The following is a 61,184-nucleotide window of genomic DNA, read 5'->3' as shown; positions in this document are numbered from 1 at the left end:
CCACTCCTTCCCACCACATGACAGTAAACTTGGGTGCTGTGGTGTCTTTCCTTCTCTTCTCCTGTCTCTCTCTCTCTCTTTTTTCTTTTCTCTTGTTTTAAATTTTTTTAAATATTTATTTATTCCCCTTTGTTGTCCTTTCGTTGTATTATTGTGGTTGTTGTTATTGATATTGTCACTGTTGGATAGGACAGACAGAAATGGAGAGAGGAGGGGAAGATGGAGACAGGGAGAGAAAGACAGACACCTGCAGACCTGCTTCACCTCCTGTGAAGCGACTCCCCTGCAGGTGGGGAGCCGGGGGCTTGTACAGGGATCCTTACTCTGGTCCAGTCCTTGTGCTTTGTGCCATATGCACTTAATTTGCTGCACTACCCCCCAACTCCCTTGTCTCTCTTTCTGTCTGACAATGTCAGCCTAGAGCAGTGAAGCCTCAGAAACTACTTCTGTGACAGCAGCACCCTGTGGGTCAAAAGAACATGTGTATTCCTAGATCTCCCATTTCCTCCACACACCTCTGGTCTGTCACCTCTGCTCTGAGGATGTCCAGCCTCTGAGACTCAGCCTAGCCAGTCACCTGGAAGACATAGGCTGGGACAGTAAAGGCACTTAGGCTGGACAGGGCTCTGTGCTTTCACCCATATTTATGCAGTCTCTGTTGTCTTTCTCCTCCTCATCCAGCAAACAATTACACCAGCCAGGCTGAGCCCATTCATACATGTGTATTGGGCTAGAATCATATACCAAGTTCTGTTCTACTGACTGGCAACACAGCAGGGAGGGAGGAGGGAGGGAGGGAAGGAGGGAGGGAGGGAGGGAAGGGGAGAGAGAGAGGGAAGAAGAGAGAGTAGAAGAGAGAGGGAGAGAGAAAGAAAGGGGAAGAAGAGGGAGAGAGAGAGGTAGGGATAGGTAGAAAGAGAAAGGGAGAGAGAAAAAGAGATAAAGGAAGGAGGAAGAGAAACAGGAAAGAGGGAGAGGAGGGAAAAGACAGGGAGGAAGAGAGAGAGAGAGAGAGAGAGAGAGAGAGACTGCGACTGAAGATTCCTGCTTATCTTCTGGTGGAGAACAGGATAAAAAACCCAGCTAGATGAGTCATATCTATCCTGTGTCAGATAGTCATGTCATAGGATGGAAATAAATAAAGGGAAGTGCACTGGGAGGTGGTGTGTGGGGATAGAACTCTGGTCTTGCCAGCATGAGATGGGCTTCTGAGTCAGCCCTGCACTATGCATGCCAGAGTGATACTGCAGTCTTTTAATGCCCCCCGTGGTTCTCAAAATAAATTATAATTTATTTATTTACTGGATAGATCAAGATAGAGAGAAATTGAGAGTGGAGAGGAAGATAGAGAGGAAAAGAGACAGACACTTGCAGCCCTGCCTTACCACTCATGAATCTTTCCCCCTGCAGGTGGGGACCAGTGGCTTGAACCTGGGTCCCTGAGCACTGTAATGTGTGCGCTTAACACAGGTGCATCACTGCCTGCCACGCCCATGAAAAATATTTTATTTATGTATTCGATAGATAGGGGCAGAGAGACATTGACAAAGGAGGTGGGATCCAGAGGGAAATAAATTAAAGAGGAAGCATCAGGGTTCTGCAGTAGGCCCAGATCTTGAAGTTCATGGCCCAACATAACCAAGACCAACTTTAAGCATGGGACCTAAAGCTAGTTTGGAGGTAGATGTTTGGACCCTTGATTATATCGTGGGAGCTTCCCCTGAGGGTGAACTCATGATGACAGGCTGTTCCTTTCACTTGTGTGAAACTGTCCTGGTTGAGTCTGCTTCTTGGACGAGCTCTGAGGCGAGGGCTAGAGATAGCAATGGGCAAATCCAACCAAGGCCCAAGGCTCCTGGGAGCAACACGCTGGCAGGGGAGGTCAAGGAGAATTTCCACACACTTCCTTCTCCCTGTCCTGTGATACCTTGCTGTTATTCCACAGTTTTATTTTATGCTAGTTGCATTATGAAAACAGAAAATTGGAATTGCAGCAGTGGGTTCTGGGACTGCACTGGCCATGTTGTCTAGGAGGCCTGGGGTTCAAGCCCGAGGACCAAGCTGAAGCACTGGGAGTATGGAGTATTTCTCTAATGCTGTGGCATAGTTCTGTCTTCTCTGGTCCTCCTCTTTTTCTCTAAAGCAACAAGGGTGAAATGGTTGTCCTGTAAATACCAGTGATAATGCACTTTGTCAAGGGCCCAGGTGCAATTCTCACGTTAAATGTGTGTGTGTGTGTGTGTGTGTGCGCGTGTGTGTGCTGCATTTGACGTCTCTGGGACCGTGATCCATCCTCTTTTCAATCTGTCTCCAGTTTTGATGTGAACTGTTGTTAGCTATTATCTGGGGTTGCCAGAGCAATTGTTGCAAAGCTAAAAACAAACAGAACCTGTAGCCTAGTTCTTGAGGGGCTTCCGGGCCAGTGCAGCCTTCACACCCATCCCCATAAAGTGAGACAGGCTTCCATAGAAGCTGCCAAATGCAGAGGTTGAGCTCACTCACATGTTAGTATATGCAAAGACCGTGGTTCAAGCCCCTGGACCACATGTGTAGGGGGAAAGCTTCCTATGGGATGAAGAGGGATGCAGGTCCCTCTCCCTCTCCCTGTCTCTCTCCCTCTTTATCTTTTCCTTCCATCTCGGTTTCTCTTTGGTTCTATGACAATAAATTAATATTAATAAAATTTAAAAAACAACAACTCTGAAATGCACAATGTCTGGGCTTTGCCCTGTGTCAGCAGGCTAGCCCTTTGCAGAAGCCCTCTGGCCCTGCACCCAGTTTCATTCCTTCATCACATGCAGCCAGGACATGGTTGCTGTGGATGCAGCTGAAGGCATGTTTGCCTTGGACTCAGAGTTTGCCTCCCACTGTCCCCTGGGTATTTGTGTGTCTAGATTCACTGCTCACAGCCTCTGCTGCAGATCAGGAAGCACACCAGAGGGTGTCTTTCTGTCTGGGGAAGATCCAGGGAGCACTTACATCATGACAGGAGAAGAGCTTAAGGTAAATGAGCAGCAGGAAGAGTCAAGTCTGGGAAGTATGAGGAAAGCCTCAGCAGACGGCACAGAGTCCCCAGCCCCAAGTGAAATGCCAAGTATCCATTCTGGAGATTCCCAGCACAGTATCCAGGGTGGCCACCCCCACCCACACAGCCCCTGGTACACCCAGAGCAACTCTTTGCACAGTGGCACTTGGCGGTGTAAAAACACTCTGGCAGGGAATGAACTCAGTTAAGAAACAAAAATAATCAATAAAAAAAAAAAAAGGAGAAAAAAAGAGGAGAAGGAGAAGGAGAAGAAGGAGAGGAAAAGGAATAATAATTGAAATGTTTACTTTAGAGGACCAGGCTGTGGCATACCCCGGTTAAGAGCACCTAGTACAAAACACAAGGACCCGTACAAGGATTCAGGTCTGATCCCCTACTCTCCACTGCAGGGGTGGGGGGAAGCTTCACCAGTGGTGAAGCAGGTCTGCAGGCATCTCTCTGTCTCTCTCCTTCTCTATCTCCCCCTCTTCTTTCAATTTCTCTCTGTAGTATCCAATACCATAGAAAAAATGTCCACCAGGAGCAGTGGGTACATAGTGCTAGCAACAAGCCCTGGGGATAACCCTGGTGTTGTTAAAATTCGGTGGCTCCAGCCGGCCGGGCTAGCTTCACGGGCGGGTAACAGAGACGCGGAGACAACGGCTGGGCAGGGAAGCTGTATTTCTTTATTGAGGAACAACGATTCATAAACTAAGACAAACTAATCACCAAACAGAACTCTGCTGTCTCTTTGCGGCGGCGCAAGCACTCTCTCTTACTCTAGAACTCTGGAACCCTCCAACTCTGTCACTCTGGAACTCTGGCAGGTTTCCTAGGGGCGGGGCCAAGCGGCCCGCGAAATTAACAGGACTGATCTAATTCTCTTGGCGGGGGAGAACTAGAACCCAATGTAAAGCGTACAACACCCTGGAGGAAAAAAAAAACAAAACAAAACTTTCTCTGAATGTGATAACACTCACCATCTGCGTTCTTTCTTGCTCTTTCTTTCCTTCTTTCTTTTTCCCTTCCTTCCTCCCTCCCTCCCTCTCTCCCTCCCTCACTTGCTCCCTCCTTCTCTCTTTCTTTCTTTCTTTCTTTCTTTCTTTCTTTCTTTCTTTCTTTCTTTCTTTCTTTCTTTCTTTCTTTTTGTCTCCCAGTCCTTCCTAAGAGCCGGAGAACCCCTCATCCCTTCCTTTCACAATTAGGGACACTGAGGTCTCAGAGTGAAGCACATTTGATTTAAGATGCTCAGAAAACATGAGGTCAGTTCCTGCCCACCACGGAAAAGGTCATTTCAGCTTGGGGACCTGCTGGATTCCAGCAGGCTGGAGTGGCCTGCGTTTCTGGATAAGTACCATAATGGATTTTGATTTAAAGCCTTTGCATTTCTTCTTACCCCACCCCACCCCCACTTCCCACCCTTTCATACCTGTGCTTTTCAGAGACTCATTTGGTGTCTGGATGAGTCCCCACCCCCACCCAGAATTCCCACAGAAGAGGTGCTGGTACACCCTGCAGCAGGCTGTTTTATGGAAATGTCTCCTGGTTTTCCTGGAAGAGAGTAAATCAGAGGCCTGGATCAGCAGTTCAACAGCAGTGAAAGAAAGGTGACTGAGCAGGCAGCTGAAATGAAAAGGCAGGCTCCCTGAGCTGTGCTCAGGAAAGTAAATACTTACATGGTGCACACACAGCTGGCTGGGCTTGGCTCCTGAAACCTGCACCTTTTTGCACTTTCTGTAAACTTTCTGTTAAGCCAGATCTCTCCAGCTTCCAGGGTGAGGAAAGACAAGGAGGAGTAAATTCAGTTATGGGTTTTTAGGCTTACATAATGGGAGTTATTGTTTTTATTCCTCCCTCCTCCTCCCATTTTAATGGATAGCACAGACAGAAATTGAGAAAGGGGGGAGATAGGGAGAGAGAAAGAGAGACATGTAGACCTGTTTTATTGCTTGTGAAGTGTTCCTACTGCAGGTGGGGAGCAGGGGCTTGAACCAGGATCCTTGTGCGGGCTCTTGTGCTCACTACCACTTGGCTTAACTGCGTGTACCACCACCGAACCCTGATGGAGTTATTCTTACCGTGGAAAGAGCCTAGCTTCTTTTTTATTTTTTTTATTTTTTTTAATATTTATTTTATTTATTTACTCCCTTTTGTTGCCCTTGTTGTAGTTATTATTGTTGTTGTCGTTGTTGGATAGGACAGAGAGAAATGGAGAGAGGGAGGGGAAGACAGAGAGGAGGAGAGAAAGATAGACACCTGCAGACCTGCTTCACCGCCTGTGAAGCGACGCCCCTGCAGGTGGGGAGCCGGGGTTCGAACCGGGATCCTTATGCCAATCCTTGTGCTTTGCGCCACCTGCGCTTAGCCCGCTGCACTACAGCCCGACTCCCCCAGAGCCTAGCTTCTAAATTCACCTCTGTTCTACATGCCTGATAACCATCTTCACAGGTTGCTTCTTCCTGACAAATCAAAGTTACCGGGTCACACTTTTTTTTTTTAATTCCTTCTTTTTTTAATATTTATTTATTTTCCATGCTGTTGTCCTTGCTGTTTTGTTAACAATATTGTTGTGGTTGTTAATGTCATTGTTGTGGTTATTAATGTCATTGTTGTTGGATAGGACAGAAAGAAATGGAGAGAGGAGGGGAAGACAGAGACCAGAGACGGGGAGAGAAAGACAGACACCTGCAGACCTGCCTCACCACTTGTGAATCGACTCCCCTGCGGGTGAGGAGCCTGGAGCTTGAACCAGGAGCCTTATGCTGGTCCTTATGCTTTGCCCCATGTGCACTTAACCCACTGCACCACCTCCCAACTCCCACTTTTTTTTTTTAACATTTTAGTTAAAACTAAAGGAGTTTGCCTATGTAAAGAAATAGTGAAATAGTAAAGAATATTTGGGGAGAAGCAGTGTTACACCTGGTTGAGCACACATGTTACCAGGTACAAAGAAGTGGATCTGAACCCTTGGTTCCCACCTTCATGAGTAGCAGGTCTGCAGGTACAATTCCACACAATTCCTACCACTAGATCTCCGTATTCCATGTTCTCCTCTGATAGCTTTCCTATTCTTTATCTCTCTGGGAGTATGAACCCAGGGTCATTGTGGGATACAGAAGGTGGAAGGTCTGGCTTCGGTAATTGTTTCCCCACTGAATGAGCTTTGGAAGGTGGATCCACACCCCCCAGCCTGTCTTTCTCTTTCCCTAGTGGGGCAGGGCTCTGGGGTGGTGAGGTTCCAGGACACATAGTCTATCTATCTGCCCTGGGAAGTCAGGCTGGCATCATGGTAGCATCTATAACCTGGTGGCTGAAAAACATTAAGATATAAAGCAGAACAAACTATTTAATGTTCAGGAACTTAAAGGTAAGAATTTAACAAATGAGATTTGGGGTTTCCATTTTGGAAAAAGCTAGGCAATCTACTTTAGGTATATTCCAAGGGGCCCATGGCTTTACTAATTTTTGCCTGGCCCAACCATTAACATGCAGGTGGGCTAAAGATATTGTTTTGGGAGATGGTGTCAGAGTTGGAAATAGAACTAGAAAGCTGGGTCAGGTCAGAGAGTAGATCCCACATATGGGGAAAGTATATAAACATTGTTGACTGTAAACTCCATCAATTTGATCTGGGACTCATATTCAGCACAGGAGCCTGTATAACGTCTACATCCCTGTAGGTCTGAACTCTCATTATTTGGTCATAGGTAAGAACATCCTAGACTGCACTCATTTCAGGACTTGTCTTTCTAGAGTGACAGAGTGTATTGCTGACCCAGCCTCCATTGGATGAGGGGGGGAGTTTCTACCATTGTTGTTCAACAATGATGACAAGGTCCTGTAGAGGGTCCAGGATTTTGTTCCTGATGGACATGACCAGTGATGGCGGAGAGAGGAATCTGTTACAGGTCTAGGTCCATCATGTCTGTGTGAGGTGAGAATCCCAGGAGTCCCTGACTAGGGCCTCAGATGATGGGGTGGCCTGATAGTGACCAAAAGAGCCATCATGAAAGTATACCAGTCTCTTGCCCTTCTCCAGCTTTTGTAGTCCTTACTTTACCTGACAAGGTTAGCCTTGGAGTGGTTAAGGGAAGTGAAACAGGAAGTAGATGAGGAGGGTATCTAGGTCTAAGTAAAAAGTATTTGATTAAGTAGTTTATGGTGTCTTTAATTTTTTTTTTAGGACTTTCTACTTATTTGTTACTCTTTGATTTGAAATTTTATTTTAGCTGGGAGCCCAATATTTTGCCATGAGCTCCCCCATCTTGTAGAGATCTTCAGAGATGACTTTTGTGACAATTCTGGAACCTTAAGCAGGATGGAGCTAAGAGAGTAGCAGGAGAACTGGGTAGGGATCAAGCAGTGAAGGGAGGGTTATTTTCACCTGAGTGCTAATAAGCAACAGAACAGTCAAACCATGGAGAGTTCATTCCTTTGTTCAAAGGAGCAAGTGGATTGTGGACCAAGCCAGGCTCTCCTGCTGTGAGGGCCTGCCCTGGATTACTGCCCATACCCTTTGGGGAAAAGGTTTTTCAGCTGGTGCCTGCTTTCTTCCACCAACATAGCACCTTATTAAACACAAATGTTGCTCTGAGCTCTTGCTGTGAGGGCAGGACTGGGGAGAAGAAGCTCTTAGGAAAACTCTAAGAATACTGAAAAAATATTCTGTGCTTTGGAAACTGACACCTGAAATCTGAAATCTCTCTCTCTTCTGAAGAATCCAAAACTCAAAACTGCTAGAAAGTTTGTCAGATTCTGTGCCCCTAGTCTCCCTTGTGGCTGACCTCAGGGATAGAAAGTGAGTTCTCTCTCTCTCAAGACTGCTGGACCCCCCCCCCCCTCCCGAAAGTGGCTGTGAAAAGTCTTAAGTTTCCATTGCAGATAGTTGCCAGGTGGGGGACAGAATTAGCAAGATGCTGGTTGCACATGGATTTTTCCAAAGCAGGGTTTTTTGCTATCTTCAGTAGTGAGGTTCAAGTGATAGTTAGTATGTAGCCAGAGAGCCTTGATTAGAATCCACTTGAATCCTAAGCTACAGCATAGAGGCAAGATTCCTACAGAGGCAAGATTCTTCAGGGCTCTAAGACTCAATTTCCTTGTCCATGAGTTGGGCACAATTCAGACTTTAGCTCAGGATTATTTGGTGCAAATGAACTCCCTAGCATTTACACAGAGCAAATTATATAGCTAGTGCTACAAAATAAAAGTAAATATATATATGACTTAGTGGTGGTGAACTGACATGTCACAATGCCCTAAGGCCCAGGTTCAAGCCCCCCAAGTCCCCAATACAGAGAGGAACTTTCATTAGTTCATGGGACTTCAGGAGTCTCTCTTACTCTCTCCCTTTCTGTCTCCCCTGATCCCTTTCAATTGCTCTCTGTCCTATCAAATCAACAGATAACTAACTAACTAACTAAATAAATAAATATTGTTAAGGTTGGGGACATAGCTTCTTAGCAGATCTCAGGATTTGTACACCTGAGGCACCAGATAGAATCCCTGGGACTCTCTCTTCTATGGAAGATGGGCACTTTGTTCTCATTGCTCTCTCTCTCTCTCTCTCTCTCTGTCTCTGTCTTTGTTTCTCCCTCTGTCTGTCCCTCTCCCTCTCTCCTTCTCCCTCTCCCTATCCTCCCTCTCCTTTTCTCTCTCTAAAATAAATAAAATTTAGGGGCTAAACAGTGGCACACATGGTTAAATCCACACATTACAGTGCACAGAGACACAGATTCAAACTCTTGGTCCCCACCTGCATGGAGGAAGCTTTGCAAGTAGTGAATCAGAACTGCAACACTCTCTCTCTCTCTCTCTCTCTCTCTCTCTCTCTCTCTCTCTCTTCCTCCTCTCTCAATTCCTCTCTGTCTATATCCAATAATAAGTAAATAAATAAGTGCTCCTTGCACTTAGTACTATGTGCACTTCACCGGGTATGTCACCACCAACCCCCTTCTTGTTCTTTCTATCTGAAAAAGTCACCCTGGAGCATGAAAACTCAAGATGATAAGAAAGGAAAAAAAAATGGGACAAGAAGGGGAATGTATGGGAGGAACCTTTAGAGTAAAACACAAGGTGGGAGGGAGAAGATGAATGAAAGTGGACATAAGAGAAGGCAGGAATGAAAAAATCACCCCCCAGCAGAGGAAAGTACTCAAAGCAGGCAGTGTCATGACACTTTGCAACAGAGCAATTCATCTGCAGGTGTCCCTGGTTAACTCTGAGCCCATCAATTACCCAGGTGCAGTCTCCACTCTGCAAGCCTCCTGGGGACCCCAGCTGAAAAGCCCCAGGACCTTGGGGAAGGACAGAGAAGCTGTGATGAGCACAGGTTGGGAAGAATCTGCAATAGGATGGAAACAGTGATACCCGATCTTTCTGTTTGTGAAGTCATAGAATAGCAGATGAAATCTGAAGACAGGGGACTGAGTGCCATCTTGTGGAGGGACCTGACACCATGCCCCTTCCTGCACCTCTGATTATGATTTCTCCCAGAGTGGTCTTACATTCCCACTTCTCTTAAAAAGTTAGCCTAGGCATACCCCTCGCTGTGAAACTGTGTCTGCATTTGAATCCCTAAAACACACACACACACACACACACACACACACACACACACACACACACACACACACCTACTTTTTAGGGAGTCTGAGCACTTCAAAATTTCTAAGGATCCTGGACACACATGCCTGTCCCCTGTATATGTTCTCTAAAGTATTTAATTCGGGAGAAAGGAATTCGCTTCCCTCAACCTCAGTGGCCTCATGGTTAGATAGAATTATTCTTTTGTGTGGTCTTTGGCTGTGAGAATCACAATAAAAATATTTTATTTATGTATTTTGGGTAGAGACAGAAGCATTGAATGGGAAGGGGAGAGAGAGAGAGAGAGAGAGAGAGAGAGAAACAGACAGACAGAGAAAGAGAGAGCTGCATCCCTGCTTCCATACTCTCAAAGCTTCTCCCCTTCCAGTGGAGACTGAGGGCTAGGACCTTGTGCATGGTTATGTGTGCCCTCAACGAGGCATACCACCCTGCCCCCTGCCAGCCCCAAAGTCACATTTTATTTTTTTTTTTAAAGAATCTTTTATTTCACATTAAGTAAATAGAGTTTCTCATGAGAAGGAGAGAGTAGGTAGGGCTATACTCTGGTGCACGCCACACCAGGCCTCAAACTGGCAGCCTCAGACGTGTGGGTCAGTGCTCTTATCAGTTGAGCTATCTCCCTAGCCCCCCTCCCCAAGTTTTTTTTTTTTTTTTTTTTTGCCTCTGGGGTTATCCTAGGGGCTCAGTGCCTGCAATACAAATCCACTGCTCCTCAAGGCTGTTTTTTTTTTCTTCCATTTTTGTTGTCCTTGTTGTTGTTGTTATTATTGCTGTCATTGTTGTTGGATAGGACAGAGAGAAATGGAGAGAGGAAGGGAAGACAGAGAGGGGGAGAGAAAGATAGACACCTGCAGACCTGCTTCACTGCCTGTGAAGCGACTCCCCTGCAGGTAGGTGTCAGGTCTCTGGTGGGGTGATCTCCAGGGGAAAGGTAACGGACCGGTTCTTTCTCGCTCACGACAGGGGTGACACGAAGTGCTCAGAACTCAGAACTCAGAACTCGTTTATTAGCAGGTGGACATGAGTTAAATAGAAAAACAAACAAAGGGAATCATTATTTAAATATGTCAGAAATTACAGGTTTCTTAAAGGTCGACTTGCCCCTATGGTAGGGGGCTGGTATAACAGGAATTGATGAGATACAAGACAGTTATTTTCCATGACGCAAGCAACTTAATTATCTAAAGGTATTTGAGAGAAGCATAGGGGTTAAACCAGTAGGGTGAGACAGAGAGAAGATGGATATCAAAAAGCCATATAGTTTGGAATTTCTCTTGTCTGGGGTCTGACGTGTGTGATGAAGTGTGTGATAAGGTGTGTTCTTCTGTGATCAGAAGGTGACTTTGAATAAGTGAATCTGCGGACATGTGGCCTGCAGTTAGTGGAGGGAAGTATTGGGGTTTCTGTGGGCCTGATAGTCAAGAAGGAAAGAACTAAGTCCGAGTTTCTCCCCTTTTGCTCACCTCGGTTGAGAGAGACTTACCAAGAGGGTATCTTCACAGACCTCCATCCAAGGACAGGGGTGGTTCTCCCTAAGCTCTATCAGGCTTACACATAGTCCCAACAGGTGGGGAGCCTGGGTCTCAAACTGGTATCCTTACTCTGGTCTTTTCCATGCACACTTAACCTGCTGTGCTACCACCTGGCCCCTCCAATTATTATTTTTTTTTAAATGGAGGTGAGAGACCTGTTTAAGAGCCTGGAAGGTTTAACTGTGCCCACAGCACTGTACTGACTGGCCACTGGCCATGGTCTTTCTTGCAGGTGAGCTTGGTTATTCTGTTTGAAAAGCAGATTGAGAACATCATTGAGGATCTAGCTCTGTGCTCCCTCCCTGTGCCTCCTTCCTGTGACAGTGACAGGATCAAGGCTTCCTCCAGATCCCTTCCTCAGCCCTCAGCACTATTGTACTAAGAGAGTTAGGGTGGTAGGTTGTCTTTTAATCAAGGGGAGAAATTTGATCAGAGGCCTCCAGCTTACACCACTGAGTCCCATTTACCACAAGTCAGGCCTCTTGTCCACAGATAAGTGTCAGGAGAGGATACGGAGGATGAGGGGGTGTTTAAAAAAAAGAAGAAGACAATTAATTGAGTACAGTAACTCTGAATCGATTCCTCTGGACTCTGAACAACTATTACAGTGATGTTTGTACATTGCAATTGGCCGTTGATTCTGCTTGGGTCCATAACGTCTGTTTTATTGCCGTCTTCAGCTGAAATACAAATCTTGTATTCTTCTTGTTTTTCCTTTTCTTTCTATTTTTTCCCTGCCCTGCTCCATAACTTTTACAACCATTTGAAATCTGCAATAATTCTCTGAGTTAATCTCTTTCTCAGTGACCCAAGAAATCACACACACACACACACACACACACACACACACACACACACACACACACACACACACACACAGAAACGTCCATTCCCCTGATGGAGAATTATTCCCATTATTCCCTGGATCCCCATCATAAGTAAAAGATTCCTGTCCCAGACTCTGAGCTGAAGGGAGACGCAGAGGAGACCAGTTCTTTGCCCAGTTTTATGGCAGTATCCTAGTGGGCAAATGACTCCTTACTCTAAACCCCAGGTATTCCTCTTGATTTTTCAGTCACAAGCATTTTGAGTACTTAATCCCTTACTGTTTCATTGAGTGTAGTCAATTAAATTATGGGAGGAAGAGAGTTTTGTCTAAACCCTCAAGCTTATATTAAAACTGACTCAATGCCTAACCGAGTGTTGATATTAAAGAAACAATTAATTTTAAAGTATTTAACTCTGCACTAATGCATATATATAATATATATATATACCATATATACACATATGGAGAGAGAGAGAGAGAGAGAGAGAGAGAGAGAGAAGGGGGCCAGGTGGTGGCACACCTAGTTATGTACACACACTGCAGTGCCCATGAACCCAGGTTCAAAGTCCCTGGACCTGACCTGCAGGGGGAACGCTTCACAAGTGTTGAAGTAGGGCTGCAGGTGTTTCTCTGTCCCTCTCCCTCTCTATATCCCCTCCCGTTTCAATTTCTCTCTATCTTTATGCAATAAAAATCAAAAATAGATACAGAGACAGAGAGAGAGAAAGAGCCCAGGAGATTCTCTCAGCATTGGCATTTATGATGTTCAGAGTCAAATAAAGAGGTTCACACAGGCAGTGGCACGCCTGGTTAAGTACATGTATTACCATATGCAAGGACTGAAGTCCTCGCACCCAGTCCCCACCTGCAGGGTAAAAGCCACAGGGGCAGAATCAGATGCACCAGAGATCTCAAGCACATAAGCCCTATATTCTCCCGCCAAGGCATCCTCCTTGTCTTCATGTTTGAATAAGAGAGTTGAGGGTGCTAACATGCTCTTGACAGTTCTGGGATTGAATGTGACCTGTCATGCAGAATGTTCCAGACACAAGGGAGAGGAAAGGGAGATAAAGAGGGAGAGAGAAAAGGGGACAGATGGTGGCACACCCGGTTAAGGATACGTATTACTAGGTGCAGGGATCTGGGTTTGAGTTCCTGCTCCCCACCTGCAAGGGGGGGGTACTTTCGTGAATGATGAAGCAGGTTTGCAGATGTCTCTTTATCTCTCCTCCCCTCTTAATTTCTCTGTGTTCAATCTAATAAAAATTAGAAAGAAAAAAAACAGGAAACAATAACCACCTGGAGCCTTTAGCAACGGATTCCTAGTTTCCTAGTGCCTGCAAGGAGCCCCAGTGACAACCCTGGTGGAGAAAGAGAGAGAGAGAGAGAGAGAGAGAGAGAGAGAGAGAGGGAGAGAGAGAGAAGGAGAGATATCTGCAGCATTTCTGAACAGCTTCTGAAGCCCCCCCCCCCCCAGTGGGAGGGTACCTGGGCTTGAACCTGTGTCCTGTCCTCTGCTTGGTTTCTTCAGCTCTCCTGAGTGGCTCCTCACCACACAGGCAGCAAAGTCAAGGGCTTGTCAGTTTGCTGCCCTCAGGAAACAGCTGCCCCCACCACCCCACACACACTGTAGTTCCACCCCTGGATGGGTAGCATCAAATTTCCCCCCAACACCCATGGTGGTTGGACTGCTCCATACTACAGTCAGATGACAGGGGGACGGACAGGGGATGCATATGGGCAGGAAGGGTGCAGAGCCTTCAGATGCTGGGAAGTAGAGAGCAAAAGTGTCACCATTATGAACAGAAGCAGCTGCCTCCCTCTTTTCTGCCGAAAGCAAAAATTTAAAACAGGTACGTAGGAGCTGCTCAGCCTGGTAGAGGGTATACCTTATGGTGCCTGGGGCTCTGTGAAGACTGTGGGTGATGGAGTGGTGCTGTGGGATCCTCCTCACTGTGTGTGTGTGTGTGTGTGTGTGTGTGTGTGTGTGTGTGTGTGTGTGTGAAAATTCACATATATGAAATATATATTCATATATATGAAAATATATGTATATATGAAAAATCTTCATCTACACACACACACACACACACACACACACACACACACACACACACACACATATATATATATATATATATATATATATATATATATATATATACTAAAAATAATGAACTTGATCCTGGAAGGCTATTAGCAATATTTTTTTTCTATATAAAACTCTAGATTCATTCACTAGAACCATGATGTGAAGAAAAAAAAAAAAAAAGATTGGCCTGTAACAAAAGATGGAAGTTCTGATTTAGATATCTTGGCTCAGACCAACACCTCATTTCAGGCAACAGCAGTAAACTGACCCAAGAAAAACATGCTCTGCACAGAGACACTGCTGTCAACTCTCTGGATTTATTTTATTTAATTTATTCATTTATTTTGGATAGGGACAATGATAAAATGAGAGTGATGTAGAAAGAGAAAGAGGAGAGAGAGGGAGGGGAGGAGAGAGAGAGACAGAGAGAGAGAGAGAGCAACTTACAGCACTATTTCACTGCTCATGAAGCTTCTTCCAGAAGGTGGGGACTAGGGACTTGAACTCAAGTCTTTGCTCACAGCAATGTGTGTTCCCTCCAAGTGCTCTACCAGCCTGGCCCCAGTATTTTTTGCTGTTTCTGGAACTCTCTTCCTAACCCAGTGTGCACATGCCTCTCTCTGCCCAGCCCCACAGACCGCCTCTGCTTTAGCTCTCCAGGCCCGTCCATTCTATGCTCATTCTGCCAGAAGCAGAGGAAGGACTCCGGCTTGGCATCAAGCCATCTCCTGGCATTCCGTTACCACGGGCCACCAGGCACCACTGATGGAAGCCATCCTCTGTACTCAGAACCAGCTTCAGCGCTGCCTGTGCCTTCTCAAAGCCCTCTCTGTGCTTCTCAGCTAGGGTAATATAGATACTGTGATCTGCATGCATTGGTCCTTAAAATCATTCAGTTAACACCCACTCGGTGCCTTTCATTCTGCTCTTTCCTTTCATTTCATTATTGTTGTTGTTGTTGTTATTGATATTATTGATTTACAAAGTTACTAGATAACAGGGGTACAGCTCAGCCCCGTTCCCACCACGTGAGTTTTGGATCCCCAATCCCTTCATCATAAGCTATAGCAGTTCTCACAAGTTTGCAGATATGGGTTATCTAAAATGTCTACTACTGTCTGACTGTATTTGCCTCCACTTTTATTTCTCCATGGTCCCATCTTCTCTTTTTTTCTTTTTTTTTCTTTTTTTGTTTATTTAAGAAAGGAGACATTAACAAAACCATAGAATAAGAGGGGTACAATTCCGCACAATTCCCATAACCCGATCTCCACATCCCACCCCCTCCCCTGATAGCCTTCCCATTCTCTATCCCTCTGGGAGCATGGATCCAGGGTCCTTGTGGGTTGCAGAGGGTGGAAGGTCTGGCTTCTGTAATTGCTTCCCCGCTGAACATGGGCGTTGACTGGTCGGTCCATACTCCCAGTCTGCCTCTCTCTTTCCCTAGTAGGGTGGGGCTCTGAGGAAGCAGAGCTCCAGGACACATTGATGGGGTCGTCTGTCCAGGGAAATCTGATCAGCATCTCGCTGGCATCCGGAACATGGTGGCTGAAAAGAGAGTTAACATACAAAGCCAAACAAATTGTTGAACAATCATGGACCTAAAGACTGTAAAAGTGCAGATGAAGTGTTGGGGGTAGTCCCTGCATGCTCTTGTGTACTTCTGCTTTCAAGTATATATTTTTCCCCTAGTTTATGGGCACGGGTGAACCTATGCTCTATCTCAGGGGATCTGGACTATATCTAGGTTTGGGGACTTTATTGGGGAGTGGAACACCTGGAATGGAATTAAAGAATACTATGAAAGGAAAGGTCTCACCCAAGTGATGGAGCTGAAGGGTTGTCATTCCACACCTGAAGTCTCTGGTCACATTCTGAAGTGAAGCATGCTGGGGTGACACTCGTTGTGTCGATTAGGTTGCGATCCTTGGATGCAATATTATTTGATTTGAATTGAGAGCAGCATGCAGAAAAGTGGGCCCCACCCTAAGGTTCCAGGACTGCGGGAAATATAGGCTCTATAGTGGAAATGTGAGGTTCCTGTTGTCTTAGGGTTCAAGAAGACAATGGATAGTTATTGTTATCATCACATTATTTGATGATAGGGTTAACTTTGGAAAGTCCCTTTGATAGGGTTTGGGGTATAATACCCAGCATCTTGTATATAGCTGTACTGTTGGTTGCTTCTGTTCTCCCTGGTCTAGGCTTTTGGGAGAGAACAAGACACAGTCTTTTGGTGGTGGGAGTGGTGTTTATGTACAATCCTATTAAAGTGTAAGCATTATATAAACCACTATTTAATTAATATGAGAGGTGAAAAACTGATGATATGTCTAGAACTTCTTAAAACACAGACTGAGGCTTTTTAATACATAGGCTGTCTTTGATATGTTCTCTCCCATCTTCTCTTTCTTTCCTAGTCACATCTACACCTGTTACTATACGCAAATGTCCCTCGCTTTCTCCTTTTCTCTTTCTGGGTCTTGAAGGAGTTGGAGTTCAGAGCCCTCTGATTATCTTCCTTCTATCATTTCTCCCCTCTTCCCAACCGCTGGGAGCTTGGACCCAAATTCTTTATGGGGAGCAGAAGGTGGGAGTTCTGGCTTCTGAAATTGCTTCTCCACTGGACCTGGGTGTTGGCAGGTGGACCCACCCCCCCGGCCTGTTTCTGTCTTTCCCTAGTGGGGGCAGGGCTCTGTAGAGGTGAAGCTCCAGTAAATATTGGTGAAGTCCTCTGACCAGGGAAGTCAGGATGGCCTCATGGTAGCTTCTGAAACTTTGTAGCTGAAAGGCAGCAAGCTATAAAGCGGGACAAAGTGATTAATGAATAGGAAACAAAAAGTAAGAACAGAGCAGATGGAAACAGGGATCTTATGGTGGAAAGAAGTTAGGAAGTCCATTCTGGACAAAAATATTATCTGAGAAGATGGTGTCACTGTGGATAAAAAATGGCTAGAAAGTTGGACTAGGGCAGAGAGTATCTCCCATTCTTGGAAAAAAAAAAAAAAAAAGAGTACAGCTCCTGGAAAAAGATGACAGAGGACCTAGTGGGGGTTGTATTGTTATGTGGAAAACTGATAAATGTTACGCATGCACAAACTATTGTGTTTATTGTAGAATGTAAAACATCAAACATCAATAAAGGAAAAAATAAATATCTATGAATGAAATTAACTATTTGCCCCATCCACCTGACCCAGGGCCCACATATATTAAAATTTATTCATTTTTAAGTGGATACTATTTTAATAGGCTGAACTTTTCATTGACAATTATTTTTAAGTTTTAAAATTTTTAAAAAGTTTCCCTTTTTTATTAGTGATTTAATAATGATCAACAAGACTGTAAGATAACAGGAGTACAGTTTCACACAGTTCCCACCACCAGAGTTTTCATGTCCCATCCCTTCCCTGTTATTTATTCCTTTGGTAGTATGAACCAAAATTCTTTATGAGGTGCTAAGGTGGGAGTTCTGGCTTCTGTAATTGTATCTCCTCTGGACATGGGTGTTGGCAAGTGGATTCATACCCCCAGCCTGTTTCTATCTTTCCCTTGTGGGGTAGGGCTCTGGGGAGGTGAGGTTAGTACAGGAGCCTGTGTAACCTCTGAGTCCCTGTTAGTCTGAGCTTGCAGTCCATGGTAGAGCTAGGAACAATCGAACATTCTAGGCTGCACTCATTTCAGGACCCGTCTTTCTCCAGTGGCAGAGTAGGCTGACCCAGCCTCCCTTCAGAGACCCACATGCATTGAGAGCAAGGTCCTGGAGAGACCCACAAGAGGGCTTATGGTGACATTCTTGATAGAAGTGACCATTGATGGTCTTACCTTTTCTTTTTATTCATCTCTCTTGTAAAGCTATCAGGAATCTCTCTCTCTCTCTCTCTCTCTCTCTCTGCTTTCACTAAAGGCTTTCACTTTTTTTGTCCATCCCCAGACTATCTCAGTTACTTTACTTGATTATAGTAACTATTTAAGTTTATAGCCCAGTTATAAAATCTAAATGAGTAGGGGTCAGGTGGTGGCACACCTGGTTGAGTGCACATGCTACAATGCACAAAGACCCAGGTTCAAGCCCCCGGTCCCCACCTGCAGGGGGAAAACTTTACAAGTGGTGAAGCAGGACTGCAGGTGTCTCTCTGTCTCTCTCACTCTCTCTATGCTTCCCTTTTCTCTGATTTCTGACTATCTCTATCCAATAAAGATAATAAAAAATAAAAAAGATTTTAATTTTTTTAAATCTAAATGAGTAATACAGTTATTCATTTTGCTCTTCAGTAGAATAGCACCAGGCTATCTTATTATTATTTTATTTTGCATATTATTGCCACAAGGATTGTCGCTGGGACTCAGAGCCTAGAAGATGGAAATCCACCACTCCTTGTGGTTATTTTTTTTCCTGTTTTTATTTGTTTTCTTGTTTATTTTTAATAGGACAGAGAGAATTTGAGAGGGTCGGAGAGACAGAGACACCTATAGACCTGTTGTCCTGAAGTGCCCACTCCCATCCCGTGCAGGTGGGGAGTGGAACCTCAAACCCAGGCCCCTGCTCATGGAAACATATGCACTTAGCCACATGTGTCACCACCCAGCCCCCTACCATTATTTTGATTGATTGGAGCTGGGGAGGTAGCTTAGTGGTCGGACATGTTTCTTCCATAACTGAGACCTTGAAAATAATTCCCAGAACCACATGAAACCAAGGGAGACAAAATGATATCACTCTGGGAGGAGGGTAGATAGCATAATGGTTATGCAAACAGACTCTTATACTTGAGGCTCCAAAGTCCCAGGTTCAATCCTCTCACACCACTCATTAGCCAGAGCTGAACAGTGCTCTGGTAAAAAAAAAAAAAAAAAAAAAAAAATATATATATATATATATATATATACACACACACACACATGTTGGGCTGCATCATGGGGGAGAGAGAAGAGAGCAAAGCTAAGAGGGAACACAAATCTTTATTCACGCGGGCACCTCAGAGTTGGGTGAGAGGGTGAGAGCTCAGCGGTTCGGGCCACGTGGAGCTAGCAAAATGGCCACCTCCCTCTATGCTGTCTCGGCTCCAGAGGTGGGAGAAATTCTGGAAGTGACAAGTCGGGATGTGATTGGCTAGGAAACACGGCACTCCGGGATAGGATTACAGCTCTCCAGGGAATGGGAAGGGGGAGGAGTAAACAAGGCATTCCGGGATTATTGTATCAACTCTCCAGGGAATTGACAATACCCTGAGGGGACAACATGGTGGATGTGACCGCATCTGAACAATTTCCCAACACACACACACACACACACACACACACACACACACACACACACACTTCTATTAAAGGTGTAGGAGTGCTTGCTAGCTGACTGACTCACCATCACTGAGACACACCTGTGTAATGAACATGTCACATACATTCGAATGTGCATGGTTATAAACCACCTTGTCTATATTCTATTAGTTCGCCAGTGAAAGGCCAGTTCTCTCGGGCCATACAATTGACCTATTTTTACCCAAATTTCACATGCCACAGCCCCTTCCTTTGTGGAATCTACTCATTTGACTTCATAATCTGAATTTTTTATATTGTTTTCCTATTGCTGTTTCTAGGGCTCCACTGATCCAGGTTAACTGGATCACATAGGACATTGTTTGGGGGGTGAGGGTGAGGGCTTGTGGTGGTGCACACAGCTAAGTGCAAGTATTACCAAGCATAGATTCAGGTTCCAGTCCCCCGCTCCTCACCTGAAGGGAATCTGCTTCACCAGCAGTGAGGCAGGTGTATAGGTGTTTGTCTTTCCCTCTCCCTGTCTATTTCCCCCTTCTCTCTCAATTTCTCTTTGTCCTGCCAAATACAGATTATAAAGTAAGAAAAAACAAAAAGGAAAATGACCACCAGGAAGAGTGGATTTGTAGTGTGGGCATCACATCCCAACAATAACCCTGATAGAAAAAAAGGAAAAAAAAAAGCTTATTTAAGGAATCCTTAACCTGCTTTTTATAATGTCTGGACCAATGTACAACCCCATCAAAATGCACAAGGCTTTTCTGGGACATCTCTCCACCTCGTCTCAAATACTTGTTGTTTCTTAAATTCTGAATAACAGCTATTCTGACAGGACTGAAGAGTTCTCTAGTAAATAATTGTGGTTCTTCTATTAAGAAAGAATCCTAAACATGTTTCCCTGATGATGATCTTGGAGGAAGTGTCTATTTAGACACCTACCCTTCTGCTAAAGTAGTTGTTTGTTGTTTTGTTACTAAGTTTTGTTAGTATCTTGGATGTTAATGCCCTGGTGGATGTATGGTTTGTAAATATTCTCTTTCATCTCCCGTTGAGTAGGAAGTTCTTTCACTCTGACAATATTATTTATATTTTACTTATGTATGTATGTATGATGTATGTATTTAATGACCAGAGACTGCTCAGCTCAGGCTACAGTGGTGTGGAGTAACTAAACTTGGGACTTTGGGAGGCAAGAGACGCCCTTTCAAAACCATCGTGCTATCTAACCCCCTAACTAACTAACTATATATATGTTGTTATGCACGAGCTGTTTTTAGGTAGATGTAGTTCTATTCATTTATTTTTGCTTTCGTTTCCATTGTTGTTGGAGTTCAGTCCCCTAAGGCATCTCTAAGGGTGATGTCAAGGTGTGGATTGCCGTGTTTTCTTTTATGTATTTTGTGTTTGGGGGACTAAGTATCATTGAGCTGCTACTATATATCTTCTCTTTCTGTAGGTCTGCTGGCTAGGATTTGTTTCTGTAGCATTTCAGTTAATTCTGATAACCTCTTGAGGAGCTAGGGGTCATTCTAGAATGGGCAAACTGAGGCCAGGGATGGAAATAACTTTTCTGTAGACACATGACAAAGAAGCACAGATACTTGGGCTATAGCCTGGGCCCTGACCATGACAAGGCAAGCATCGTAGCTAGTGTGCTCTTCCTCCAGCGACCCTGTCATGATCCTTACTATTTCAAATCATATCAATAATGCATAAACAGGTTTTATTATGTGTCACTGCATATCCATGATCTGTTGTCTGTAAGTTGCCCTGCCATGCTAATAAGGACATCTCTGTGCTCTAAATCGTGCACAATCACATTTTGAGACCGCCTTTTGTTTTTTGGATACACACACACGCACACACACACACAAACACACACACACACACACACACACCAGTATGTATGTGAAGCTTCTGAGAGAAGGGGTAGGATGCTACCTTTCTCTCCAGTCCCCATTGTGAATGCACAGCAAGTCTGTTTAGATCTTGACTCTGAACTGTGGGTACTCAGCTAAGCTGATAATTGAGTTTCTTCATAACCTGGTTGCCCTTACAGAGAGAGAGAGACTGGGGTATCCTAATTGGTAAGAACCAAAAAGTTGGCCTCTCTAAGCCCTCCTTGGCTACCCTAAGAAATTCTGCTCACTGGAAAAGTTACAGTCCTCTCAGGAGAGAGGCCCAGAGTAAAGTCTTTGTCGAGCCCAGAAAGCCATTAAGCTGAGCCTCTTGGGACCAAAGGAATCCTAGTTTCACCTTAGATACTTACTGTCCCCCACCTAAGTTGATGGCTTCTTCAAGTCATATATGTTATTGTCACTGAGAAACTTTTATTTGATATTATTTTTGTGCCAGTGATGACCAAACACTGACAAGTGGTTTCTTAATCTAGTTTATCTACATCTTAATCAGGCTGAATATTCAGTGAATATAACTGAATTGTTACTAAGGATGGTTGAAAAAAATCATAGCCTCAGTAATTTGGGAGACCTTCTCCATAGAAAAATCTCTATCCAAAGTGATATATATACATATATAAGTTATAATATATAATACATATTATATATATCAAAATAATATAAAATTTTTTATTGTTTTACCAGACTACTACTTAGTGCTGGCTTATGGTGGTGCAGGAGACTGAACCTGACACATGGGAGCATCAGGCATAAGTCTCTTTGCATAATTATTATGCTGTCTATCCCCACCCAAGTCCTATATTTTTCCCTTATCAAAAAGACCTCAGCAATGGGGCCAGGCATTGGTGTACCTGGTTGAGTACACACATGACAGTGTGCAAGGACCTGGATTCAAGCTCCTGGTCCCCACCTGCAGGGCAGAAGCTTCATACGTAGTGAAGCAGGGCTGCAGGTGTCTCTCTGTCTCTCTCCCACTCTATCACCCCTTCCAAAAGACCTCAGCAATGTAGGAATTCAACATATGTTGCTATCTTTAACCTATGAAATATTAGGCTGATGTCAAGTAACACATTATTTGTTTTACTTTTTTTAAGCATCTTTTTTTAATTTTATTATCCTTATTCATTTGATAGAGATAGCCAGATATGGAGAAGAAAGGGTAAAATAGAGAGGAAGAGAGACAGAGAGACTCCAAAAACACTGCTTCACCACTTGCAAAGCTTGCCCCCTGCAGGTGTGGTCTGGGGGCTCACCCTGGGTCTTTGTGCATTGTTAACATGTGCACTCAGCCAGGTGCACCACCACCTGGCCCCTTAACAGTAACTCTCTCCCTCTCCTTTTTCCCTGGTGGTTTGGATAATAGAGTCTTGCTTTTCATATGAACTGCCTCAAGTTGGCGCAAGACAGTAGCACCCTGGATAGACTGCACATACTACTATGTTCAAAGACCCAGGTTCAAGCCCTTGGTTCCCTCCTGTAGGGAGGAAGCTTTATGAGTGGCCAACCAGTGCAACAGGTGTCTCTCTTTCTCGCTCCCTCTCTGTTGTCCCTTTTTCCTCAATTTCTCTCTCCCTCTCCCTTCCTCCCCCCTTAAAAATGTTTGTTTATTATCAGATATAGAAATAAAGAAATTGAGAGGGGAGGGTAAGATAGAAAGGGAAATAGATGGAGAGACACCATACTTCATCACTCCTGTAGCTTTCCCACCCTGCAGGTGGGGACCAGGGTCTTGAACCCAATACTTTGCACACTGTAATGCCTGCACTCACCACCTGGCTGTTCTTTCTGCCTTTATCCAAAATAAATAAAATGAGAAATTTGCCTAAAGTCTTCACATTTTAGACTGATGCAAGAGGGCTGGACTTTACTAGAATTGATGACTCAATCATGTCTCTTCAGAAAGGAGGCTGGTGTCAAGGCCACACTCTCCTCCATACCCTATTTTTATTCTCTTGCACTGATCCTTTTCAAGAATTTGCTTGTTTAGGGAGTTAAATGTATGTGCCTATGAGGATACCTTGTAGAAAATTATCTTGATGACCTCAACAGGTAATGGGAGTGAAGTTTTCCCTCTGCTAGTGGGGACCAGGGGCTCAAACCCAGATCCTTGAACATGGTAACCTGTGCTTTTTACCACTAGTGTTCCTGCCTGGCTCCTGCTGGAAACATCATTCCATATGTGACTTTCCCTTTATGGGATGCTCCTGGGGACAGAAGCTGGGTAATCTCTTAGTTTCCAGGACCTCAGTATAATCTCAGAAAAAGTGTCAGGATATCATAACTGTTTGAGTGATCACCTGTGGCCAAAGTATCCTCTTTGGGCATTAGTCTTGGCACTAAGAACAAACAGCTAGCTCCCCCCTCTCTTTCTCCCCCCTCCCCTCCCTCTCCCTTCTCTCCCTTTCTTTCTCTCTACCTCTCTATTCTTCCCTCCCCCTCTATTCCTTCACCCCTTCCTCTCCATCCCTTCCTCTCCCTCCCCATTCCTCTATTTCTCCATCTCTCCCTCCTCTCTCCCTCTCCATTCCCAATCTGTCCCTCTCCATTTATCTCTTTGTCCCTGTCCTTCTCTCTCCATCCATCCCTTCCTCTCCAAATCTCTCTCTTCCTCTCTTTCCCTCTCCATCCTTCTAACCCTCCATCCCTTCCTCTACTTCTCCCTCTTCATCCCTCCATCCCTCCTTCCTCTCTCTCACCCCATCCCTTCATCCTTCCTTTCCCTCTCCCAGCAACTATTTGTTACAGGCATACAAATCAGGGATATTTTATTTTCATCCAAATGTATACATGAAGATTGAATAACTGGATGGAGAAATCACATGTATGTTTTCCCCTCATCTAAACAGCATCTTCTCGAGTTGGTAGCAGGTGGCACTGTAGACAAGCATGGCTGCTGGAAGCATCCAAATCAAAGTGTTCACATGGCTTCCTTGCTGCAGGCCTCAGGCCCAAGGGCTGGCTTCCTTGATACACGTCACCTGCCTGAGTCCACTTGGGCACAGACCTTGGAAGGTCTTCAGGGAGGCAGCAGACCTAGACAAACATGTCCCCACTCTTCATCTAAAGACAATGCCGTATTTTACTTGGCCAGCTATGACCAGATGTCATGGAGCAGGCGGCTTCTACAACAGCAGTCAGAATATGTATTTAGATTTCTGAGCCTTCTGGAGTCTGAAAAGCTCAAGATCAAGATGCTTCCCATTGCATTCCCATTCTGGCTCCTGGAGAGAAGTCTTCTCTCGGATGACCAGGCATGTTCTCCTTCTTATTCCATCAGCATTTGGTGGAGAGACACTTCTGATATCTCTCTCTCTCTCTCTCTCTCTCTCTCTCTCCCCCTTTCTCTCCCTCCCTCCCTCCCTTTCATTTTTGTGGCACCAGATTTCACCTCTTTTTTATACTAGTGATTTAATATTGATTTACAAAATTACATCTCAAAAGAGGTATACTTCCATATCATTCCCACCACCAGAGTACTGAATCCCCAGCTCCTCCACTGCAAGCCACAGAAGTTCTCCTAAGGTTGCAGACACCGGTTAATGGTCATCTCCACAACTATCTGTCTACATTTGTACATAATTGTCCCTTTACTTTTGCTTCCAGGTCCAGTCCTCTCTCCCCCTCCAAGCCACTCATGACCCTATGACTACATCCAAATATCCCTCCCTTTTTCGTCCTCTCTCTCTGGGTCCTGATGAAGCTGGGCTGCGGAGCCCTTTTATCCGTTTCCTCCTGTGACTTCTCCCCCACTGGGAGTGTGGATCAGAATTCTTTTTGGGGTGCAGGAGATGGAAGGTCTGCCTTCTGTAATTGATTATTCACTGGACATGGGCATTCACAGGTGGATCCATACCCCCAGCCTGTTTCTATTTTTCTTTAGTGGGGCAAGGCTCTGGAGAGGGGAGATTCCAGGACACATTGGTGATATCATCTGCCCAGGGAAGTCAGGATGAGATCATGATAGCATGATAGTATCTGCAACTTGGTCATTGGGAGGCAGAATTCACCTCTTCCATGTTGCTTTTTCATTCATATAGAGAACCTGAGAGGAGAGATAGAGAAATAGAGACAGAGAAGAGATAACACATTCTTGGATGTTTCTCTGGTGCAATACCATTTCCATTTGCTGGGGTTTGAACAGGCCACCTACTAAGTAAGATTCCATCTCTACAAAGCGAGTTAGCACTCTGGTCCCTCTCGTCCACTTCTTATAAGGACAGACTGCTCATTATGACCTCATTTATAAGTTATTGCAGCCCAAAGGCCTCCTCAGTTATAATCCTGTTGGGGACTGAGGTTTCAACCTTGGCATTTGGAGAGAACTACCTCTTTAGACAGGTGCAAAAAATAAGTCAAATCCTCTCCCCTCCCATTCAGGGGCAGAGTCCCCTGGGATTTGTCTCTTCTTACACTCCCCCAGTGTCCCCTGCCCCATCTTGAAGGAGGCACAAAGGTCTCTGTTTTGGGGGTTCAGCAGAATTTGGTTTTCATTCAATTTATGCCCTGTGTGGTGGAACCTAGAGTCTCTGTTCTCTGCCTGCCTCGGTTTCCCCTTCTGCAAGACTGCAGGATAAGGTGGTCATGATAGATGACCCTGGACATCCTGGCATTTGTGTTTTTTCCTGGACAAATGTCAGGACATCAGTGAGTGTTGGGCACCGATGATATGGTAATAATGAATTAGCCCAGTCTTGGGGACTCCTGAGGTCCCAGGGAACCTGTGCAGATTGTGGAATCTACCTGGAGCAGGAGTGCAGCCCTGCACATGTGTGTGTGTGTCTAGGGCCTTGGGCTACAGACTTGCTGAGACTCTCTTTTCTGAAGATTCCTCACCAGGTTGAGTGCACATTTAATGCTGTGCAAGGACCTGGGTTCAAGCCCTTATTCCCCACTTCCAGGGTGTGGAGGGGGCTTCCTGAACTGTGAAGCAGTACATCAGGAACATCTTTTTATCTCCTTTTTAATTTCTTTATTTCCTTTTTTGTTGCCCTTGTTGTTTTATTGTTGTAGTTATTATTGATGTTGTTGTTGGATAGGACAGAGAGAAATGGAGAGAGGAAGGGAAGACAGAGAGGGGGAGAGAAAGACAGACACCTGCAAACCTGCTTCACCTCTTGTGAAGCAACCCCCTGCAGGTGGGGAGCTGGGGGCTCGAACCAGAATCCTTACTCTGGTCCTTGTGCTTTGTACCACATGGGTTTAACCTGCTGTGCTACAGCCTGACTCCATCTCCTTCTTTTTTTTAAGGACTCTTTTTCTTTTTAAAATGTACGTATTTATCAGATAGGTTCAGAAATCAAGAGGGGGGAGGGAGAGATTGAGTGGGTGAGAGAAAGGCACCCCCAGCACTGCGTCACCACATGTGAAGCTTTCCCCGCTGCAGGTGGGGGCCGGGGGCTTGAACTTGGGTGCCTGTGCGCTATAACGTAGGTGTTTAGCCATCAACCCTTCTTTTCTCTCTCCCTCTCTAGTCACATTCCCTCTCAATTTCTCCAAATAATAAATACAGCTGAGAAAGAGAGAGGCTGCTTCTTCACCTCCCTGCCACACTGAGCTGCCTGTATCTGCCTTTTCAGATCTTAATGAAGGATTTATTTAGGTCACCACTGCCTTCTATGTTTGGCAACATAGATGAAATATTCTGCTTCTCGAAGCCCAGTCCCTCCCCGGAGACCCAGGCTGCACAGTCACAGCTGAGGGGGCGGCATTCAGGGGGACCCACCCACTGTTCAGGCCCTACACACAGGGCTCAGGCATCATGCCACAGGTCAGTGTCTCTTCCTCCTGCAGTCCTGCTCAGAGTCACTGCTACGCTGGAGGAGGGACACATCCAAAAGTCTTTGTTGTTGTTGTAAACAGAAGGCAGGACCCAATACAGTTACTTTTCCAGAAGAGTGATTGTGTCCCTGGGAATCTTACCAGCTTCTTTGTGGATTAATTTTGTCTTTTTCTCCCCTAAATCCTTTCCACCCCATAACGTCTCCCAACAATCACCATAAGCAAACCCAAGCAAATACAATGCCAACAATCTATGGATGTGTACTTTGTGGACAGATTCAGGACAGGAAACATATAGAAAACACCAATGCCCTTTCTGACTGACAGACACCAGGGGAATCAGTGTTCTATTTCTTGGGTTCCAAATTGGACCCAACAAGTGTGGGAATCTCACACTGCTGCAAAGTGTTCTTTGATTTTTTTAAAAAAATATTTTATTTCGCTTTACTTATTTACTGGATAGAGAGCCAGGAATCAAGAGTGAAGGGCTATAGAAAGATACAGAGTGTCTATAGAAAAATACAGAGACAGGAGACACAGATGTGATACACCCCACTAAGTGGACATTGTACAAAGCACGACGATCCAGGTTCATTGGAGCCCCCAGCACCCCACCTGCAGACAAGCAGTGAAGCAGGTCTGTAGGTGTCTATCTTTCTCTCCTCCTCTCTATCTTCCCATCTCTCTCAATTTCTCTCTGTCTTATCTCCCCCCCCAAAAAAAAATGGCTACTAGGAGCAGTGGGTTTGTAGTGCGAACCCTGGAGGCAAAAAAGAAGGAAAGGAAAAGAACAAAAACAAAAGAAACAGGAGACACCTGCAGACACATTTCACCACTTGCAAAGTTTTGCACCCTGCAGGTGAGGACCAGGTGCTCAAACCAGAGTCCGTGAGCATAGTGACCTGTGCACTCACCTGGGTGCACCACCACCCAGCCCCAACGTGTCCTCAGGTGGTTGTGGAAAGATGAAAACAGAGGCACATTTGAGTCCTAAAGACAAACCCACAAATGGTGTATGCTGTCAACAGCTCAGAAGTTTGGTTGGCTGAGAAATGATGGTTCTGTTGTTCCAACTATCTATTCTCTGGGTTCCTGGCATTCCAGAGAATTAAATCATTCAGTGGCCTGGGATGTTTGAAGAGAAATCATTCTGGTTGTGCAGAGTTACAGAACTTACTCCTCCTGCTCAGTTATCTCTCTCTTGAGTCACTGCTTCTTACACTTGGAGACATCCCAGGCCTGAGGGAGGGAGAGCATTGCAGCCTGGAGAAAGCCCAGCCCGGGTGTAGAATCCTCATTACCTCACTTTCTGGAGCTGTGCCCTTAAGTTGCTTCTTTAGGAACAAGAACTATATTTCTATATCTCGTCTAAAGAAAAAGGCAGATTATTAGCTGGTGTGACTTCAGTTGGATGTCCACAGTGGGCAAGCTTTCTGGCATGGCTGCTCTTATTGAATCATGATGGAACCTAACTGAAACAGATTCCAGCCCATTTTATTTTCTTCTTTGATTAGTGACTTAATATTGACTTACAAAATTACAAGAGAACAAGGGTACAACTCTGAACCCTTCCCACCACCAGAGTTCTGACTCCCTGTCCCCTCCATTGAAGCTACAGCGTTTCTCTTAAAGTTACAGATATGGGTTGACTATCATTTCTACAACTTTCTGTCTGTATTTGTATATATTTTCCCCTATTTTCCCATGGTCCCATTTTCTCTTCCTTTTCCAAATCATACCTACACTTATTATTACATCCAAATATCCCTCCTTTTTTTCCTCTTCTCTCTCTGGGTCCTGATGGAGTTTCAGTTCAGAGCCCTCTGGTCATCTTCCCCCTAACATTTCTTACCCCATGGAAGTATGGATCAAAATTCATTTTGGGGAGCAGAAGGTGGGAGTTCTGGCTTCTGTAATTGCTTTTCCCCTGTATATGGACATTGGCAGCTGGATCCATACCTCCAGCCTTTTTCTGTCTTTCCCTAATGGGGCAGGGCTCTGGGGAGGTGAGGATCCAGGACACATGGGTGAGGCTGTCTGCCCAGGGAAGTCAGGATAGCATCATGGTAGCCTTTGCAACTTGGCAGCTGAAAGGTGGTAAGATATAAAGCAAATCGTACAATTTGCTGTCCAAGAATTTTGATTACTCCTGTGAAGAGGGAGCATCTCTGAGTGTGCTCTGCTCTCTTTTGTGGAGATGGCTCACAGATGGAGAAGAAACCACTGGCCCCACAAGGCCCCTGTGCACTACGGACCCTGCTGGTGAAATATCCTGCTTTCTTTTATCTGTGAGTCTTTCACTGGTGGGACTGAGAGGATACACTGTAGTTAATTGCATTTGAAATCTGGGTCATGGCTGTGAATTATGCAATAGGAAGACTGAAGGAGAAAATTAAAATATTTTTGAAGGGTGATTTCCCTGACCCCTCCCCTTTCTTTAATTAAAGTATCTGAGACTCTCAGGTGAGCTGATCCAACCACCATTGGAGATGATGAGTTCTCCCTTCCACATCTGGCTTTCTGCTTGGCCCTGGAGGGTAGAAACACGTTATTTCTCATGCATTCCTTTTATTATATTTGCTACCAAATATTGCTGGTGCTAAGAGCCTAAGAGATGAGTCCACCACTCCATTTTTCCTTCACTCTTTTTTTCTTGACAGAAGAGATAGAAATTTAAAAGGGAATGGAAGCTAAAGAGGAGGATACAGAGAAAGAGAGACTCCTGCAGACCTATTTTGTTGTTTGTGATGCTTCCTCACCCTCATCCCCACCACAGGGGCTTGAACCCAGGTCTTCACTCATGGTAAGGTGTGTGTTTAATAGAGTGAATTCCACCCCACAAACACACCCAGATATGCTCTCTTTTGAGGCAATCTTCTTTGTAGACAGATGCTGCTGAGGAAAGAAAGGTCTTTCTTGGTACATTTTACCCTTTGACTAAGGTTGCACTACAGTCTATTACAGTCTATTAATCAGATCTATTACATACCAACACCTAGCCCCAGGTCATACTTTCTAGTTTTGTAAATTTATTTATTATATTCTATTTTAGATACTAGAAAAGCAAGTGAGAGGGGAGAGGAGATACAGAGGGAGAGAGAGAGAGAGAGAGACAGACAGACAGAGAGAGAGAGAGAGAGAGATACCCCTGAAGCCCTGTTTCATTACTTGTGAAGCTTCCTCCCTGTAGGTGGGGACTGGGGGCTTGAACCTGTGTCCTTTTGTGTGGTAATGTGAATACTCATCTGGGTACACTAGGGCCAGGTCCTCTGCATTCTGTAAAAGGAATGTGTCCAGTACTTGCTGTGTACCAGAAGTCTTATCAGGTGTGGGGGTGGTGGCGGTGGAGGGTGTAGTAGGAAAGGGGGGCAGGGTACTGGTGGGGTCTGAAAATGGATTCAGTGGGCTGAGAGGCTGATGATAAGCACAGATATAATCTGGAATAATGTAAAAAAAAAAAAGATGATGTGGGTGGAGTGATTGAAAAAGAATGGGTGGACTCATGTTGTAGGGGAATCCTGCTTTTGAAAGATCCCAAATCTCAGGTTGTCATCCTGGAGGGGTGTGTGTGTGTGTGTGTGTATGGAGGGGGTATAATAGGTGCCTAAGATCAGAGTCAGCTGCAATTCCAAGGATTTGGAGGAAAACCCAGGTCAGCCAGACAGGAGCTTGGCTTGAAGGAACAGACCAGACAGAGGATACAGAGTGGGTTGGGGGTTTCCCCAGAGCCTCCAGGGCCTGGAGAAGAGTGTGGAGTGATACTATGATGACAACATTTTTGCTTTTCTTAACAAAGCTTGGGTCTTTAAAGTTACCAGATACCATCAGAAAATAATTCTGAAATCTGTGCTGGTATGAAATTTTACTCAGCTTTATTTCTGCTTCAAGAATCAAGTGAGAATCTTTCTACCACTTCTCCTTCTGGGATTCCATGCACAACCAGACAAGAGTTTATTGGGCCAGTTTCTTTACATGTATTCTCACATCACATTCTAAAAGACTTCTAACCCTGCTCACACATGTGTCTAAGACATTGGGAATCAAATCTATAACACATGTAAGAAAGCCAGGCCTAAACACGTTTGGATATTGGAAACTCAGAAATATGCTAGTCCAGCAAACTGCCAGTCCATCTTTGCTATGTTTTTACTCAGCTTACAATTTATTCAACCTTAATTCAAGAATCACCAATACCTCAAATATTTTTGGAACGTAGAAGGCTTAGATTATCAGCCACCCCATTTTTATAAAGTATTAATGTGAAGATGAGAAGCTATTAAACGATCGAATCTGTTTTCTGGTTAGACGCTTCCTTTATGAAAGGACAAATGCTAATAATTTCTTTGCAACTGGAGAAGCTATTAATTCCCCTTTAAGGAAGAAGAAAAAAAAAAAAAAACAGCAAGCCTCTCATATGCACTCTGCAAACCAGGCTGAGGAGACAGAATGGAGAGTCCGACAACAGGACTTCAGAGCCAGCCTGACTCTCTCTCCCTCAGGAACAGAATGACTGGGATGTACAGTTGTTTCTCAGAGTCTGAATAAAGGGTTAGGGAGCAGGGAGAGCATGCTGGACTCAGGGAGAAAGGCTCTGGAGTGGGGAGGGGCTGTTCTGTCCCTTAAATCCCCACACACTCACAGACACACACATGCACAAAGGTGTGTCCACTTACAACCATGCGCCTATTTTCACACTCACACACACACACACACACACACACACACACACACACACACACACACACGTGCACACACACACATGGAGGCAGGTGCACTCAAACCCTCTAAACACGAGCACAGCTAGACCTTTGGGTTGACCTTTGAGGAAGCTTTAAATTGTACTAGAGCCCGTGTAGGGGGAGGGGCAGGTGGTGGCACACCTGGCTAAGCGCTCACATCACAGCCCACAAGGACCCAGGTTCAAGCTCACCCAGGTCCCTGCCTACAGAGGGAAAGATTCATGAGTTGTGGAGTAGGGCTTCAGGTCCCTATTTCTCTATCTCTCTATCTCTATCTATCTCTCCCTCCCCTCTCAATTTCTGTCTGTCTTTATCCAGTAATAAAAAATAAATAAATAGTGGTGGTCCTGGAGGTGGCGCAGTGATAAAGCTTTGGACTCTCAAGCATGAGGTCCCTAGTTTGATCCCCAGCAGCACATATGCCAGAGTGATATCTGGTTCTTTCTCTCCCCTCCTATCTTTCTCATAAATAAATAAATAAATAAATAAATAAATATTTAATAAATAAATAAAAGTATTTTTAAAGAGAGTGTAGGAGGCCCTGTTCCCCGTGGTCAGGGGGAGAGCTTCAAGAGCTGAGAAGCAGGGCTGCAGGTATCTCTCTTTCTTTCTCCTCATCGACTTCCCCCTCCCTCTCAATTTATCTCTGTAAAAAACAAGAAAGGGAACGAGAGAAAGAAAGAAGGAAGGGAAGGAGGAAGGAAAGAAAGAAAATGGGGGATAATGGCTGCCAAGAGTAATGGATTTGTCCTGCTGACACTGAACCAGCCCCAGCAATAACACTGACAGCAATAAAAGAAGACGCCTTAAAAGCTGACCAGAGCACTAGCTCAGCTAAACTGAGCTCACCCAATGAGGAGAGCCTGTCTGGAACCACGCCTCTTTGGGCCACTCATCACCCTTAACTCGTTTTTCCTTTCCTACAGAGTTATGTCGGCTCAGTTTACAAATCCACCCTCCCATTTTCTGATTCTTCATTTTCCTTGCTCGCTTTTGAAAGCATTTTCTCCCCACCCCTGAGTGATGTTAAGGCCTAAACGTGGCTGGGGCCGGGTGGTGGTGCACCTGGTTGAGCGCATGTGTTACAGTGTGCAAGGACCCGGGTTCGAGCCCTGGGTCCCCACCTACAGGGGGAAAGCTTTGCGAGTGGTGAAGCAGGGCTGCAAGTGTCTCTCTTTCTCTCTCCTTCTCTATCTCCCCCTACCCTCTCAATTTCTGACGGCCTCTATCCAATAAATAAAGATAATAAAAATAATTTTAATAAAAAGGCCTAAAGATAGTCAATCCCAGATAGGTAAGGAGGAGAAGACAGGAAGGAAGGAAGTTGTGAAAAGAGGGCCCCACATCAATTTTGAAGTGTGGTTATTTATTTTGAAATGCAAGACGGCTTATTTTACTACATTGCTCTGTAGGGACAGAAAGACAATCAGCTGGGGGCACAGTAGTGACATACCTGGTAGAGCACATGTGCACAAGGACCTGAGTTTGAGCCCCCACTCCCCATCTGCAGGGGAAAAGCTTTGTGAGTGGTGAAGCAGGGCTGCTGGTGTCTCTCTGTCTCTCTTCCTCTCTATCATCTCCTCCCTTCTCAAGTTCTGGCTGTTTCTATCCAATAAATACATAAAGACAATACAAAAAAAAAAAAAGACAATCAATTGTGCAGTCTGAAAAGTTACTTAATTAGTAGTAAAATGGGAGTAGGGGAGATAACATAATGGTGATGCAAAAGGACTTCTCTGCCTGAGGCTCCCGGGTCCCAGGTTCAGTTTCTGCCCCAGCATAAGCCACAGCTGAGCAGGGCTATGGTCTCTCTCTCTCTCTCTCTCTGAGAAAAATTTTAAATAAAAAAGTAGTAAAGTATCACAGAACAGTCTACGGTTCTTATTTTTCCACTACACATGAGTGTTATTATTATTACTGACTTACAAGATTATTTATTTATTTATTTATTTATTGGGGAATTAATGTTTTGCATTCAACAGTAAGACTTACAAGATTATTAAGACAATAGAGCTATAATTTCACACTACTCCCACCACCAAAGTCCCTGTATCCTCATCCCCCTCCAGCAGTAACCACCATAGTTCCCCAAAAATCATAGTTATGGCTTGACTCTCTCCCTCTCTCTCTCTCTCTCCATATATATATATATATATATATATATATATATATATATAATACTTTTATTTTTTCAAGTCCATGCATTTCAATTCTCTCTGTTTTTTAAAGATCCTTGAATCAGGGATTCCTTTTAAAAAATAGTTTTCTTTATTATTGGATAGAGACAGAGATAAATTGAAAGGGGAGGGGGAGATAAAGAGGGGGAAGAGACAGAGAGACACCTGCACTCCTGCTTCACCACTCCTGAAGCTTTTCCCCTGCACCATAATGTGTGTGCTCAACCAGGTACGCCTCCACCTGACCCACGTTTCAATCCTCTATATTACATATGAATGAAGCCATTTTAAATGACACACAGTGACCTCCACCCCCCTCTGGAGGCCATTTTTTTTCCATTTTATTGGGAAGGACAGAGAGAAATTGATGGGGGGAGATAGAGAGGGAGAGAGACAGACACCTGTAGACATGCTTTGCTGCTTGTCAAGTGCTCCACCCCCTGCAGGTGGGAGCAAGGGCTTGAACTCAGATCCTTGTGCAAGTCCTTGCACTTTGTACTATGTGTGCTTAATCAGGTATGCCATTGCCCTAACCCCAGTCTCTGTTTCTCTCTCTCTTGTCTTATAGTTTGAGGCAGAATGAATTAATAGAGACTTTCTTATTAGACCACTCAACTTAGTATATCCTTTGAAAAACATTTTAATTTGGATCAAGACAGAGAAATTTAAAGGAAAGGGAATACAGAGAGAGGGATAAACAGAGAAGCCTGTAGCACTGATTCACCACTCATGCAGCTTCTCTTTTTTTTATTTATTTATTTTTTTGCTTCCAGGGTTATTGCTGGGGCTCAGTGCCTGCACCACAAATCCACTGCTTCTGGAGACCATTATTTCCCCTTTTGTTGCCCTTGATTTTTTTTTAAATCATAGTTGTGGTTATCATTATTGTTGTTTGTTGTTGTTGCTGTCATTGGATAGGACAGAAGGAAATTGAGAAGGCATGGGGAGATAGAGAGGGGGAGAGAAAGATAGACACCTGAAAACCTGCTTCACCACCTGTGAAGTGACTCCCCTGCAGGTGGGGAGCTGGGGGCTCGAACCGGGATCCTTATGCTGGTCCTTGCGCTTTGTGCCACATGCACTTAACCAGCCGTGCTTCTGCCCAACTCCTGAAGCTTCTCCTCTTGTGTGTGGGAACTGGGGCTTGAACTCAGGTCCTTGTGCATGGTAACACATGCTCTGTATTGCCTACTATAGCGTCTGGCCTCTTGAAGTATATTATTTTAAAAATAGCATATATTTTATCTTATTTATGTTTATTGCCACCAGGGTTCTCACTAGAACTTGATACCAGCACTATGAATCCACTATGTCTGGTAACCATTTTTTCCCCTTTGCTTTTGTTTCTGTTTTTTATTTTCTATTTTATTTGATAGGATGGAGATAAATTTGAGAAAGGGAGGGGGTACTAGAGACAGAGAGATAGAGAGATACCCACAGAGCTACTTCAAAGCTCATGAAGCTTTCCCATTGCAGTTGGGGAGCAGGAATTCAAACCAGGTGTGCATGGCCATGGGTGCTCTCAACCAGGTATGCCACTACCTGGCCCCTAAATTATATTCTTAGCAGAGACCCCCTTTTACTGCAACCAGGCCATTATCAGTAAGGCACTGTCAAATCCATGGTGCAATGCCAGCCACCCCAAAAGCCATTAGCTCTGCCATGTTTGTACAGCCAGGCTGAACATCTCTCATCTTTCTCTTGGCACTACTCAGTCCTGGTGAGGGCAGTAAAAATACATCTGGCCTTGAGGTCAAGGCTGGGGGCTGGTGTATTCTCATTTCTGCCTGTAGGCCCCTGGCCAAATCCAAATGAAATTGCTGGGAATCACCTTTGCATACAATGAGGCCCAGGAGTAAGTCCTGGGAACTGTTTTCTAGCACAAAACAGGAGAGCATACCCCTGAGATCAGGAGCTACTGGTGAGGTTGGGGTGGGGCAGGTGGAGCAGAAACCCCCTGCTTCTGTAACTCCTGACCCTATGCCTAGAGCATATGACATTGGTGTTTGCTGAACTTCAAGCATCTTGGGGGTCTGGCGGTGGTGCACAGAGTACAAAGCAGAAGGACCCGGGCAAGGATCTGGGTTTGAGACCCTGGCTGCCTACCTGTGTGTGGGGTGGGTACTTCACAAGAGGTGAAGCAGGTCTGCAGGTATCTGTCTTTCTCTCTCCCTCTCTACCTTCCCTTCCTCTCCTAATTTCTCTCTTTCCTACCCAATCAAATGGAAAAAATGGCCACCAGGAGAAGTGGACTCATGGCACCAGCACTGAACCCCCACAATAACCCCGTAGGCTAATATTAATAATTAATAATAATAATGACCTCAGCCCAGGTCCTCCTCCACCATCAGACACAAAGCCCCGAGTCTCACCCCCAGCCCCCGAGTCCTTTACTTTGATGCAACACACCAAACAACTCAGTGCAATTCCTGCTTTGTGTCTCCTCTTCTGTTCTGAATTCTCCACTTCTGCTCATGTGTGACCATGCTAACTCAGCCACCTGCATTATCTGTGGTTGCTTGATCACAAGACACCCTTGGATTGGCCTCGACATGGAGACTGAGACCCCTCTTGCCCTTCCTTGCCCCCCCACCTCTACCAAAGTCCTTGTCCACTAGCCATGCCTGAACAAGTTTCCCTCCCTGTGATTATTGTTATTATTATTTTTATATTTATTTTCCCTTTTGTTGCCCTTGTTGTTTTTCATTGTTGCTGTAGTTATTGTTGTTGTTATTGATGTCGTCGTTGTTAGATAGGACAGAGAGAAATGGAGAGGAGGGGAAGACAGAGAGGGAGAAAGACAGACACCTGCACCCTGCTTCACTGCCTGTGAAGTGACTCTCCTGCAGGTGGGGAGCCGGGGGCTCAAACTGGGATCCATACGCCTGTCATTGCCCTTTGTGCTACATGTGCTTAACCCGCTGTGCTACTGCTGGACTCCCATTATTCTTATTTACTGGATAGAGCAAGTCAGAAATCGAGAGGGAGGGGAGTGACAGAGAGGGAGAGAGACAGACACACCTGCAGCCCTGCTTCACGGCTAGTAGTCTTTCCCCTGCAGGTAGGACCTGTAATTATTCTGTAAATAAATCTCAAGTGCTCCCTTAAGCTGAGTGGAGTCCCGTGATTCCTTGGGGTTCACTTATTTTTTTCCCCTTTGATTCCTAGTAATCAGCCAGCCTTCGAGTTCCATGTCTCACTGATCGGAACTTCCCCAGCCACCGCGTTGTATGAGGGGGTGGCGCCAGGCCCCGCTGAAGCCACCGTGGTGTCCGGCCATGGCCTCGCTGCTCCTGGGCGCGGTGCTGCTGCTGACCCAACTGCCCCTTGTGCCTTGCAAGCCCACGGAGCCCGGTTCCGAGCTCCCGAAGACCCCCCGCAATGGCTCCCATCCCTCCTCCTCAGGAGGGGCACAGCACCTACCCCAGACCATCATCATCGGGGTGCGCAAAGGTGGCACGCGCGCCCTGCTGGAGATGCTCAGCCTGCACCCGGACGTGGCAGCCGCGGACAACGAGGTGCACTTCTTCGACTGGGAGGAGCATTACCGCCAGGGCCTGGGCTGGTACCGCAGCCAGATGCCCTTCTCTGCCCCCCACCAGCTGACCGTGGAGAAGACCCCCGCCTATTTCACATCACCCCAAGTGCCTGAGCGCGTGTACCGCATGAACCCCAACATCCGCCTGCTGCTCATCCTGCGGGACCCGGCGGAGCGCGTGCTGTCCGACTACACGCAGGTGTATTACAACCACCTGCAGAAGCGCAAGCCCTACCCGCCCATCCAGCAGGTGCTCCTGCGCGAAGGCCGCCTCAACCCGGACTACAAGGCGCTCAACCGCAGCCTGTACCACCTGCACCTGCAGAGGTGGCTACGCTTCTTCCCGCTGCCACACCTGCACCTGGTGGATGGAGATCGTCTCATCAGAGACCCCTTCCCCGAAATCCAGAAAGTCGAGCGCTTCCTGCAGCTCTCCCCGCAGATCAACGCTTCCAACTTCTACTTCAACAAAACCAAGGGCTTCTACTGCCTGAGGGACGGAGGCCGGGACCGCTGTCTGCATGAGTCCAAAGGCCGGGCCCACCCCCAGGTGGACGCCAGACTCCTGCACAGACTGCACGAGTATTTCCACGAGCCTAATAAGAAATTCTTCGAGCTGGTGGGCAGGACATTTGACTGGCACTGAGGTGTTGGGGAGGGACTATTAATCTTGTAAGTTCCTGTGTATAGCTAAGGGGCAGGGGAACGAAAGAAAAAAAAATCTTTTTTTTTTTTTTAAAGCACTTAAGCTATAATTTATTTCTTAAAAAAGAAATCCATAAATGACTTCTGTACAGTATTACAGTATTAGATTCACAATGGCCATATATACTAGTTCTATTTTTCTACTTGTTAAACGGAGGGCATTTTGTATTGTTTTACATGGTTGTTAACATTGTGTAATACGATATCTCTATATGAAGGAACTAAAATATTTCACTTGCGGCAAAACAAAAAGAAGACGTGATGGAGATGCCGTCTTTTTTAAAAATATAATTAATTTGCCCCGACTCAAAATAGCTGTCTTGCACTCATTGCAAAATCTGCAGTAAGTCCGGCCCTTCCTTACGTTAAAACAGCATTTTCCCCTCCATCACTATCATGTCCCTCTCTTCCTTTTTCCTTTCTTCTTTCTGTTTTTTTTTTTTTAATTTTTAATGTCTCATTGTACAATCATCAGATATGTTTCGTTTTCTTTTTTTCTTCTTTCCTTCTTCCTCCTTCTCTTTTCTCCTCCTCCTCTTCCCCCTTCCTTCCTTCTTTACTTGAGTTGTACACTTTAGCTCTAGGGAGCTTCTAAAGTTTATTCACTCTGACTTTCAGCGGTAATGAATGTGGGACCCCCTCCTTGCCTCAAAGCATGCTGGGTAACTTTCTGATCTCAACAAGGGGTGTAATAATGATATCAGGTGAACCCCACAGTGAAGAGAATTAAACTACTTGTCTCACGAAAGATCCAGAGGTCGTGTGCTATACTCTAGGTAGCAGTGGTTCTCCTAAAAGTCACCCAGAAAGTTAGAAAAGAATTGACAAATCTACAGATGTCCTCCCCTTACAAATATGTTATAGGGTATTTTTTTGCTTAAGTTTTCAGTCTGCTTATAAGGTTCCTAAAAAGCAATATGCCATTATAGTCACAGCCTCCATACAATGGGAAGCAAATATATGCATGTGAGCATTCAACTACGATGGGTGGCAATAAGGAGCATAATGGTTATGCAAAGAGAGTCTTATGCTCTCTGAGACCTACTAGCTACAGCAGAACAGTGTTAAAAATAATAACACTAGTAAAATAAAATAAAATTCAACTGTGGAGGGTCGGGAGATGGCTCACCCAGTAGAGTAAATGCTTTGTCAGGCTCAAGGACCTGCATTCAAGCTTTGCCACACCATCTCAGAGCACCTTGCAGAGAAGAATCTTTAGGAGCAAGGAAGCAGTGCAGTGGTACCTCTCCACCTTCTCTCTCTCCCTCTGGCCCTCTATAAAGAAAGGGGGGGCAGGTGGTGGGGTACCTGGTTGAGCGCACATGTTACAGTGCTCAAGGATCCAGGTTTCAGCCCCCAATCCCTACCTGCAGAGGGAAAGCAAGTGGTGAGGCAAGGCTGCAGGTGTCTCTCTTCCTCTCTCCTCTCTATCTCTCCTACCCTCTCGATTCCTGGCTGTCCCTATCCAATAAATAAAGATGATTAAAAAAAAAAAAAAGAAAAGAAAAAAGGGAAAAATATCATCCACTGGAAGTAGAGACATCAAGCTCCAGTGAAGCCCTGGCAGCAAGGGGGAAAAAAACTCAACTCTAAAGGGAGTTGGGCAGTGGCACAGCGGGATAAGTGCATGTGGCACAAAGCACAAGGACCGGCATAAGGATCCCGGTTTGAGCCCCTGACTCCCCACCTGCAGGGGAGTCGCTTCACAAGTGGTGAAGCAGGTCTGCAGGTGTCTGTCTTTCTCTCCCCCTCTCTGTCTTCCCCTCTTCTCTCCATTTCTCTCTGTCCTATCCTACAACATCAGTAACTACAGCAATGTTAAAACAAGGGCAACAAAAAAGGGAAAATAAATAAATATATACAAAAAATCAACTCTACTTTTGAGTCCCCAGGTGGAAAATATACATTTCCAAGGGTTGATGTTGATAAACAAAAAGATTGAAGCAGAAGGAAGCACATGTGAACCATTCCCCTGCTTCTGTCTCAGACCCAAGTCTCTGATTTCAGTTTCTCTTCTGCCCCTGAGCATTTGGACCACCCAAACGTGTTCATAGAAGTTCTTTTTATTTATTTTTTAAATATTTATTTATTTATTCTCTTTTTTGCCCTTGTTGTTTTATTGTTGTAGTGATTATTGTTGTTATTGATGTCGTCCTTAGATAGGACAGAGAGAAATGGAGAGAGGAAGAGAAGACAGAGAGGGAGAGAGAAAGACACAGACACCTGCAGACCTGCTTCACTGCCTGTGAAGCAACTCCCCGGCAGGTGAGGAGCCCGGGGCTTGAACCAGGAACCTTAGGCCGATCCTTGCATTTCGCGCCACGTGCACTTAACCCACTGTGCTACCGCCCGACTCCCCACATAAGTTCTTCTTAGCCTCAATTTTTTTCATGCATTCTTCCCTCAGTCAGCAGTTTGCAGAATTTAATAAGTGAAAACATTTTCTTATCATGAAAACAACTGCATTTATTACAGTAAGACAATAACAAAAAATACCAACAAGCTGACTAAATCCATGTCCTGACCTAGTGTATTTAATTGAGGAAGGGAGGTGGATTGGCATAAATTATTGTGTCTTACACAGGAGAAACAGTGATAACCCCCCTCCCGAACCCAGCCCCCTGCCCAGGCAACTGCAGGAAGTAGAGATTGTTGTGGAAAATTCAGAAAGGAAAGAAATGAAGGTAGAAAAACACCTAAGAGGGGCCGGGAGGTAGAGCACCTGGTTGTGCTCCTGTGTTACAATGCACAAGGACCCATCTTCAAGCCCCTGAGCCTCACCTGCAGGGGGAAAGCTTTGCCAGTGGTGAAGCAGGGCTGCAGGTATCTCTCTGTCTCTTCCTCTCTATCTTCCCCATTCCTTCTAGATTTATGACTATCTCTATCAAACTAATAAAGATAATTTTAAAATAGAACGGAAAGTTCAATTTAAAAATAAAAGAAAGAAAAGGACTTATATTGGGAGTGAAAGTGTTTTCGAAGACACCTATCCAAGAGACGGATGACAAATTGTACCCATCTGTCAACAACTGTACTGTAAACAACTACCTCCCCCCATCAAATGGTTTGGAACAAGATAATCAAAGGAAATAGGTGGGGAGGAGATAAGAAAATAACACCAGTTCACTGACAAGGCTTCATGTCAACACTGAACTTTTCTGTATGCAACTCTTGGTCTTACTCAGAGACAGTTTCTCCTGACTTGACTTGACTTGACAAATCTACCTCACCCTTAGAGGTGTGTCCAAGCCAGAGGACAGGGCAAGAGGGAGCCTGCTTTAGCCTCCTAGCACCACTGAGCTTGTGAGTCACCTTGGTTAATGGCATAGCAGCCTGACCTGACCTTCCCAAGGCTGTACAGGGCTCAGAGAGGCTGTTTCCTTTTTCAGAACCCATTAGGGATGCCACTCAACCACCTCCCCACAAGGCATGGCCAAAGTGTGCACAGACCTGTTGGCCTAGTTTTATTGATTGATTGATTGCAATGAGAGACACAGAAAGATACAGAAGGGACAAGGTGGTCGCCCACCCTATTGAACATATATGATGCCTTCTGCAAGGACCTGGGTTCGAGCACATCCCCTCTCCACTCAACACCTGCAGGGAAGGAATCTTCACAAGCATTCAATCAGGTTAGCAGCTCAGCTCTCTGTCTGTCTCTCCTCTCTCTCCTCTGTCTCTCTCTCTTCTCTCCTCTCTCTCTCTTCTCTCTCTCTCTCTTTCTCCCTCTCCCTCTCCCCCTCCCCCTCTCCCTCTCTCTCTCTTTCTCTCTCTCTCCCTCTCTCTCCCTCTCACCCTCCCTCTCCCTCTCCCTCTCCTTCTCCCTCTTCCTCTCCCTCTCTCTATTTCTCCCAACCTCTCTCAATCTATCAAGTAAAAGAAAGGGAAAAAAAAGAAAATGAATAATTATGGGCATTGGGAGCAGTGGATTCTTTGTGCAGGCACCAAGTGCTAGCGATGACCCTGGTGTCAGAGAGGGAGAGGGAGAAGGAGAGTGAAAGAGAGGGGGATGATGAGGGAGAAGGAGAGTGAAAGAGAGGGGGATGATGAGGGAGAAGGAGAGTGAAAGAGGGGGGGATGATGCCAGAGCACTGCTCAGCTCTGGGCTTACAGTGGTGCTGAGGATTTAATCTCAGAGCCTTAGACAGGAGAGACTCGCAGAATCATTATACTGTCTCCTCAACCACCTCCTCTTCCTTCTCCTCTTCCTTACTCCCCCACCAGCATCCTGCTCAGCTCTGGCTGATGATGGTGCTGGGGGGGATTGAAAATGGGACCCCAGAGTCTCAAAATAAGTTATTTGGGGGGTGGCTGAGTGGTAGCACATCAGGTTAAACACATATGGTGCAAAGTGCAAGGACTTGGCATAAGGATCCTGGTTCCAGCCCTCAGTTCCCCACCTGCAGGGGGAGTCACTTCACAAGCGGTGAAGCAGGTCTGCAGGTGTCTGTCTTTCTCTCCCCCTCTTTTTCTCCCCCTCTGTCTCCCCCTCCTCTCTCGATTTCTCTCTGTCCTAACCAACCAAAACCATAATGATAACAATAACAAGGGCAACCAAATGGGGAAAATGGCCTCCAGAAGCAGTGGATTTGTAGTGCAGGCACCGAACCCCAGAGATAACTCTGGAGGAAAAAAATGAAATGAGTCATTCTTTTGGCATCATGATTACTCTGTCTCCCCCAGCCCATTGGTCTGGTTCTTGGCAATCTCTGTGGTACTTCTCTGGACCTTGCTTTTTCACACCCACTGAAGAGTGAAGGAACAGGAGGCACATGGAGCTTTCTAAGCAGCCCAGGAATTTTGTTGATTCAGGAGGTATCTCCTGAGTGAATGCCAAGGGGGTGTTTGTCACAAGATAAGATGTGCCTAGGCCGGAATGTCCACTCCCTTCTGGATGCTGGGGTGGGTTTGAAGCCTAGACCTTTTGGGCAAAGGCTGGTGGGTGGGAATGGAGGGAGGCAGGGCTAATAAGTATAGAGTTTTGATCCAGTTTCTGAGTCTGCACAGTGAGATAGGGGTGAACCCACACAAAATATTCACGGAGGGCAGGGGCTGGTAGGTGGTGCCTCCAGTGAAGTGTTCACATCACCACGTGCAAGGACCCAAGTTCAAGCCTCTGCTCCCTACTTGCAAGAGGGGGAAGCTTCATGAGTGGTGAAGCAGAGCTGAAAGTGCCTCTCTCCTGCTGTATGTCTAAATCCCCCTCCCCTCTCAATTTCTCTCTGCCCTATCAAATTAAAGAAAGGAAAACAGAGAAAAAAAAAAAAGATAAACACCACCAGGAAGGAAATATATATTCATCATGCAGGCACTGAGCTCTGTGGATAAATCCAGTGATAAAAAAAAAAAGATTAGTGAGGGGCCCAGGAGGTAATGTACCTGATTGAGTACACATGTTACAGTGTGCAAGGACCCAGGTTCAAGTCCCCAGTCCCCACCTGCAGGGGGAAAGCTTCACCAGTGGTGAAGCAGGGTTGCAGGGGTCTTTCTGCCTCTCTCCCTCTCAATCTCCCCACTCCCTCTCAATTTCTGACTGTCTATATCCAATCAATAAAGATAATTAAAAAATGCTGGTGAGGAGTCTGGTGGTAGCTCAGGGGGTTAAGCACATATGGCACAAAGTGCAAGGACAGGCATATGGATCCTGGTTCAAGCCCGCAGCTCTCCACCTGTAGGGGAGTAGCTTCACAAGCTGTGAAGCAGATCTGTAGGTGTCTTTTTGTCCCCCCTCTGTCTTTCCTTCCTCTCTCCATTTCTCTCTGACCTATCCAACAATGACGGCATAAATAACACAACAACAATAATTACAACAATAAAACAAGGGCAACAAAAGGGAATAAATAAATATTTTAGAAAGATCAGTGAGTACATATTTAATAATTATTGATTTGGCTGAACAGGATCTGGACAAAGGAGGATTGATCTCCATCTCTTGGAAGTCTTACTGACTATGTCCATTCACCTCTCCCTTTCCTTAAATTTGTCTTTATTTACTTATTGGATAGAGACATCCAGAAATTTAGAGGGAAGGGAATCATACAGAGGGAGAGAGAGAGAGAGAGAGACCTCTAGCCCTGCTTCACCACTCCCAAATCTAAATCTTTCCCCCTGCAGGTGGGGGCCCAGGGATGGAACTCATGTCCTTGCACATCATAACCTGTGGGGTCAATCAGGTGTGCCATCACTCGGCACCCCTATTCACTCTTTTATATGCACCTCCATCTGCTATTTTTGAAGTTGGATCCCCTCTTAGCACTGTCAGACTATCTTGATGAGGACTGAAATGTAGATGCAGTGACTGACTGGGAGCCACGTGTGCCCCTGGCCCCTATCTAAACTGGTCACATCAGAATCCTACTCACAAAGAGACAGATGCCTTTGGCTTCTGCCACAGTTGGTCCAGACCCAAGGGCAGCCTGTGAGCCCCTCAGTGAGTGGGAGGCTTCCAATAAAGCAACTAAGAGGAGGGGGACAGAAACTCAGACCTTGAATCAGGGATGTTCCTTGCACTCCATGATGCTTCTTTCCGATCAAGACAACCTCGCCCCACCCCCTGTTGTCTCCAGAATTCAGATGGAGCTGTGAACCTGTTAACACACTTCAGCTATAGACATGCAACTCAGGCATTTAGCAAAAGATTAATTAAGAAAAAGGATAAAGGGAAGGGAAAAGACGGGGAGGGAGGGAAAAATGATAATGGTGTGCAAATATGCATCTGAGAGGGAACATGTCTTGCTCTTTTTTTTAATGTTTATGTATAAAATGGAAATGTTGACAAGACTATAGGATATGAGGGGTAAATTTCTACACAACGCACACCCTCAGAGCTCCATATCCACTCCCCTCTCTTGGCAGCTTCCCTATTATTTATCCCTCTGGGCATATGGACCAAGGATCATTGTGGGGATGCAGAAAGTGGAAGGTCTGACTTCTGTAATTGCTTCCCCAATGAACATGGGCATTGACAGGTCGATCCATACTTCCAGCCTGTCTCTCTCTTGCCCTAGTGGGTCGGCGATCTTGGAAAGCAGGGCTCCAGGACATATGGTGGCATCTTATGCCCAGGGAAGTCTGGTTGGCATCATGGGTTAAGATATAAAGTAGAACAAATTGTTGACTAATCATGAAAGGCAAGAATATTACAGATGAAGATTTGGGGTCTCTGTTTTGGAAAAATCTAGTAGGTATATTTTAATTCTATTGTAAGGGGTCCATGACTTCACTAGTTTTTGCCGGAGCCTGACAGACAATGACCTGGATCCACCTGCATATTAGATACCTTTCTCTTTCTATCCTGGGAGTCTGTTACTCCACAGAAGGCAAGTGTGGGGCAGAAGAGGCTGGAGCCCAGAGTGCTGCTTAACCAGGGGTAGAACTGAATGGAGGCCGTCACCAAAAATTCAGGTTTTCATTCTTAAAATGATATCACAGACCTGGGGAAAGAAAGCACACAAGTGCCACAGTCTAGAGCTCAATGTTTCAAGTTTCAGTCCTTGGCATTAACATAAGCCAGAGTTGAGCAGTACTCTGGTGGACAAGAATAATAATTTTAAAAATAGCATTCTGTTTGGAACCCTTGTGATGTACTTAGTATGATATTAAGCCCTTAGGAGTACAGAAACAAATACAGTGGGAGTTCCTGCCCATTAACTGTTTTGGATTTGAAGTAATAAGTTCTGGATCTTACTAATAACTAAAATGCATGTCTCTAGAGGTTAGGAAGACACAGGGAAATATCATTAAGCTAAAGGCAGGCTTTTTAGTAAAGTGTACCTCATACCTTCTCTTATTTTATTTTATTTTATGTATAAAAAGGAAACACTGACAAAACCATAGGATAAGAGGGGTAAAACTCTACATGGTTCCCACCACCAGAATCCCATACCCCCAGTGTCATTATGGGGTGCAGAAGGTGGCAGGTCTGGCTTCTGTAATTGCTTCCCCACTGAACATGGACATTGGCAGGTTGATTCATACTCTCAGCCTGTCTCTCTCTCTCTCCCTAGTGGGGCAGGGTTCTGGGGAAGTGGGGCTCCAGGACACATTGGTGGGGTTGTCTGCCCAGGGAAGTCCAGTTGACATCATCATATCTTCTCTTCTAATTCTAATGAACATATCTGCCAAGGACTGCAAAGGAGAAAGAGGCATAAGACAGATAAAACTCAGCCTCTTTGTATTTCTTTCTTCTATCTTTGTTTCCTTCCTTCTTTCCTTCCTTCCTTCCTTCCTTCCTTTCTTCCTTCCTTTCTCCCCTCCTCCTCCTCCTTCTTCTCCTTCTCCTTCTCCTCCTTCTTCTTCTTCTTCTTCTTCTTCTCCTTCTCCTCCTCCTCCTACTCCTCCTCCTCCTTCTTCTTCCTCTTCCTCTTCTTCTTCTTCTCCTTCTCCTCCTCCTACTCCTCCTCCTCCTTCTTCTCCTTCTCCTTCTCCTCCTTCTTCTTCTTCTTCTTCTCCTTCTCCTCCTCCTCCTTCTTCTTCCTCTTCCTCTTCTTCTTCTTCTCCTTCTCCTCCTCCTACTCCTCCTCCTCCTTCTTCTTCCTCTTCCTCTTCTTCTTCTTCTCCTTCTCCTCCTCCTCCTCCTACTCCTCCTCCTCCTTCTTCCTCTTCCTTTTCTTCTTCTCCTTCTCCTCCTCCTACTCCTCCTCCTCCTTCTTCTTCCTCTTCCTCTTCTTCTTCTTCTCCTTCTCCTCCTCCTCCTCCTCCTACTCCTCCTCCTCCTTCTTCTTCCTCTTCCTCTTCTTCTTCTTCTTCTTCTCCTCCTCCTTCTTCTTTTCTCTCCCCCCTCTCTCTTTTTCCTTATCGTTGCTAGGGTTCAGTGCCAGCACTAGGAATCCACTGCTACTGGTGGCCTTCCTCCCCCACAACCCCTTTTCACTCAATAGGACAGAGAGAAATTGAGAAAGGAGGGAGAGACAGAAATAGGCAGAGAAAAAGGAAGACAGACACTTGCAGACCTGCTTCACCACTCATGCAGTGTCCCCCACTGCACTGGGGGAACAGGGGATTGAACCCGGCTCCTTGCAGGTACCCTTGTGCATGTTGTACTATGTGTCACCACCCTGTCCCTCCCCCATGAACTTTTTCTTATTTAAAAAAAATACAATTATTTTGACACTGAGGAATGAGTCCAGAACTCAGTACACATGAAATGCCATTAACCAGCCTTCCCAAGCTATTTTTTTTTATTTCATGAGAGAGAGAAGAGTGAAAAAAAAAAAAAAGAAAGGTAGAGAGACATCAAGGTGTCTCTGCACCATCATTCAGCTCTGCCAGTGCCATCTATGCTGTGTTCATGTAGTGCCAGCAATTAGACCCAGGGCCTTACGCATGGTAATGTGTGTGTGTGCTCTACCAGACTAAGGCACTGTATCCTGGCTCTGTGTTGTGTGTGTGTGTGTGTGTGTGTGTGTGTGTGTGTGTGTTTGTGTGAGAGAGAGAGAGAGAGAGAGAGAGAGAGAGAGAGAGAGTTTGTTTTAGGAGAAGGTTGTTGCTCATATCAGTAAAGAGAAATGGTGGAATTAACTAAAACAAACAGACGATAAAGATGGCAGGAACCAATATCAGAATCCCCAGTGATTTTTGTTTTGTTTTGTTGTGTTGTGTTGTGTTTCTTTACTTGTGTCACTTTTTTGCCCAATGGTTCTTTCCAGTGTCAGAGCTGTAATCCAGTTCACTGAACTGTCATCATGGGGATTTACATGGGATGCTTTCTTGGAGAAAAGGCCTTGGAGCTCAGAGCAAAGAAGACAAAGGCTCTGACCAGGCATTCTGGACAAGAGCAATAGAAAGAATCAAAGCATCCGTAATGGAGAATGCAAGAAGAACCAAAGATGGAGGCAAGGAATTTAATTACAGAGCATGCAAGTGGATCAGGCCAGCTGGGGGGCCCTCTGTACTTCTGACACTCAGGCCCTTGACATCTGCCCCCAAGTGGAAGGAGCTCCCATAGCATGCACCCAGGTGCTGCATCTGTCTCCTGTGCAGGTGTATCTGCAGGTAAAAATAACCATCATTTACTGAATACCTGCTATGTGCTTTGTATTTTAAATATGTTATAGGTAGTCCCTGTGATAAATTTGAAAAGGAGGAAATGGGATAGTGCTAATTTTATTTTACTTTATTTTTGCAACCTGTCACTGGGGCTCAGTGACAGCCGTATGAATCCACCACTCTTGCTGGACATGTTTTTTCTTTCCCCACCCATCATTTTATTTTATAGGACAGAAAGAAATTGAGAAAGGAGGGAAGAGAAAGAGAGAGAGAGATAGAGAAAGTGATAGAGAGAGAGACACTTGCAGACCTGCTTCACTGCTCTTCAAGTGTCTATCCTGCACTTGGGAAGCTGTGATTTGAATTTGGGTTCTTGCAGGGATCTTTGTGTTTACTCCTATGTGCTCTCAACCAGGTGTGCCACTTCCCAGTCCCTGGGCTAATTTTTAAAGAAGAGGGAAATTGAAGATAAAAAGGTTTGATGACTGATCCTCAACACTGGCATTTAGCCATTAACCCCCTTACTCAGGTGCCTACATCCACACAAACTTGGGTACAGTAGTGAGGGAGTTAACTGGCACTGAACCGGGGAGGGAGATGTTGAAGTAATAGTGACTGGGTTTGGTAAAATAAGTACTTGGTGATTCAAGTTCAGCTAAGAGGCATGAACTTGAAAAGAAATCAGAATATCTGAAAGATTGGGTCTCTCTCATGGAGGATTATGAATTTCCAAAGGCTGAGGAGAAAGGATAATGGTTATGCAAAAAAAAAAAAAAATCTTTCTTGCTGGGGCCAATTGGTGGCATACCCAGTTAAGCACTGACATTACCAAACACAAGGACCCAGGTTCAAGCCCAGGCTCCCCACCTGCAGAGGGCTGCTTCTCAAGCAGTGAAGTAGGTTTAGGTTTATAGATGTCTTTCTTTCTCCTTCTCTATCATCCTCACCCCTCTCATTTTCTCTCAGTTCTATAAAAGAGAGAGAGAGAGAGAGAGAGAGAGAGAGAGAGAGAGAGAAACACGATTGAGAAAAGCATTGGATTTGTAGTGCTGACAACTTGTGGCAATTAATACACACACACACACACACACACACACACACACACACACACACCACACACACACACACACACACACACACACACACACACACACACACCACACAAACACACACACACACACACACACACACACACACACACACACACACACACACACTTGCCAGGGCAATAAATAAAATAAATAAAGAAAAAAGGGATAAAGCTACTGAAAGGATTTCATTTAGTCATTTGACTAGAACAATTAGAATATTGATGTAGAAAATGGCTTCAATTCTTCAGTTCACTCTGATGTCAAGACTGACTCCATTACTTGGTTAGACAAGCTGAGAGAAGAAGCAATTAGAGTTGGTGTCCTTAGTCTATCAGTTAGTGGCCTTGTGCCTTTAGGATCAGATTCCAAGAACTTCCATTTCCTTCTCTATATAAATTGGATAAGATTCTTTAAACTCTGGGATAAAACTCGATGAGATAGAGCAGGTGGAAACTACAAGCTGGATGGGCATTTGACTTTGGTGACTGAGGGCTCTTAGGGATTTTGAAAACAGAATCAACTCAACTCCCAGTGCCAACATTCTGTCTCCCAGGTATGAGACTGTTACACTGTGGTTAGTTCCACCTCAGTGCCAACATTCTGTCTCCCAGGTATGAGACTGTTACACTGTGGTTAGTTCCACCTCCATATGCCATTCACCAGGAAGATGCCTTTACCCACTATAACTAGCAGTCATCTGTCACTGCTAATGGTTCATCTCTTGATGCTTCTTTTTAAAGCATGGACCTAGATTTAAGCCCCCCATTCCCCACTTTGCAGGGGGAGGGAGCTTTGCAAATAGTGAAGCAGTATTACAGGTGTCTCTTTTTCTCCCCCTCTCAATCGCCCCCTTCCTTCTCGATATATGACTATCTCTATCAAATAAATAAATAGAGTAAAAATTAAAAAAAACAGATAGATGATAGATAGATAGATAGATAGATAGATAGATAGATGATAGATAGATAAATAGACAGATGGATGAGAGAGAGATAAAAGATAAGACATTGGCAGACTTGCACCCTGAAGTGCATCCTCACCACTCCTGCCCCACAGGTGGGGAGCAGGGGCTCGAACCCAGTTATTTCACACAGTACTATATGTGCTTTGCTACCCACCCAGTCCCCTGTGGCAGACTTTTAAAATATAGTAGTGGACTTTCCCCAATGTGAGTGTTTCAAGAAACCAAATCAGAAGTGCCATAGATAAAACCACAATCACGCTCTCCTGTTTCAGTAGGGTCTTTGTTCGCTCAGTGTAGAGCAGTTCTACTTGAGGGCCTGATGGGGGAGACTTCTCTGGACACTTGCCGCCATGTGCAACTGTTCCTGGACAGTAGAATGGACAGAATTCCTACCTAGTGGACTTTGAGTCATATTTAAAAGGGATATAAATATAGACACAGTCTTTCATGAACCTTAAAAGTCCATTATACAGGTGTAAACTACTATTATCTGAAGCCCTTGGGCTTGCTAAGTAATTCCAATTATTTTGACCCAAAGAAATTGACAATCTACATTCAAATATTTTGAACATAGGTAAGGATGATTGAGTGATTCTGCAAACATGGTAAACGATTTGGTTCCCAAGTGGAAGGCAGGCATGTGCACTACATGGCTTTCATTTTACTTTTTGTTTCAGCTCAGCCCAAGCCATATGTGAAAAAAAAAAAAAGATGCATTTAGAACAGACTATGGACTGGGGTCAAGTTGGCCAGTTCCATCCTATTTGTAGGCACCAGGCTTGGCAGACCCAGGAGGCCTCTTAGATAATTTGCCAAACAAAATATTGCAGACTGGGAGTATGGACCGACCAGTCAAAGCCCATGTTCAGCGGGGAAGCAATTACAGAAGCCAGACCTTCCACCTTCTGCAACCCTCAACGACCCTGGATCCATGCTCCCAGAGGGATAGAGAATGGGAAAGCTATCAGGGGAGGGGGTGGGATATGGATATTGGGTGGCGGGAATTGTGTGGAGTTGTACCCCCCATCCTATGATGTTGTTAATTAATCCTTTCTTAAATAAAAAAGGAGAATAAAATAAAATAAAATCTTAAAAAATAAAAGATTGCTGCAGAGACACTTCATCCATATATGAGAAGCTTTCTGCAGCATTCTGGAGAAAGAATGTGCAACAGAATCCATGGCCAGCTCCTTTCATTTGGAAGTTCTAATTTTAGTCCTCATTTACATTTTCCACACAATTAAAGACCATATCTCCTTCTGATGTGCACATCAAGTATTCAATCCAGCAGTGATTTATATATTTCCCTTCTATTTATCTATTTATCTTCTGCCCAGTTTTTTTTTAAGTTTAAACTTGGATATTTTCACCTAAAATGTTGGAGACATGGGATAAATCTGACCCACTATATCATACGGCTGATTTCCTCTACATTTGAATGGGAATTAAGACTCTATTTTTAAAATGTGTGTGCATCTTAAAGTCTGGGAGAATATTCAAATACAGAGTAGACACTCAACTCAAATGCTGTCATTATTGTAATTGTATTTGTGGGTCTAATTAGAGAAACCATGAATAAGGTGTTCACTCTAAGCAACAGGACAAACCCTTTTGCTTATAAAAGTTGTAAAAGACGGTCATGTTTGAGGCTTCAAACTCCCAAGTTCAATCCCCAGCACCACCATAAACCAGAGATGACAGCAATACTCTGGTGTTTCTCTGTTTTTCATATTAAAATAGAATATATCCAATATTTTAAAAAATAACAGAAAAAATAAAATCAATGAAGAGAGTGGAGATACCTCAGTGATGGAATATAAGATTTGCTTATCCAAAGTCCTGCTCTGGTCTCTTCTCTGTTATTCTCTCCTTCTCATAGAATTAATAGTTGTGTTTAAGAGGAAAACAAATGTGCTGTCCCTTTGAAGTAAAAAAGTAATAATGCAGAAGCATGTGTGTGTGTGTGTGTGTGTGTGTGTGTGTACTTATTGACAGACACAGAGTTTTGATAGGATTTTCTCAGTAGTAAGAGGATTTTTGTTTTCACCAAATATCCAAATTATGAAAAAATAAGAAGTCCCTTGTTATTCTGTTCTTTATACAAAGCAGAGAAAGATTGAATTTAATTTAAAAAGAAACTGTGTTTGGCTAACTAGTATGGCAAATTTCCTCTTTTGACAATGAAAATACCTAATTTTCCCATGAACTCAATATGCCTAATTTTCAGTGAGCCTTTTTTTCTCATTTTTACTCAAATATTTTTATAATTAAATTTCTTATTCTTCTCCAATGCTCAATATTTTTTCTTGATTTTTTTTCTTAGAAGTATGAAAATTTCACAGAATAAACTTAAAATTATTTTAACTTTCAAGGAATAGTTGAACCACATCATGTCTTTAACAAAAATCTACCCTAGCCAAATCGCTGAGAGAAGAAACCTGAATGTCTATCAGCAATTGACTGGATAAAGAAACGAGACAGGGGTGCATCTTAACAGATGCTTAAGAACCTAGTTTTTAACTCCTGGTCCCCACCTGCAGGGGGAAAGCTTTGTTAGTGGTGAAGCAGTGCTGCAGGTGTCTCTCTGTGTCTGTGTCTGTATCTCTGTCTCTGTCTCTCTCTATATATATATCATTCCCTTCTCTCTTGATTTTTGGCTTTTATATACACTAAATAAATAAAGATAATAAACATTTTAAATATTAAGAAATGGGACAAGTAAAGAAATATGAGTGAAATTCTGATACATGCTGTGGTGTGTATGAATCTGGAAAACATTTTGCCGGTAAAAAATAAAGCCATCAAAAAGGGATAAATACTGCTTGATACCATATATATGAAATATCTAGAACGGACAGACTCATAGAGATTAAAAATGAAGTACTGTTTTCTAGTGGCTAGGGATGGAGGAAGGAATGAAGTGCAACTATTCCTTATTACAGAGGTAGGAGAGATATTTCACTGGATAGGGCACATACCTTGGCAAGAATACAGCCCAGAGTAGAAAACGGAGCTTCGTGGAAATTGTCATGGCAATAAATGTAGCCTTAGTGCTATGATAGCTCTCTGTTTCTCTGTGTTTATCTGTATCTTTCTGTATATCTAAATTAAAAAAAATAATAGTGCAGTCCAGAGCAATGAACTCATGTATAATACAAGGACTGCAACTCCTATAATAATAAAAATAATAATACACCATTTCTGATCAGGCAAAGTGACAGTCTTTGCAGTCAATAAAATATGCACCTTTTGAATGTAATTAATGCTTCTGAATGTTTATATTGAAAAATGGTGAAAATGTCAAATTCTGTGTTTTGACTTTTACAGCAGCTTAATATGTATCCCAAAAAATCCAGTCTTTGGATGTGTATTAACTTTATTTGTTGCAAGCAAGCCCACCCTATGCCTGTCATTTGCAACATACAGGCAGGAGCAGACATCATGTGTGAGTCACCCCTGCACAGCAAGGCTGGTTTCCAATCACTGCATTATTTATCTGCTTATGGATGGGAAGCCAACATGATCCTGAATGTGCAGCCAGCCTAATTACACCCACTCTTCATGTGCCTAACATGTAGCATAGCTTCAAGCCAAATTAATCATTTGTTGTTACCATGTAAACCACTGTACATGGTTCTCAAAGTCTCCCATCCTGAGACACATATTATTACTTCTCTAAATCATGTTGTTTCCCCATCTACCTGGGGGATTATTCAACATCACAACCTCAGGGCAGAAGCATCTACAGTCAGACATTTTAATTTTTTTTCTTTCTTTTTTCTTTTCAGTATTAACCTGTAGCCATGACAGTTATTTGGGACAAAATGTCCTTGTCATGACTGGGCTTAGCAGACCTGAAGTGAAATCAACAGTGCAAATAAGATCTCTCTAGTAAGCCAAAATTGATGATATACTTAATCTCTACTGAAAGCAGTTCAAAAAATAAGTAATTGGCAGGTGCTTTAAATTGTCATATTTGAGGGAGTCAGGCAGTAACACAGTGGGTAAGTGCGGGTGGCACAAAGTGCAAGGACTGGAGTAAGGATCCTTGTTTCAGCCCTGCTTTCCCACCTGCAGGGGAGTCGCTTCACAGGTGGTGAAGCAGGTCTGCAGGTGTCTATCTTTCTCTCCCTCTCTCTGTCTTCCCCTCCTCTCTCCATTTTTCTCTGTCCTATCCAACAACGACAACATCAGTTATAACAACAATAACTACAACAATAAAACAATAAGGGCAACAAAAGGGAATATATATTTTAAATAATAATAGATTTATATATAAATAAACAAACAAAATGTCATATCTGGGAGCCGGATGGTGGCATATCTAGTTGAGTGCACATGTTACAATGTTCAAGGACCCAGGTTCAAGCCTCTAGTCCCCAACTGCAAAAGCTTCAAAAGTGGTGAAGCAGGGCTGCAGTTGTCTCTCTGTCTCTTTCCCTCTCTATCTCCCCCCTCCTGTCAATTTCTAGCTGTCTCTATCCAACAGATATATAAGTAAAGTTAAATAAGTAAATATCTGAATGAATAAAATGTTACATTGAGGAACAAGAAAATAGCTCACTCAGTAGAATAGGTTTTATACATTTTCAAGGTCCTGGATTAAATCCTTACTTCCATAAAAACACATCTTGGTAGAGTGGCGCTACGGTGTCTCTTGTCTCTCTACATATATAATTTAAAAAGAATACATTTGGGGCCAGGTGCTGGCACACCTGGTTGAGCACACATGTTACATTATGCAAGGACCTGGAATCAACCTTCATTTCCCACCTGCAGGAAAAAAAAGTTTCAGGAGTGGTGAAACAGTGTTGCAGGAGCCTTTCTTTCTTCCTCTCTGTAACCAGCTTCCCTCTTGATTTCTGGCTGCCTCTATCCTATTAATAAATAAAGATAAAAAATAAAAAATAAAAGAAAAAAGCATAAATTCAGAGGGCTGGCAAAATAGCTCATCTGAATCATGTCACTGTTTGCTTTGCTATATGTGGGACTCAGGTTCAAGACTGGCCCCCACCTCCTCAGTGGAGACTTCTGTGCTGTGTTGTGTTCTCTTTCTCTGTCTCTCTCTGAAAAAGCTCAGAGCAATAAAGCTCAAGTAATGACAAAAATAGAAAAAAAAAATTGTCCTTGGAAGATGGTCAACAGTGTTGCCTGTGTGTGAGTCCCTGGGTTCATTCTCAGGTACATGTATATTTTTTATTTTACTTTTCCAATCGGTGATTTATTTACAGATTATAAGATAACAGGATTTTACACACCACCCTCACCACCAAAGTTCTCTTCCCCAATCCCCATGGTAGTCACCATAGTTCTCCCATGTAATTTATTTTTTTAACTTCATGTGTTTCAATTCTCTATATTCACTTATGAGTGAAATTACCCCATAGTTGTATTTCCTTTTTCCTCTCCTCCCCCCCCCCAGATATATGAAACAGCACCTAATTTCCTCAGATATTCTCTATAATCTCTTCCCTCTCAGTAATGGTGCAGAAACAAATGTTCCTTGCCACAAAAGTTCTAAGTCCTAGTGGAACTGGGGTTCAGAGCCCTCTGGTCATCTTCCCCCTAACATTTCTACTTTCTGGGAGAATGGACCAAACATTTTTTGGAAATGCAGAGGTGGGATTTCTGGCATCTGTAATAGCTTCTTTGCTGGACATGAATATTGTCTGGTTGATCTGTACGGCCAGAAAGACCCCCCTTTCCACTAGGTGGGAGTAAGTGCTTGCTGGGATTCCCGGGATGTGCAGAGCAGACAGACTCCACATGGATAGCAATCTGTTTGTTTGGGTTGTGTTTAAAACAGTGGAATGTGTACCAGTTCGAGTTTGGAGCTAGTAGACTTTTGACCTAACAAGGCTATAAGAAAAGACCATGAGGAAAAAACAAATTGAGGTGCCAATATGCAGTATGACCTAGGTTCTTGCTAAAGAGAGGAAGGAAAGAAGAAAGGGAAGGGAAGGGAAGGGAAGGGAAGGGAAGGGAAGGGAAGGGAAGGGAAGGGAAGGAAGGAAGGAAGGAAGGAAGGAAGGAAGGAAGGAAGGAAGGAAGGAAGACAAAACAAGATAATGACACATTTCATTGACTTCTTACATCAACATTTCATCTTTAGCCAGCACGTTAGCATTAGAAGTTGTTTACAATTATAGAAGTATTTCCCCATGTCCCAATCCTTTTTCCTTCCTTCCTTCCTTCCTTCCTTCCTTCCTTCCTTCCTTCCTTCCTTCCTTCCTTCCTTCCCTCCTTCCTTTCTTCTTCTTCTTCTCCTTTTTCTTCTCCTTCTCCTTCTTCTTCTCCTTCTTCTTCTTCTCCTTCTCCTTCTTCTCCTCCTCCTCCTCCTTCTCCTTCTTCTCCCTCTCCCCTCTCCCCTCTCCCTCTCCCTCTCCCTCTCCCTCTCCTTCTCCTTCTCCTTCTCCTTCTCCTTCTCCTCCTTCTCCTTCTCCTCCTTCTCCTTCTCCTTCTCCTTCTCCTTCTCCTTCTCCTTCTCCTTCTCCTTCTCCTCCCTCTCCCTCTCCCTCTCCCTCTCCCTCTCCCTCTCCCTCTCCCTCTCCCTCTCCCTCTCCCTCTCCTTCTCCTCCTTCTCCTTCTCCTCCTTCTCCCTCTCCTTCTCCCTCTCCCTCTCCCTCTCCCTCTCCCTCTCCCTCTCCCTCTCCCTCTCCCTCTCCCTCTCCTCCTCCTCCTCCTCCTCCTCCTCCTCCTCCTTCTTCTTCTTCTTCTTCTCCTCCTCCTCCTCCTCCTCCTCCTCTTCCTCCTCCTCCTCCTCCTCCTCCCCCCTCCTCCTCCTCCTTTTTCTTCTTCTTCTTTTGTCTCTCTGGTATGTGTTTTCTCCTCTTAACAAATATTATAGAAACAAATGATCTCCAAGTCTATGGCAACTTTTAAAATAAAGAGTTCCTATTAAGAAAAAGAGAAAAAAAATAATGTTCTTTCCCTCTCAGCCCTCTCTTCCTTTTTCCCTATCTCCCTCCTGCCCTCCCTCCCTCTGTCCCTCCCTTTCTTCCTTCATCCCTTCCTTTCATCTTTTCCTCACCCTATATTATGTCTCACTGAACCATAACAATGACTCCTTAGGAGAAATAATAATAAAGAGGGCTGGGTGGTGATGCACCTGATTAAGTACACATAATACTAAGCTCAAGGACATGTGCAAGGGTCTGGGCTCAAGTCATGCTCCTTACCTGTAGATGGGACACTTTATAAGTGGTGATGCAAAAGAAATAGGTCTTATGGTGTGGGTGGCATTTCTGTAGTGATGGCTCCTGGATTTTATTGCCATCCAAACCTGGGAATGTCTGATATCATCTCCTGTGATACCTTGGCTCAATAGCTGTAATAGCAAGGACTACAAAAGGGTGGGTTACTTTCCTGTAGATCCAACAATTTCCTATGTCAATTCTCTACCCAGTGCACATGTTCTCCTAGCTCCAAGTAAATGATGGGCCATGTGAGGGGAATTTCTCAGAGACAATTTTCTCAAGAGTCCCCGATGTTAGAAAACAGAAAGTGATGTAAAGGAGCTTAATTCAATGTCTTGTGGTAGAGATTTTAAGAGAAAAATCTCACACTGTCTCTAGGTGCTTATGGATAAAGATCCATTTTTATAGACATTTTGGAGGAGTTTCAGTAAAATACACTAAAGTTTGCTTGGCTACTTTGCAGTCAGAAGGTAGGCATATTAATCTGTCACTAGGGTTAGTCTTATAAACTTGATACCTAAGTCACTGGACCAAGGATTATTTGATTGGCTGAGTTTGTGTTACCCAGACCCCAGACCAGGCTACAGAAGGAAGGGTAAAAAGGCCTGTCAGCTGCAGCCTGGACATTCACCTTCTGTGGCGTCTCTGTGGTTAAGTCTCCTCATTTCAAAAAAGTAGGTTAGGTTTAAGGAACACAGGAGTAAGGGAAGCATATTTGTTTTGTTTGCTTATTTGTTTTATCAAGGTCCACAGTTCTGAGAGAAGGAATCAAAAGAAATAAAATTTATCAACAGGGTTTCACCACTAATGGATGAATTTTCTAAGGAGACAGAGAGACATAGGAGAGAGAGAGAAGAGAGAGAGAGACACACACCATAGCACTAGAGTGTAACTCAATGCAATGAAGTCTGAGTCTGAACCTGTTTTCATGTGTAGTAAAGCAGGCATCCTTCCTGATGAACTATCGCACTGGCCCTAGAAATAATTCTGTTGTGATCAAATGACTATGTCACCCACCAGATGATCAAATCCATATGATTCACATGTAGAAAATGTTTAACAGCTGTAAGAATCTGAAGAGTGTATCTTGCTATCTCAAACTCAAAAAGTAAAACCAATTCAGAAATCTAACTGAGTACTAAGTATCAAGGCCTTTAATACCATGTAGACTGCTTTGCTGGCTAATATTACTAGGATAAATGCCTTTCAAGGGAATAGCAATGCCTGGAGTACTGAGGGGCAGAAATTGCATTAGAATGATGAAGTGACAGTGATGTTAAAAGCATCTAAACTAACTATACTTACGTGATATATGCAATATTAAGTACGATATCATATATCATGTCATAACACACACACTAATGTACATATGATTCAAGTAGACTTTTTAATTTTTCTTTTTTGTTTCTTTTTTTCTTCTTCATCTTTTTTTTTTCAGGCTGCCGCCTATCTGATATAAGATTTGAAATGAATTCTGGTTTAGAGAAACTCTCTAGCAATTAATTTCTCAAGCCTGTGGGTCCATAATAATTTATGTGGCTAGTTCAGCATTGGCCAATATCAGATATAATGCCACAGAGGATGGAATTGCAACATTAGAACAGTTTGCATGAAATTTAAAAAACTTTCTAGCCAAGATGAAGCTACACAAAATTCTTGCAAACTTAGGGGTTTAAAATCATTATTTTTTGCTTTGTTTCCAGTGATTAATTCTGAGAATGAAATGCAAGGAAGGAAAATAAAATGCTCAGTGATACATATCTGAAGACATCCTTTATGACATTATTTATAATAATCAAAGTTTGTAATCAGATACAATAGGATGAGTTTCCTGTCAGATGGCAATGCATGGTTAAAAACCCTGTGATGTAGATATGCAATTTTGTATTATATAGTCTTCATATAGGATTTTCCCAAAAGTTACAAAAATATTGGGAAACATTTACAATCTTAATTTGAAAGTACAGGGGAAAAAAAGAACACATTATTATAATATGTAAAAATACTAGTATTTTAAAAATAAACATACAGAAATAGTTGAGATGTACAGCTCACTCTTGGCAGTAAGTTTGAGTACAATCATATGAGGACAAATTCAAGGCTATTATACTTTATCCAATCCACCCAGAGGGCACAGCCGACATAACAAAGTCATAAACATAGTGGAGTGTTTACCTAAAGGGTCCTGAGAAAAGAAGATAAGGTCATGAAAAGACTTGGAGAAACATTTATTTATTTATTTATTTTAATTTATTTAAGAAAGGATTCATTAACAAAACCATAGGTTAGGAGGGGTACAACTCCACACAACTCCCACCACCCAATCTCCATATCCCACCCACTCCCCTGACAGCTTTCCCATTCTCTATCCCTCTGGGAGCATGGACCCAGGGTCATTGTGGGTTACAGAAGGTAGAAGGTCTGGCTTCTGTAATTGCTTCCCCGCTGAACATGGGCGTTGACTGGTCGGTCCATACTCCCAGCCTGCCTCTCTCTTTCCCTAGTAGGGTGTGTCTCTGGGGAAGCGGAGCTCCAGGACACATTGGTGGGGTCTTCAGTCCAGGGAAGCCTGGCCGGCATCCTGATGACATCTGGAACCTGGTGCCTGAAAAGAGAGTTAACATACAAAGCCAAACAAATTGTTGAGCAATCATGGATCCAAATCTTGGAATACTGGAGAGGAAGTGTTAGGGGGATACTCACCGCAAGCTCTAGTGTACTTCTGCTTTCAGGTATATATTTTGCACTAGTTTATGGATACGTGTGAACATATGCTCTCTCTCACAGAAACTGGTGTATATCTAGTTTTTGGGGCTTTGTTAGAAAGTGAACCAATTGAGATGGAATTAGAGTATATTATGAAAGGAAAGGTCTCACCCGAGTAATGAAGCTGAAGGGTTGTCATTCCACATGTGAAGTCTCTGGACACAGTCTGTAGTGAAGCATGTTGAGGTGGCAATCATTGTGTTGATTAGGTTGTGATTGGCAGATGCAGTGGGGAGTGGGAGTGGGTGGGAGTGGGTGGGAGGGATAGGCCACAGTCTTTTGGTGGTGGGAATGGTGTTTATGTACATTCCTAGTAAAATGTAGTCATATAAATCACTAGTTAATTAATATGAGAGGGGGGAAATTAATTGTATGTCTCGAAGTTTTTTAAAACACAGACTGAATCTTTTTAATATATAGGCTGTGTATTTGATATGCAGACTCTCTCAAAAGCCTAGACCAAGTAGATCAGAAGCAACCAAAAGCACAGCTGTATACAAGATACTGGGTACTGTACAGCAAACCCTAACAAAAGGACTTTTCAAATTTAACCCAATTATCAAATAATGCAATGATAACATTAACTATCCATTGCCTTTTTGAACCCTAAGACAGCAGGAACCTCACATCTGCACTATAGAGCCTCTACTTCCCCCAGTCCTTATTTCTTTATTTATAAAGAGGAAACATTGACTAAACCATAGGATAAGAGGGGTGCAACCCCACACAATTCCCACCACCAGAACTCCGTATCCCATCCCCTCCCCTGATAGCTTTCCTATTCTTTAGCCCTCTGGGAGTATGGACCCATGGTCATTGTGGGATGCAGATGGTTGAAGGTCTGACTTTTTTTTTCTTTATTTAGGAAAGGATTAATTAACAAAACTATAGGGTAGGAGGGGTACAACTCCACACAACTCCCACCACCCAATCTCCATACCCCACCCCCTCCCCTGAAAGCTTTCC

General features: G+C 44.2%; 1 protein-coding gene across 1 annotated transcript; it reads left to right on the top strand.

Annotated features, from left to right (window-relative positions):
* Positions 1-5,728: 5,728 nt before the first annotated feature.
* HS3ST1 (heparan sulfate-glucosamine 3-sulfotransferase 1) lies at positions 5,729-38,519 on the top strand. The gene is made up of 2 exons (XM_060184846.1): positions 5,729-5,752; positions 37,140-38,519. Exon 2 carries the CDS (start codon positions 37,202-37,204, stop codon positions 38,153-38,155), a length of 954 nt encoding a protein of 317 aa, XP_060040829.1. The 5' UTR covers positions 5,729-5,752; positions 37,140-37,201; the 3' UTR covers positions 38,156-38,519.
* Positions 38,520-61,184: the final 22,665 nt, after the last annotated feature.

This window comes from Erinaceus europaeus, unplaced genomic scaffold (assembly GCF_950295315.1).
Source record: "Erinaceus europaeus unplaced genomic scaffold, mEriEur2.1 scaffold_470, whole genome shotgun sequence".
Classification (NCBI taxonomy): domain Eukaryota; kingdom Metazoa; phylum Chordata; class Mammalia; order Eulipotyphla; family Erinaceidae; genus Erinaceus; species Erinaceus europaeus.
The sequence above is the reverse complement of the archived record's forward strand: the minus strand, read 5'-3'. Positions and strand labels throughout refer to the sequence as shown.

Bases quoted from the DNA above. Each gene is read 5' to 3' on its own strand.
- HS3ST1 (XM_060184846.1), top strand. From the start codon at position 37,202: ATGAGGGGGTGGCGCCAGGCCCCGCTGAAGCCACCGTGGTGTCCGGCC.